The sequence below is a fragment of the Pseudorasbora parva genome, chromosome 2 (assembly GCF_024679245.1).
Source record: "Pseudorasbora parva isolate DD20220531a chromosome 2, ASM2467924v1, whole genome shotgun sequence".
Classification (NCBI taxonomy): Eukaryota; Metazoa; Chordata; class Actinopteri; order Cypriniformes; family Gobionidae; genus Pseudorasbora; species Pseudorasbora parva.
The window spans coordinates 41605042-41677130 of NC_090173.1; the positions used below are offsets into that span (position 1 = coordinate 41605042).

The window sequence follows — 72089 nt, forward strand, 5'->3', positions numbered from 1 at the left end:
TGTAATGCTTAATTGAAGTACTGTACCCAACAGATACAATAAAACATTTTTTTTTTAAATCCTATTTTCAACCCACTTTGTTGTTTCAAACCTGTTTAAGTTACTTTGAACTCTGTTTCTGTTGAACACAAAAGAAGATAATAAAGATTGTAATCAAACAATTCATGGTATTTGACTTCAGTGAATACTATGGAGGACAATGGGGTCCGAATATGAACAATTCAGAGGTTCCACCTCTAGAGTTACCAACATTCTTTTAAAATCTTTTATTTTCTTATCTTCTTTTCTAAAATCTTCTCTATCTGATTTTGTGTTCAACAGAAGATAGAAGCTCGTACAAATTTGGAACAACAGAGTAAATGATGACAAAATTTTCAATTTTGGTAGAACTATCCCATTAAGATAATATTTTTGTTATACGATTTTTCTTTTTTATATAAGAATTTAAAAACAAATCCTCATCTGTGGAATTTTTTTTAAATTGTTTTTTTACACATACTCATTAGATCACATGGCGAGAAACTGTATTTACATGTTTAAAGCTAAGCAAAAAAAAATCTTGAAAAACAAACAAAATAGGTTACCTCATATTCCTATACTGCTGAATGTGTTGACTATAAAAATCCATCAGAATAATTCACTTAAAGTTGGCATGAAACAATAGTTGCAATAGTTCTTTCTTCCATATTTTGATATCTATACATTTATAAAACAGCTTCTCAAACAAGAAAAAATGTGAGGCTGGACTTTTTTTTCCTCCATGGGGAATTGATTGGATGTTTGTGTTTTTTTTTGTGATTCCATGTGTGACAGGCTGTCCCGCCCTGGCGCCAGTAGTAAACATCTTCAAAGAAAACGACCCTGCCCCAAATGGAACCCTAAGCCCTAGCTATCATCCTCCGAAGTCCACACTTTCACCCATTGCTCTGACTGCTGCGGAGCTCACTTCAGTGCATAGAGGGCAAATATTGGCTGCAAAAAGGGCATTGGCAAGCACCCTTTTGAAACCTAAAATGACAACTGGGATGGGATGGATGCACACAAGAGGGCCATTGAAAGTCCACAAGATATTCCACCACTTCTTATGACTCTAATGAAGTCTTCTTAAAATTGTTCGCTTATGCTGCTGTTGTAATCATTTGTAAATCACATTGAATAATGAGTCTGCTAAGCAAATAAATATTTTCAAAATAGTGCATAACCACAACATTTATATGCAGTCAAAAAAATCTGCCACCATTGAATTATAAAGTTTTATCTGCATTGTGCGCAGTTTTAAGATGTATTGCGCTTCAAAGTTTTTTTTAATTCCATTCAAATTTGTAGAGAACCTTTTTGTTTTCCACATAAAAAGTCACAGTCAACTTACAGTAAATAAGTTGTCACAGAATACGAATGTGTGAATAAGTCAATTTTTGGGCAAAAATGTCAGATAGTATTTTATAATTCCAAGGTGACAACTCATCAGTAGTGTTGGGGAAAGTTACTTTTGAAAGTGATGCTTTAATTTAAAGTATTGCGTTACTAGCTAAAAAAAAGAAAGAAAAGTGACTAATTGTGTCCGTTACTTTTTGTGGAAAATAATGAATTACTTTATACGGGCTGTCTTTTTTAATAACAAAAAAGTTCAATTTTTTTCCAATGTAAAGGCACTTTCACACGCAAAGTATAATGCAAATTTTGCTTGTACAGTAGAGGGCGCTGGTCAAACCTTTCAGTTGTGCTGCTTTTCGTATCGCAAAAGAATATAACAAGAAAAAAAGTTAAACAGTCTTCAGCAATAAAGACAAAAAATAAAACACAAATATGATGTTTGTAGTCATTTTTGCTTACTAGTACTAGTTTGCTTACTAGTACGGTTGAATTGGATTATCAAAGGTCAGCAGCAAATACATTGTTTAATAAAATGAGATTAAAAGCATGTAGTATTTTACATTCAATTATTGAAGGTTTGAGAAACATTGAGTTTGCATTTCAGTGCTATTTATTCAGAGAAATACGGTTTTATCCGAGTAAGATGAGTAAATACACGTTTAGTCTAGAACCACAATAAGCATCATGTTCAAACACTTACAATTTCTCTCATCGTGGGGAGGAGAGCGGTCAGTCAATAAATGGGGAAACAAAGTAACTTGCGTTACTTGAAGAAGTAACTTAGATATTGTTGGAAATTTAAAAGTAGCACGGCATTTTACTCATTACTTGAAAAAAGGTCTTAGCTTAATAGATAAGGTAAAAAGAGTAATAATTCAGTTGTGTAATACCACAAGCACATTTTAGGTTGTTTCTTTTTCTTCTTAACCTAAGATCTACACCTGTGATGCATGACGACAGCAGATTTTTAAAAAGCAATAGACTTCTAAAACCAAGTAGCAAAATGCATATTCAATTTATTTTATAGTAATTGAAATAATACATCTGAGATATGTTTAATTAAGCCCTTTTGATAAAATGAGAGCTTTAATATTTAAGGCAAAACAAAAATTGCCACAACAAAATGAGCTGTGAAGGAAAATAACATATTTCAGTAAAACTAATATTCCTAATTAAATTTCTAGCTGTCTGTTATCAACTGTCTCGTCTATAATATGGGGCCATAGAAACATAACTTGAAAAAAAGATATGACATTTTTGCATGTCAAATAAATGAGATAAGTAGAATCCCATTCCAAAGTTGTCTTTTGCTGCATATAATTAATCAGCAGTGTAATGGTTTAATCTTCCAAACATTTTTAATAATAATAATTCAGTGAAACTACTTTTCACAATTTGTAAAAGTAGTCATAATCCCATTCATTAATAGTTAAGACTGTCACACTCAGTAAACAATTCACATACCAAAACTCTACTGTAAAAACTGTAATCTTTATAAGTATGAAAAATAATTGGTTACTTTAAATTATGTAGCATACTAGCTTGAACTAAATGGGTATATGCTAAAATGTGTGATTTAGGAGGAATATTAATTGTAAGTTGATGCATTGAGTTTAGATTTGTTTAAATGACCGTATATAAGCAAATTTATTACAGAAAGGTCACTGAAATTCTTCCTTCCTTTGGGCTTTATTGAAATAAAAATGTTTGTATTTGGTTAGCACCGTTTGAAAAAACAACAACATGCATGATCAAAATAGTCACTCATCAGCAACTTAGTTATACGATTGTGTAATAAGGGCACATCAACACTGTTCTCCTTTGAGAGGAACTTGGGCTTAGGACATTGGTGCATTTAACAATAAAATATTAAAAAGATATTGCCTTCTTCAAAGGATCACTGTGCCCAAAGCACGAGGCAGAGCAAAAGTACTCTTGGCTTTAGGGTTGTAATTCTACAACAAGACTCCTGCTTTCAATATAAAATGAGATGAGCCTTCCATGTGCAATTACAAGTCTTAAAGACAATTCATTTTTTTAACCACATGAAATGCAACAATGTTTTTTAACCTGGATGAATTCCATATTTGAGCGTTACACCATTGCTGTTTTACATGTAAACTATAATCTGTGCAATGATAAAAGCTGATTGTAAAATCAACAACTGTGTGAACTGTCGACTTTGGCAAGTTTGCTCGAGTTGTACGGTAAACTGAGAAACACTAGATAAAATCTTTCTACTGCATCGATCATTTTCCTTAAATAATTTTTATTTCTTTCAGAATAACTACGAGAAATGTATATGCAAGTTCTGTACAATTTTCTATTTATGCTTGGGATTGCTTAAAAAAAAACGAGTGGTGAAACAGTTTGAAAAACGGGATGCTGACACTTAGTGCACTTAAAACCCCCAAAATATTTTGTCCAATAGCCATCCTTCGGTTTGCTCTGGATATACTTCAGAAAAATCAGTTCTTCAGATTATTGTGTTGGCTCCAGTTAATCTTGTTTTCAATCTTTTGCTCCAAATCCCAATTCTTCAGTGTCTATAGAGGCACATTAAAAATACTGCCATTTTCCAAGAACTGTGTCTTTGATTGCATCAACAAACTGTGCAGGCACCCAGTAGACCCAATATTGTGAGGCTTCTGTCGGACCCAGCTGAAATGCCTATGGCAAAAAACAAACAAAAAAAAGGTTTACACACACACCTACAAAAGTATTCATGCTCCATTTTTCATATTTTGTTTACATATTGCTGCCTTCGAAATTAGTATTGTGACGTGCCATTGTGCACAAAACGCTGCCTTACAAGCCATTGTCTGATAAGACAGCAAGGGAACAAATCAATACTGAGTTTATGATTTGTGCGATGTGCACGTTGTTTTTGTTACTTGAATGAAAAGAGAAATAAACAGAGTTCCCGAGAGCCGATTCCTTGTCTTTTTCCTGCCCATATCTACGAACTTTGATACATTGGTGCTGAAAACCCCGGGAGGATGAAAACCGATCTGCTGCTATGCAAACACTGCCAGCGACGCCATTTGCGGACGTCATCCAGGCACTCACGGGCCTGCATTGGGAACGACATCAGTCGATGCTGGAGATCAGTGATGAGCAGGAGTGGCGTTTCCAGGCACTCTTCCTGGCCCAGCAGCAGGACCGCGAGCTGTTCTGGAGCTGCATCGACCAGGAGGTTCCAGACGGGGAAACAGCATCTACCCTGGCCAAATCCACCCACATGCAGCTCACAGAGATAGGCCTGCAGGACGACCCAGAAGCATTCCTGGACCCGTTTGAGTGTCCTGCGGAGGCATGCGGGTGGCAGCGACTGGCCAGTGCGCCTCATCCCGCTGCTGAGCGGGGAGGCACAGATAACGGCTCAGCAACTGCCAGTCCCAAACCTCCTGATCTATGACGACCTGCGACGGGCCATCCTTCAAGGGTCACTCTGCCCTGAACAACATCATAAGCAGTTCTGATACAGTAGGGGAGAACATCGAGGCCTTCATGATGGCCCAGCAGCTCTGGACACCTGCCGCAGATGGCTGACACAGCAACAGTCTACCAGATTGTCAATAGATTGGCAAATGGAGGAGTTCATTGTGCGGTTGTCCAAAAACACCCCGCAATGGGTCCAGTGCCATAGGCTGGCGTCGCTGGTCAAAGCCATCGAGCAGGCGGACGACCAAATGGTAGCGGGGTTGGCGAAAAGCTGTCAGTGGCTACTCTCTCTCCCCCCTCTCCCTCTTATGCTTACCGGTCTCCCTAAAGGCTGATTCCAGCTGCCTCCCTGGACGAGGGGAGGGTTCTAGTCCCGAGGTCTGCCCAGAGGACGGTTCAAGGAAATACAGGGCGGAGCCTCTGGATCATGGGCACCCTCTAGGAGCAGGGAGCCATTTACCCTTTCTTTCCACGCCAATCCCTTTATCCACTTTTTGCCACTGGGGTGGCGGGGAAGTCTGGGCCAGCCTGTTGGTGGTATGGGGACCCAGATCACTTTATAGATTGTTGTCCCGTGATGGAGGTGGGAACACTGATCCAGATCCCCAACGCGCCCCAGGCTGCCCCCGATCAAGCCAGGCTGTACCAAATACCAGTGAGTAGACAGGGGGTACCTATCCGGCTCTGGTGGATTCAAGGTGTAACCAGACCTCTATCTCCATGGGGAGATTATCACTTGCCGTTGCAGCTCAATTACATATACATTTTTTTTCCTGCAACTGGGCTGTGTTCTCGCCCGTACCCAGTTGAAAAGACCTCATTCAGCACCATATCGAGACTGAGGGTAGTGGTTCGCAGTCGGCAGTTACCAGAAAAAAAGAAAACAAAAGTGGTTCAGGGAAAATTAGAAGTGATGCTAGACATGGGAGTAATGGAAGAATCCTACAGTGATTGGGGCAGCTCGATAGTTTTAGTTCCTAAAACAGACGATCAGTGCGGTTCTGTGTGGATTATCGCATGGTGAACACCGTGCCGAAATTCGATGCATATCCAATGCCCAGTTAGATGGGCTGGAGACATAAGCACACACACACAACGGGACTCGAGGTGAGAACAGAAGCAGAGAAGAACTGCCATAAAGTTAAACCGAAGAAAGTTATTGTGGAATAAAATGGTTTATGATTTGTGCACATTGTGTTTGTTGAAAGATAAAGTGAAAAAAGAAATAAACCAGTTTGAGTTCCCTAGAGCTGATGCATTGTCGTCTTCCTGCCTATATCTACAAACTTTGTTACAGACCAATATAAAGATAAAATGCATAGTTTGATGAAAATGTAGTGATAAAACACATACCATCATGTGATAGTCCTCGTGACCCTCTATTGGCTCAGTCACAACATTTTTGATGGAACCCATCGGGATTTTCTCTGTTCTTTCTGCAGGCCAGAAAAAAAAAATCAAGATCAGCATAAAGCAAGCATCACAAATACATTTTTAATCGAAAGGTGACATCACCTTTTGTTCCAATCCACAACTGATCCTGTTCCAGCTTGAAAGTGAGTCGTACTTTTCCACCAGATTTGTTGTACATTCCCGATAAAGGCACTGTTGGCAAACGTTCCTGTTTGACAAATAAGCGATCACTCAGATGTCATGAGCACGCACAAGTAAATTACACTGTGTCCTTAAAAAGAGCTTTACAGCTGCGTATGTGATATGACTAAACTGACATACTTTACATTACAACACATACAGGGGTTGGGCAATGAAACTGAAACACTGGCCAATATAGCAGAGGTTTCAAGCCTATGTGTGGTGGCCAAACTTGACTGATTCTATATTCCTTCAATATGAGCACTATGTGAAGGCTAAACTAGCAGAGCAACACCACAGCTGTATATAAAATATTGCAATCTACACAACATAATGGGAGACATATTAGATCACCACGTAGGATGAACCATCCAACGGGAGTAACTGTCTAAATGTGATTTCCCGGTCTAACCCGGATTGTATCCACAAAAAAAAAAAAATATATATATATATATATATATATATATATATAAAAGCACAATGCATTGCAGAATTAAATATGCAACTCGACTCTCCTGTTTCCACCAACTGTTTGTCAGGAGCTCCACAGAGTCAATATTAACGGTCGGCTGCTATAGCCAAACCTTTGGTCTTTCATGCCAATGTCAAATGTCAGTTTTATTTGTGCCGACAGTGCAAATCTTGGGCTGTGAAAAAAGTGAAACATGTATTGTTCTCTGATCACCTTAAAGGTTTAGTTCACCCAAAAATTTGAATTCTGTCATTAATTACTCAAGTCATTCGTAAGTCTGTGCCAGGACTTACAGTGTAAACAGTGCCACACTTCTGTGTTCTACAGCTCACCATTGGCAAGCTCCTGTCAGCATCTGGACCATTGTGGTGCTCACGTGAACAGCGTTGGCTAATGGCAAGCTGGTGTTCTGCCATAGCACTTCGAAAGTGCTGCACTGTTTTTACTACGTCAACAGCGTCAGAGACTGGCACGGATCAAAGGAGGTTGTTGAACAAAGTAATTTTTTTTTTTTTTTTGCATGCACAAAAAGTTCTCATCACTTCATAAAATTAAAGCTACACTGTGTGATATTTTCCCACATCTAGCAGTGAAAAGGTTTATGACCATCAAGCGAATAATAGTCTCTGTTCCTCTCAATTCTGGCCACTGTGAATGACTTGATATGTCATTCCCAAAAGGAATTGGTGAAATCAGGCCCTACACCATACAAATAAATTATTGTTGTCTAAAACCAGATGTTTCATTTTTGTTGTCCAACCCGTTATATAGATTTGTCCAAAAGTCTGAGACAACAAGTGAAAATTCTGCTTGTGAGAACATATGGCAGTTTAAAATGTATTGTATAAAGTTCTGGAGGTTTAGACATAATTCATTTTGTATGGCATGTGTGCAGTAATCTGGTATATCATATCTTATGCTTCACTGGTTCTGCTTACCTTAGTTCCTTTTATTGATGGCATGACATCGTCTGGTTTTCCTTTGTCCAAAACTTTTCTATGTTGCTGAGAAAAAAAGTATCCACAACTGAATTTATAAACTATAAGTAGATCAGTATAATCAAAATCATTCTAAGTATAAACTATCCTAATTGCTAAAGTTCACATTGTGCAAATAAGTTTCCCACCTTTTGCCTGCACAATGGCTCCTTTTTGTTCTCCTCAGCTTTAACCTCTTGCTGAATAACTTCTTTTGGTGTATTTACAGCTAGTACATCATTTATTGTAGAGCCAACCACCATAATCTTTGCACCATTTGTAACTTTGATTTCTCTAAGCGTCTTGTCCTCTGGAAGCAATCCTTTGTACATGACTTTCTGCATAGCAGGTGGAAGACCTATTGATGATACAAAAAATAAAAATTGTATTAGGTATTTAATTTCAAAATCTGATCCTGATATGGTCAGGTTCCAAATTATATAACATTATAAAGTCAGTTCCTTTTCATGAAGCATCATATTGACTTTTTATATTTTCCACAGATAAACTCAGACATTACATTATGACCACGACAGGTGAAGTGAATATCACTGGTCATTTCCCCATCAAGGCTCCTGTTAGTGGGTGGGATATATTAGGCAGAAAGTGAACATTTTGTCAAAGTCGATGTGTTAGAAGCAGGAGAAATGGGCAAGCGTAAGAATTTGAGTGAGTTTGATAAGGGCCAAAATTGTGATGGCTAGACGACTGGGTCAGAGCATCTCCAATACAGCAGCTCTTGTGGGGTGTTCCAGGTCTGCATGGGTCAGTATCTATCAAAAGTGGTCCAAGGAAAGAACAGTGTTGAACCAGCGACGAGGTCATAGGTGGCCAAGGCTCATTGATGCACATGGCTGGCCTGTGTGGTCTGATCAAACAGACAAGCTACTGTAGCTCAAATTGCACAAGAAGTTAATTCTGGTTCTGATAGAAAGGTGTCAGAATACACAGTGCATTGCAGTTTGTTACGTATGGGGCTGCACAGCCGCAGACCAGTCAGGATGCCCATGCTGACTCCAGAACTGAACATCAGAACTAGGTCACAGAGCAATGGGAGAAGGTGGCCTGGTCTGATGAATCACATTTTCTTTATATCACGTGCTTGTGTGTCGCTTACCTTGGGAACACATGGCACCAGAATGCACTATGGGAAAAAGGCAAGCCGGCGGAGGCAGTTTGATGATTTGGGCAATATTCTGCTGGGAAACCTTGGGTCCTGCCATTCATGTGGATGTTACATTGACACGTACCACCTACCTAAGCATTGGTGCAGACCATGTACACCCTTTCATGGAAAAGGTATTCCCTGATGCCTGTGTCCTCTTTTTAGCATAATAATGTGCCTTGCCACAAAGTAAAAATGGTTCAGGAATGGTTTGAGGAGCACAATGAGTTTGAGGTGTTGACTTTGCCTCCAAATTCTCTAGATCTCAATCCAATCAAGCATCTGTGGGATGTCCTGAACAAACAAGCCTGATCCATGGAGGCCCCACCTCACAACTTATACCCCTTTTCCACCAGAATGAACCGAGTGCTAGTTCAGAGCCCGTGCTAATGTGAGTTCTAAGTTGGTTCGACTTGAGAGCCTTTATGAACCAGTTTGGCTTTCCACATGTAAGAGAGCCACCGCAGAGCTAGGTCTTACGTCACTGTATACGTCTCATCTTTCTCGCTAGCGTTTTAGCAATGCTAGCGAGGCAGCGGGAAATACAAACACACCAGGCTTGTTCGAGATGCATTGGCGCTGCACAGACCGATCCGTGTATGATATCAAAATACCGCGCGAGCGATTCAAAAGCATAAGGAGTCGTTGGCGCTCGCTCTACTTTGATGTCATACGCAATCAGTCTGCACAGCGCGCACCGATGCATCTCGAACAAGCCTTCCCTCAGTGGCTCATGGCTTAATGATCCTACATCAGCATTAAAACGCTGCAAATCCAACGCATTTGTGCAGCTCTCCATGATTTGTATAGACGGAGATTACAATCCAGCAGCTGTTAGCTTGATTAGCTGCTATTGAAAAAATGGTCACAGGTTTGTGTTCATCTTGTTGATCACGGTAACGCCGCCCCCAGCCGGTGACGCAAGCGGTTCTTACTTCTAGCCCAGCAATGTTTTGGTGTTACTTAAGAACCACTTTTCCTGGCTCGGAGCTGGTGCTTTGGCTGTGGAAACACAAAGAACCGATTTGAAACTAGGCTCTGGCTCCGATTTAGCACCAGCACTGCCTTGGTGGAAAAGGGGTATTATAGGACTTAAAGGTTCTGCAGCTAACACCTTGGTCCAAGACACCACAGCACACCTTCAAGGGTCTAGTGGAGTCTCTGCCTCGATGGGCCAGGGCTGTTTTGGCAGCCAATAGGGGACCAACAAAATATTAGATCATAATGTTATGCCTGATCGGTGTACATAACATATACATTTCATGCCGACTTTAAAGTACATAAGCTGTTAAACCCACAACATTCATGATGAGCGTTACATTACCAGTGAGAGTGTGAATCCTCTCTTTCAGCTTAGCACCGGTGCCGTCTAAAGGAATTTTAAGATCATATTTGTTTTTGTTCCAAATGATTTTCACTTCCACCATCTCTTTCCCCTCATCACTTTCCTCCCCATTGCTGACAGCAGCGGTCTGAGTCGATGTGCTTTCGCCATCGGTAAGAGATGCTTGTTCAGTCCCTGCTACATCTCCTTGTCCGGCAGCTTCACACAACACTTCTGGTACCTTCTGCGTGACCTCAGCCTCCATTCCTACTACCTCACTTCCTGTGGGAACAATTACAGATGAGAGGATATAAATCAAAAGTAGTTTTTTTATTAATACTGATAAGGAAATGGTATGTTTCCAGAATGAGTACTTATATAACATGACAAATCTAATCTAATGACAATTCAAAAAGTATAAATAAAACAAACAAATCCTCCTGGATATACATAAAACGGCTAATATGTATAATGCCCATGAGACAACTAGGTAACTATACAAATCTTACAACAGCTGGATAGATTTAAGCTAGATTCCAAATACCACAAATGGTAGTTTAGATGTATTATTTATTAAATATCCCATCTCTAGTATAGATAGTTTTAAAGCTAGCTGACTTTATCATGTCTCAAGGCGCAAAAACATTTATTATTTGAACTTAACTGAACTAAGAACAACGGTTCCCATGACGGACCCAATTTAAGCGGTGTGTGCTGTAATCGTACACAACTGACTCATCAGTAACTTAGCCAGCCCGCTGTGCTAATATTCGCATGCTCACATCAAGATTGTGTCTCAAAAGTCAGTGAGCTGCCTACATAGACATCATCTTTGGGCACTACGGGCTCGATTGAAACCTTTGTTTAAACGTTGAAAACGCTCCCGTGATCGAATGTTCTAGAAACGTGTGAATGTTTCATGCGCGCTCACGATTCTTCCCTAGGATGCCATCTAGGTAGATCATTCACTAGATTTTGTGACACAGCCGAAGTTTTCGAGATGGCTGTTTGGGCTAATCACAGAATATCTTGCTATTATTTAACCCTGACAAGTAAAAGCAACGTCCATTCAGTGTGATACAAGTTACAAATAACTGCAACTGATGTTATACGCGTATAAATAACATCGCAAAGACAGTGGAAATGGCATTTAAGTACATTTTCATGCTACCTACCATCCTGCGCCGCCATGATGATTGTGTACAATATGAGGAAAGGCTTCTGGGAAAGAGCGTGCTGTCAGTGAATGAGCTCTGCAGCTTCCCGTAGTGACTTTGCGATTTTAAAATCTGTGGCCGGTTGCACAAACTCAAACTGTGTTAGTCGATTTCAGTCTTAACATACTGGCCAAGTTTATGACACTAGTCTAGTGTATGCAACTTATTTTGTAATCATATATTTAGTGACGTAGAGTTCTGGCATCTTCGACAAAAAAGTTTCTTCTACACTTTGAAGAAACAATTACACAATTATTTTCTTGTAATCTCTTTCTAGTAATATCTATCTAGTGTAGGTCGCGTGTGTTTGTGTGTGTGTATGTATGTATGTATATATATATATATATATATATATATATATATATATATATATATATATATATATATATATATATATATATATATATATATATATATATATATATATATATATATATATATATATAATTTTTTCCAAGAAATATTTTGGTTTATTATATTTCAATTATTTAAAGAACTCTAAACTAAAATTTAGTTGCGTGTAAGACTCAAGAGATGAGTCATATGGTGTAATAAGTTTAGAACTGCATGTATGTTTATATATTTTGTTTTAATATTATGTATTGGTTTATTGTCAGTAAATGTTGTAGGCTATTCTTTATTGCAATAAAAAAGAAAGAAAGAAAATGGGTAGGTATAACGACTACTCCAGATGTGACGTAGCCTGTTAACGTTTGATAATTTCCAAATAATAGTGATTGACCTGCACTCTGCTGATAGTACTTATAGATCTACCGATGATCTACGCGTAAACTTAACCGGCCTTGAGGGCTTGGTGATCTTTCAGCGCTTACACAATCTTCCTTTGAAAGAAATATGTAAACAAGTCAACGGAACTAATAATTTCGTGTAAGTTAATATATAATTACCTTATATTAAAAAGACATTGCCTACAATCGCTGTTGGTTTTAAAGATCGCGCGTGACCTAACTTAAATGCAGCAGTAACAGCGACTAACGTTACGTGTTAAAGTGTACCGTCTTTTTGAATCGGGTAAGTTATTGCAATGATATAACTTAGTGTTACTGACAAACTGTGTGACTAGCATAATGCTGTAGCTAACCTGGAATTGAGTTAATGGTGCATTAAACTGAAAATATATCAAGTTAGCTCAACGATGCAAAGAAAATGTATCAGGTCATGTTTGAATATTTATTTACATAGGTAGGCTATACCGAGATAATATATAAAAGCAAATCATTGTGAAGTAGTTGCCACGGAAACCATCACATGGATTTTGCATTCCCATTTCCCGCAACTTTCGTCTCATTCTTGAGGGTCACGAGGCGCGTGCATTTTTGTGACCACGAACTTGTATTCGTAACAGTTTAACTGCTGTTATAGATATAATGCAATTATACTGTATCGTGCAGTAGATTACTAATTACTCAACTTCTGGCTTTGTTTTCTAACAGTTTATTTTCCTGGATGTTGTTTTTATTGACGTGGACCGAGGCGTACTGACATCTTACTCCAGGATTTAAATGAGCCGAGGATGGCGGACATTAGGACATATAATGTTGTTGTTTTGGGAATAGGATTTTTGTTCATTTTTACAGCCTTCACCACTTGTGGTAATATTGAAGTAAGTTATCTTGCATTTATACTGCATGACGTATATTATAGTCTATAGTCATTGTATGATACAATGATGACATGCTGTGTTAACTTTTGTTGTACAACAATTTAGCAGTAAGATGTAGTTCTTAGCTATAGTTTCTACCAAAATACAGCAAATACTAAAGTTATTTTGTCTCTATAATATGTCCTTCAGACATAATATTTCTATCATTTTATTCACAGTACAGTAGCTTAACAATTTTTATAAGGTAATCTTTAGCTTTATTTCAGTATTTAACTTATATTGTGAAAAACGGCATTCACTGAGAACTGTATCAGTATTTTTGAGGTAAATCTGGGTCATGCGCATCTCGTGTTTTTGAATTTGTCCCATCAGTCAATGAATTATCCTGCATGACTAATGGGAGGAACAAATTCAGATGTCAAGGTGGACTCATGTTAACCTCACAGCCACTCCATACAGAAAAAAACCCACACACCCAATTTAACCATGAAAAGATGCCTTACAGAAGATTCAACAAATATTCCATATAATTAACCATCTTTAAATATTCAAAATGATGCTTTTTTTGTAGCCTTAATGCATTTCGTTTTCTTTATATTCTTCAAGACTTCATATTTATTGACAGACTATCATTTTAGAACTTTTGAAAATTAATTTGTTTGCTATACAGGGCTATTTAGGTGAACTGCAAAAAAATGTGGTAACACTTTGGAATAATGGTCATTAGTTAATGTATTAACTAACATGAACTAACCATAAAAAGTACATTTATTACTGTATCAGTTCATATTTGTTAACGTTAGTTCATAAAACTCCAGTTGTTCATGGTTTGTTAGTTCACAGTGCACTAACTAATGTTAACAAGATTTTAATAATGTATTAGTAAATGTTGAAATTAACATTAACAAAGATAAATAAATGCTTTATAAGTGCAGTTTATTATTACTTCATATTAATTAATGTAGTCAACTAATGTTAACTAATGACCATTATTCTTAAGTGTTACCAAAAATGTATTTGTTTATGTATTTATTTCCTTTTAGCAAACAGTGGTGAAAAGCTTAAATAGCACTAACTTCACAGGAAGTGGGTATCACAGGTAAGAATGATTCCCCCAGTCCTTCACTTTTTTACTACATTTATGCTAAAACATTTTGAGACTATAAAGCATGTTTGTTTCAGTCTAATTTAATAGTTGTAACTTTTCAATTACTTAAAAAAAGTTTCCCTTTTTTTCTTGTCCGTTGGTTATCACTGTCAATCATGCACTGTCCAATTCAATCATGCATTTAAATAGGGCTGTCAATCCAGGAATAATTAAGTTTTCAGTGTACTTATGAGCATGAAAAATTAAAATTGTATTCAGATTATGAATGGGTAATAAACAGAAAGCAGGAGAAAGACTCTTCCAAAGGCTGTCAATATCTGAAGCTCAAGCTCAGTGAATTCTGCACTCTCGCAAAAACTCTCGTTATGATAAAAAAAGTTGTCTTGTATCACAAATCTCTTATTAGGGGTTCAGGTGCATACTTTTGAAACCCTATTGTGTTTCCAAGGATCAGCATTCTCCCCTAAAAGTGACTTGGTAGACCAAGACTTGAAACTTTGAGGGATAGTCATACCCACCTCCTCTACAATGTCACCCAGGCCCAAATGTCAACCAAATGGGCAGATGGTGATGCTACACGATTAGAATAATGGCTCATAACTCCTAAACTGTTCGTCACAGATTTTTTGAAAATCCTACTTTTGCAAACTAGTCCTTGTTTTTTTGCCTAATCAAAACCAAACGAGTGCAGAAAGATTCTCTGGAATCTGATTGTTAAGAATTGTTAAAAACCTCGAAATTTCAAATTCACACACGTGACGGAACGCCAAAACGCTCAAAGTGGGTGTGGCCACTTTTACTAAAACGCTATCCCTCTCGACAAAATTAGAACATTTCACCAAACTCTGTACATATGTTTATGGCCTCGGGCTGTGGTGTGACGACTGGCCACTTGTTGGTGCTATAAAATGAAAAAACACAAATTGGTTATAGCTGCAGTAGCCAGTCAGATTGACTTGAAAACGGGCATGATTGTGATTGGCTACAATGCTCAAAGCTTGTAAAACACATGCTGCGTCCCAATTCGCCTACTTATACTACGTCCTAAAAGTATGTACTCTTATTGTGAAGAAACAGTACATACTTTTGAGTGTGTAGCTGAAAAGTATCAAGCTTGCTTTGGGACGAAACACTTTGTCATATTTAATGGACTCTGTCGCTTAGTTACATCTCATCACTGCCTTGTCAATCATCATCAGATTCGTCACAGTTAAAATCCTCCACATTTAGTTTAATTTTTCTTCCATATCAGAGAGAAATGTACTCGCACATTGATTTGCCATGTGTGGGTCTTTAAAGGGTTAGTTCACCCAAAAATGAAAATTCTGTCTTTACCTACTTACCCTAATATCGTTCGACACCCGTAAGACCTGCGTTCATCTTCGGAACACAAATTAAGATATTTTTGTTGAAATCCGATGGCTCAGAAAGGCCTTCATTGACACCAATGTCCTTTCCTCTCTCAAGACCCATAAATGGCTCTAAAGACGTCTTTACAAAGTCCATCTCACTACAGTGGCTCTACAATAATTTGATGAAGCAACGAGAATAGTTTTTGTGCGCACTTCGAATTCGGACCGGAAATGGTAGACCATCCGTAGACCATTTGGAATACTCTTTTCAACATACTAATTTTGGTCATACTAATTCTATTTTCGAATACTATTTAGTATGGATAATATGTGAATTGGGACGCAGGGACAGAAAATAGAAAACCGTTGACACGTCACTCAGAAAGCGCTCAAACAAACACAAATGAGAGTGTTTGATACCGAATACACCCGATACTCAGCACCACTACTGCAGAAATGCTGCTATTGTCAACGTGTTACTTTGTAGTACTGACTGGTTTTGGTAGTATGGCAGCCTAATCAGTCATTGTAGATTGGCACCAGTTTGACTTAACATTTTAAGATAACAATTAAGCTTACATTTTCAATTTTCAACACGGTTGGAGTTTGTAATTGTCACAAACAAATGCATGAGAGATCATATGCACTTTGTATTTAGTTATGATTTATTATAAGAGTTATTATAAGAGTTTAATGTCAGAAACAGAAACATTAAGAGATTAATTTAAGAAAAGAAACTTTCGATGTTGATGATGAGAATTTAATTTCCCTTTTTTCTTTTCACAGCCTTGGAATAATATATGGAGTTTTTTCATTCTGTAATGTGTTAGCTCCCACTATCGTTGCAATAATTGGACCGCAGTTTACAATGTTCTTGAGTGGAATTCTTTATAGGCAAGTATCACAGATCTTTTTGTGACTGTTCATTATGTAGCCATTGTGCAACAGTTGTCTGTATTGTTTACTTCGGTGTGTTTTTCAGTGGTTATATAGCTGTATTCATCAATCCATCCACATGGTCCTTTTATTTTACATCAGTGGTAATTGGCATTGGAGCAGCCAGTAAGTAGATGTTTAAAACATACAATTACATTCATTGTGTATTTTCATTTGATCAAATACTTCATAGCTATTCATCATCCACCACCTGCTTCTACATTGCTGAATATAAATATATACTGTATATATAAAGCAGATAATTGACCTAGCATTATAAAGTAATTCTTTTTATGAACTTTATCAGCCTGTCTGGTTAGTTTTTAATGTACAGTACATATGTCTACAACAGTAGAAATTCTACATTTTTACATTCCTCCACTCCACCCACTCAAGCAAAATGGTAGAGGCCATTTCTGTCACTCAAAAAGAAAGTATAGTTGCATTTTTATAACACTGGTGAATACATTATGCTCAGTCAAAATAAATTATAGGTGATGGTTCAAATGACAGTTAAAGGTTTGAATTATTCATTTGTTAAGAGCTATTCATAATTAAGTAGTACAACATGGCTCATATTAATATAATTCTTATTGTATTTTTCTATCCACAGTGCTTTGGACGGCCCAAGGGCACTTTCTAGTTGAGAACTCCGATGCTTCCACCATCAACAGGAACACAGGATTGTTTTGGGCTTTACTGCAGTGCAGGTACCAGAAGAGAAAGCAGCAAATGTCTTAAGAGAGCCCAGTCTGATTCATAGTTTTCCAGAAATTATAATCTTCACACTAACATGATATACTTAATATCAGCTGTGATTATTAATAGTAAACTAATATGGAATATAAAGAATCAGATTCACTAAACAGGGACAATTGAAACCGCAATTACATAAAAGTGCTGTTCTGCGGGGTAGACTTCTACAAATGAAAGAACACACACGCAGCTCACTTCCATTATGACCAATGCAATCTACCTGGGATGTGTTCCACTCTAAATTTGAATGCTCTTCACTCGATTATTTCCCTCGGGGCTCGTGGACCATTCATCAAACTGCTTACTGTACGCGTCACTACAGGACTATGGTCAATCTTCTGACACTGTCAGAAGTAAAATTTTATCGTAATTGTCTTTAATTGGACATGTCAAACTAGCGATCAAGATTTTGGCTATAGGATCAGAGGAATCTTTTAGGATTCACAAAATTTTGTTTCAAGCAGGCCACCAAATTGTGTGCAAAATCGTAGCATGAACCTTGCTATACTAATCTGTCAGCATGTTTTACTAATTAGTTCCTTTGTTTTAAGATACACATGCACACATTATAAAATGATTAATTCCCTCAATTTAATAAATCATGGCCACATTGTACTTATTGGTTCATTTGTTTTCATTAAATCAAAAATGGGAATTAATTACTAAAATGAGGGAACAAATATTGTAGGAACTAATTCTTAATTCAGCATATCAAGTGCAAAAATTGGTTAAGACATGCTGTTTTTTGGGGAGTAGTAAATAATGCACAAATTATCACTTGCAGGATTTATTTAAATACTCTCCTATTTTTCTTCTTCTGTGAAATAACACAAAAATTAGATGTTAGGCAGAACTTCTATTCTTGTCTTGTCCATGATTAAAATGAAAAAGGTAAACTGCTAAGCTCTTAAATGATAGACGAGCACCATAAATGCAGTCCACTTCATATTTATATGATTTATAATACTTCATTGTATGGAAAATGGCAGCATGGACATTTTGTGAAAGATCTCCTTTTGTGTTTAACTGAAGAAAGTCATCAAGAGTTATGCAAACTTGCTAACCAAATCAGCAATACCAAGTGTGCTACAAAATATTTTAACCAGTTTTTTTAAACGCTGTCAATGATTCCTATATGAAAAGCTCTATTTGTGTTTTCTTTCCAGTATGTTGTTTGGCAATCTATACGTTTATTTTGATTGGAAGGGAAAAACTGAAATTTCAGGTAACATAATGGTTTGAAAATCATATTTGATTGTGTTTGTTCTTTTATTTATTTTAACTAGCGACTTATTTAATCACTACTAAACACAAAATGTCCTGTCTATTTACTTACTCTCAAATGACATTTATTTTTGTAAATGTTTTGTTTTGTTTGTTTTTATTACTCTAACCCTAACCCTGTCTTTTAGATAAAGACAGAAAGATCATGTTTACGGCTCTGCTGGTTATCTCAGCACTCGGGACTCTAAGTTTCCTTGCATTGAGGAAGGTCCGTCAGCTGGAAGATGCTCTTTCTGAAGAGGAAGGCCAGTCTCTGTTATCGGCAAGAATAATGTAAGTTCACTCTTTCATTAAGTGAACTGTAAATAAGAAAGATGTTTCTTTCACAGATCCAACAATAAAGATTCAACAAGTCTCTTTCACAGATCCAACAATAAAGATTCAACAAGTCTCTTTCATAGATCCAACAATAAGGATTCATTTTATAATGTGTTTAAACAAAGATATCTGTCCAGAGTGTATGTTAACAACCACTCTAAGCTTATAATGGTAGAAGTCCACCCACTCTTTTTTTCATAATCCCAATAAATCATCTCCAAATCAGTGGTTATAGATTTTGTAAGGGTATAGGAGGCCCACCCATGACTGATGACAATCTGCTCTATTAGCATAGAGGTCGCTCTGAGTGAGCTTCAACCGTCCTCCATCTCTGTTTCTTCACTAAAGCAGATGGAGATATACAATGTCTGCGACAAAACACTACAAATGCTCTGTTATTGGATGAACTAGTGCACATAAGAGGCTCCACCCTCTTCTGGAAAGGGAGCTGAGAGCAGCAACTCATTTGTGTTTAAATGGATACACACAAACACAGCATGTTTTTGCTCAACATCCAAATAGGGGCAAATTTGATGAGCTCAGACACATTCAGTGGACACCAGAGACATAAGCAGCGTTTCCACCGCAGAAACTTTCCCCAGGAACAAGGGACTTTGGGGTGGTTCTTGGGTACACGCGTTTTGACCACAGGAACTGGGGTACAAATTAAGTTCTGGGTAAATATTTCCCCCTCAAAACTACACTGCTTGCAAGGTAGTACTTTTTCACAGTTCAGGTACTTTCTGGTTGAGCATTTCTCATGCAGCATTTTATTTGAACCTGAAAGTCTGTTGCGGTGCATGCAGTTAGAGGCATTTGCTATTCAAATCAACAGTGGAGTTTAAAAAATACGACCAATGAACCGACAAAGAGGTTCAGGCTTTATTAAAGGATTTTTTGGGACTTTAGCTTATTCACCATATCCGCTGGAGTTAGATAAGTCCATACATACCATTTTCATCTCGGTGTGTGCCATAACTCTAGCCTGACTTGGTCATACTCAGTTCTAGTCAGAATATGAGTCTGATACTGCTCCATTGGGCTGTAATTATGTGGCGTTTTTCAACTGAACCTGGAAAGACCTCAATTGGATAGACCTACAACCAATCAGAGCAACGGAGCGACGCAAAACGTTAGTTGTCAAATGTCAACAGAACTCAACTACACTGTGTTGCCAAGTCCACGGGTTTCCCACTGGTTGTTCTCCATGTCTGCAGGTTGAAGCGACCTCAATTATGTGATATATAGACCCAGGCAGTATTGGGTGTAAGTAGTTTCCAGGGACGGATTGTCAATTTGTGCGTTCTGGAAAAGTCCAGAACGGCCGTCCAACCAAAGGCCGTTGCCCGGCCGTCAGTGAAAAATAAATAAATCTAATGACTCGGGCTGTCAAAATTAACTCGTTACGGAAATTCATTTTAACTGCATTTTATGAATAAGAGCGCTTCCAACACAATCACACACACACAAAATACAGGCAGGAACCCGCATCTGTTAAAGGTGCCGCACTATATTCCAGCTCTTAAAGGGGCCGCGCTATATTCCTACTTGTGGAATATGGACCTCCTCCTCCAGGTATGGTGTGGTCCTGGTGCGCTCATGTCTGCATGACACACATTACCCATTTTTTCATACGAACTGTGCCCTGTTCTGAATTAAACTGCCAGTGTAAAAACTCCTTTTATTTATATTCTTAAAATGAGAGAAATCATTTTAAGAACTGCTTATTCTGAATTTTTAAGCTTATAGGCTGACTTTTTGCTACATTTCTTTAAATACCCAGAACCAGATGCATACCCAGTACCATTTGAAACTCTTTCAAATGTTAACACGAGTTCACAATAGGAATTGGCATTAATCAAGTCCTATAGACTTGAGAGGCCAAATGGCTGAAAGCCACACCCACCATACACCAAGGAAAGATATCTTTAAACTCTTAAAACATTTATGAGACATTTCAAATGATATCAAACACATATAATACTGTATTCTGAGGATTGACATTCTAGCAAAGAGATTTCTGGTGCATTTCAGGTGATCTCAATATGAGGGGGAGCAGGAGTTTTGGGGAAGTTTCATGTGAAAGGAAAGGCATGTAAATTAGAGTCATTCGTAGATGGTTCACTCAGTGTGATGTCGTCTCGGACAGAGACTCTAACTGTATGAATGAGTTCAGGTGCTAATTTACTTTTTTTTTTCAGAGCAATTAGACATTTCGGCATCTATTAGGTTTTTCCAGCCTTACAGAGACGTGAGCAAGTTATTTGAAAAACATCTATGACCTTTGCAACATGTCTTGTCTTCATGCTCTGAGTATGGTTTCACTAATAATAAACGTACATTTGCATAAAGCACGCATATTTGTCCATACCCATGTTGATTAGAGTATTAAAAACTTGAAACATATTAATTTAAGGTAGGCCTACATTTAGAACTGATAAAAATGTGTGATTAAATAAATTAAAATATTTGAATCGATTGACAGCCCTACTAATAACACAATATGAACAGCCATCAGCAGGGGCACTAATACGAGCACTTGTATACTTATATACGTGCAAAAAACAAACAAACAAACAAAAAAATACCCGAGGAAGACGAATCAGCCTTCTAACCAGTTTTTGATTGGTCCTCGGATTTCCAGAATCAAATCGCGGCAGAATTGCAAGCAGAAAACATAAGGAGAAAGGTGGATGGGAAAAAGAAAAGAGGGCCAAGTAGGCTACAGTGTAGTTAGTACATAGTACACCATAGTGCAGTGTCTGTTACGCACGGCTAGGGGCTAATGGCCGGTTGGTGGGCCTATTTGGGAGAAAGTCCAGAGCAGTTTTTTAACCCCTGTTAGTTACTGTAATTTAATTAATTTTCCCTTGAAAAAGTAAAGTAAGGGTTTACTCTTATTTATTCTGTATTTTAATTACAGTTACTTCTGATGTAATTGAACTAAATACTAAATATAATTATACATAATTCAATAGTGGACTTAACATCAACATTTAAAGTCTTAACTTTAAAATGCATGTTTTTTTGTAGCCTTCTTACATTTGTAATACTTTGGTCAGTTAATATGAGTAATTTATATAGTTTTATATTATTTATTTGAATGAATTAAAAGAGTCTTTTCATGTCTAACCTTGAATTGCTTAACTCGAGGTTGATATGGGATTTAGAAAGTAATTAAAAAGTAATAAGTAATTAAATACTTTTTAAAGAGAGTAATTTGGACAGTAATCTAATTACACTACTGAAGATATAATTAGTAACTAGTGACTAATTACTTTTTTAGTGTAACTTACCCAACACTGGACTCAGGAATGTGAATTTTAGCAGGCAACCTTGCCAAAATAAAACACATTTTACCCCCCAAACAACATTTTTTTCCCAGAGAACCCCTACTGCTCAATAAGTGACAAAATAACACCAACATTTTCCTATTCTCCTCAACCACCACCAGCGTGCAGCATCCATATTTCTCCAGTATGCCCACCACACGCAAGCTTACATGTTGATATGTATAGTTACATTGTGTGCTAAGGAAAATTAAATTTGATTACGGAAAATGAAAAGTGATTCCAGGGTAATAATCCCGGAACTTTGCTGCCGTACCATGGTTGTAGCGGCAATGATATTACGCAGTGCCTGAAAATAGGCTAACTTCCGTCAACATAACCAACGTGACAACCTGCTTGCACAGAGAGTGTACTGGGGACTATTTTCAGGTGCTGCGTAATATTATTGAGCCGCAGCACCCATGGTACGGCAGCACAATTCCTTGATTATTACGCAAGAAAGAGAGTATAGTCCCTAGCCATATCGGTCTAGAAAATGTAACATTTTCATTTTCCGTCAGTTTTTATACACAATATGACTATACACATCACAACAGGTAAATAGGAAAATGTTGGTGTTATTTTGTCACTTATTAATCAGTAGGCTACATGGAGGCGTTTACCTCCAGCCTTTGTGTTGAGCTAGGCTAGTGGTGGGTGCGTCAGACAGAGTTATGGGATGCACGGAGATGAGAATGGTATGTATGGACTTATTTAAGTTTATTTGTGGAGGTTGAAATCCATTCGGCTCTGGAAAGTCGTGTGCAGACCTATGTCACCCGGCTAATCTTTACAGTACTTTAGACAGTGATGGAAAAGCAGACAGCAGCAGGTCTGGGGGAAAAAGAGTTGCTGGGACAATTTTTTTATGGTTAATGTTGGTGGAAACGAGGCTTTATATTACATATTGTGAAAAGGGGCATACTAGGTCACCTTTGATGGACCCATCACATACAATATGGTACATTTTATGATATTCCTAATTTTAACAAAAACAAACTACCATTTTTTTTTTCAATTTGCAGTAATAACTGGAAATTACATATCTCTATGATAACCCCAGCTATATATTCATAAACACAAAAAAACGACTCATTGCTTCTTAATGTTTTGAGCTTTCATTGGCAGCTTATATAATTTGTTGTGTAATGTTATTTTAGATATACACAAAGAGCAACATCTGCTGTGACGGAAGCTAAAACAGAGTTTAGTAAGTTCATACGGCTTAACTTCCTTTTTTTTGTTACATGATCTGCTGTTTTTACAAAATTATTTCTTTAATTATTTTGTCAGATCAGGCTACTCTTGTAGTGGTATATATATATATCTTTGCTTTTATCTGTTTACTTTCAGAGACGATTGTGGAAATCTTCAAAACAAAAACCATACTGTTATTAAGTTTCTGCATGGCATACAGTGGTAAGGATATCACTGAAGGAAACATCCAATAAATTCCATGAGCCTTTGAGCATGATGAATATGCTTTGATTCCTGTTGTTTCGTTGAAGGTTTGGAGTTGTCATTTTACAGTGGTGTGTATGGAACCTGCATTGGAACTACAACACACTTTGGCCATGCAGCAAAAGGCTTAATTGGCATTTCAGGCATTGTGGTGGGAATTGGAGAAATAATTGGTAAGCGTGAACACCTGCTTTGATTACCTTTTTATGGTCATCCAATGACAAGCTAGGCAGATTTTTTCTAAGATTGAAGCTTGATTAGATGTTGTATTTTGTCTACAGGGGGCGGATTGTTTGGCCTTGTATTGAAAAATAACCGTTTCAGGCGCACTTCAGTTGTCTTCTTAGGGATGGTTGTGCACTTTGTGGCCTTCTACCTGATATTCCTCAACATACCAGATGATGCACCTGTGGTTCTTCAAACAAGCTCACAGCATAAGCCATATCTGGCACCAAGGTATTACAGCATGTAATATAAGTGGCGTGATCCACTTGGTATTGAAGGGGTGGAGCATGTCAAACTTGCAGGAAAAAACACTATATAGCTTTCGCAATAGCTTTTGAATGTGTGAATGGCCGTTGACTCTCTGCCTTTTATAGCGGCACAGAATGCCAATTCCTCTAGAACTTCCTTCTCCAGACCGTTGACTTCAAAACAAGGCTAAACAGGCTAAACAAGCCTGACACAGAAGAATCGTGCCGTAGAAAATGCACCTCATCAGTGGACAAGCTGCTATAGTGAACACGCCGCTCACTTCCAAGAGCAGCACAAACACAGTGTCCACATTGAATGCTACAGTTGTCATGTACTGAATCACTGTAACAGCTAAAGCTCTATATACTGGACTTAACAAAGCAAGCGTTGCAAATCCATTTGTCAAATGTGTTAAAGTAGTGTGATCACTTGGAATATGACGCAAATAGAAGAGGGCATCAGTTTGCTAGCAAGGTAAAATTGGGAGGGGTTAAAGGAAAGTGAAAGCATTAAAAAAAATTAAAAAAACTACATATACTATACTGTAAGGTTAAAGGTGCCCTAGAATGATTTGAAACAATATGTTAAATTGTTCTCTGATGTCTACATAGAGGGTTTGTGGCTTATTTAAGGGTTAAAACTTATACAGTTTTACAGGTCCATTTACAACCCTATAAATTGTCCCTAGGACGTAATGCTCTGTTTTGCCTTATTTGGAAGGGTCATGAGTATTAATGTTGAGCTCTGCTCTGATTGGCTTATTTCAGCAGCTCACAGCAGTTCAGCGAAGTGGCTCGTGAGTCCTGACCGTCCTGACAGAACACAGACCGACTAAATGACAGTTTAAGCATAACATCTCAAATGGAGATTGATAAAATGCAGCTTACTTGTTTATTGGTGTTTTCAGATCATCTGTGCGCGAGAGAGCATATGGTTGCCAGGTTGGACATGTTTAGGTAAAACACCGGATAGCATACGTTCTTTTCACAGAAAAGCTCTGTTTGGGGGATTTAAATTGCAAAAAATTTGGCAACCCCACGAACAATCTTCTTTCCTAAACCAAAACCAGTGATAACTCGTCTTTTTTCGTCAACGATATTGCATGTTTATATAACGTTAGTCACAATGTAGGATACACAGTGACAGTGATGAACTCTTAATACAAGCATGCAAAAACATCATACTTAAGTTCTCAAAAATATAAATATATATTTTTACAAAAAAAATAGCCTTGTCAATGTTTGCTAGAAGGATCGAGTGAACGATCTGTAAGCAACGTATATACGGTTGTATTTTGTAATACAAAATAATATTAACCTTTGTTATTAGACACACTAACTTATTTAGCTTTGCATGGTACTTGGTGTTTCCTATTGTTACTGTACTAGCATCTTGCGTTTTCTAGACAATGCTGTCTCTCTAAGAAACTTTCAATTTAATCAGAAATTGTTTAAACAGTCAATAAATGGATAAAATCGCTACTTCCTGCTTGCAGGAATATAGTTGACACTTTTCTTCAAAGACGCTGAGCGAAGGTTGCTTGAAATGGGCCGAACAAACGAACAATCTTGAATTAAACTGTTGTGGTATCCGATTATGAACATCAACCATGACTGTTGACATTTTTTATCTGTGGGAAGGGTCGACAAGTCTCCTGAACAGCCTGGAACATGAAGTGTGTCCATGCAAGCAGCTTGTTTTGATGATTCGGCTCCGTCAGTTCCGCCTGACAATGCACATGTTTGGACAGATGCAAATGTTGGGGGCGTGCATATAAATGATCCCCAACGGTTGCGTCACAGTTGGGTTTATGTTGAGAAGCACTTTTTTTCCGTGGTGTTTTTGATTTACGAGATTTACATATGAAGGAGGAGGCAATGGTGTTTGAGACTCAAAGTAGGGATCGGCGATATCTCGATATTTAAAATATATCGAGATATTTTTTTCAACTCGATATGGATTTGGATTTAATCACTTTGCTTGTTTGCCTTCCCTGTGCTGTGCTCGCCCCCGCTCGCGCGCCTCCCGCCTCTTGCTTTTGTTCCCCCTCCCCTCGCGTGTTGTCTCATTGAACACGGCTGCTTCCACAACCAGGTGAGGATTAGTTATCATGTTGACAAGTGCGCGCGTTGTTCAGGACTCAGTTTAGAGACCATGTTTTCCTTCTAACACAACTGCTTGCTTAAATTCGTAAATAAATATTAATGTTCATCATAGTTCAATCGCAAGTTTCACCCACAGTCAGGTGATTGACATTATTGGTGCGAGACGCACTCTGTCGCAATCATGTCAGTTTATGATTTGTGTCTAACTGATCGCATGGTTTTCGGTTAAAATGTCAAAATGATCGCATATCATTTGAAAACATTTCAAAAGTATTGCAATATCATTACTATTATTATTTTGTCAGCTTTATCACGGGATTATGATGAATAGGTCTATTCATGTTTTAACCAAGAGGGAAAAACGCGACATCCCGGGTGTCCTGAGACACGCGGTGCTCTTCTGTAAGTTGTACTGTATCATATTATCATATAGCCTACCTTCTGACATTCATATTTCGTTCTGTAACTGGAAAAGAAGTGAAATTCAGCTCATGTGTATCCTACATGATCCGCATGATGAGTTAGAATTTGGTCAAACTCATGACAAACATCACTGTTTGAATTTTGATAAAAATTCAACAGGAAATTGTGTTATGACAAAATCAGTTTATTTCTATCTCAGTCATGCCCCATCTTTCTGCAAAATGCTTACTGTTGACTTTAAGTGTAAAAAAGGGAGTCTTTGATTCATCTTTTGAAAGCATGAAATAAATAAAAAGAAGGCAATCTTATTTATTTTCTTTTACAGTTAAATTAATATTATTTATGTAATCGGGGAGTTTTTTTTTTTTAAATGTCGCAAAAGCACTTTGTTCCTACATGAACTGACTACCTCTTTGCACTTCAATAAATAAAAAAAGAAAAGAATTTGTGGTATTTGGCTCTATAGAGAAAAGAACTCAATACCACATGAGTTCTATGAGTTTAAATTCTAACTCATAGAACTCATATTTGTTTTTGCTGTAGTGTTTAGGGGGTTATTTTTCCTGTAAAGATATCGAGATATATATATCGTATATCGAGATATATTTTTTGCTCCATATCGCCCAGCCCTAACTCACAGTATGTGATGTCCATGTCCTGAACTCTTATTATTTCACTATGGCAAGGTTCATTCAATTTTTCATTCTAGGGCACCCTTTAAGTGCTCACGGCAGAGATGGGTTTTCAGCTGTCTTTTGAATATTATCAGGGAATCTGCATTCCAGATGAAGCTAGGGAGATCATTCCACCAGCAAGCAAAAATGACAAGTGTGACTATTTTTTCAGGACCATTTAAACTTTTAATTTTTTTTTAAAAAATCATTTAACATCGTCAAATGATGTCCATATGTTTAATATAGCAAGTTTGAAAACCTTTACTAAGTTTCATAGCATTCCGATGAAGTAAAAAAAAAAAAGAAAATTAGCTGAGTTTGCGTTGAACTGATTTTTTGGGGGGGGGGGGGGGGGAGCAATGCCAAGGTCATGAGTTTGATTCTCACAGAATAAATTCACTTATAAAAACAGATTCCTTGAATGCTACTTTGGATTGTCTACTGAGATAAATTTCGTTTCTTAAATGGTGCAGTGCTGAAAGTTGCATTGTTGAGGGCTGTGTGCGAACTCTAAATAGAACAGGGCATCAGTTTACTATTGGGGAATTTGTCCCGTCACATCGCACCACATCCTGTGTAAACAAAATCACTGATTATAATGGGTCTTATAGTCTTTAGTTGTGCCGCTTGTGTGTGGCGTTGACACTGTGGAAGCGAAGGGTGTTTCATTGCAGGTGTTTCAATTTAATCCTCTAGTGCTGCACGTTTGGCAGTCAAAAAATTATGTGACATTAATGTACTGTTTTTAGTACAATAATGTTTTAATTTTGTATTTTTAGTGGATTTTATGAAACTAAATTATATTTATGGAATAGTTCCATATTTCCATATCCATGTATTACCTGTTAATCACTTTTAGAGCATAGACATGAAAATTAAATGTCCGTCATAAACTGCTGTAAACCTTGAATGGTTTGGAGCAGACTTAAGTTTGTTCTCTTTTGAAAGAGTTAAAAAAAAAGTGAAAGTTATAAAAGTTTAAATTTATTATTATAAAAAATGCAAAGAGCAAGCTAGAATTGGGAAGGGTTAAAGTAAAGTGAAAGCATATATTAAAAAAAACCCAAACATTTATGATAAGATGGGTTTTTTAGCCGTCTTTTGAATATTTTCAGGGAATCTGCATTCCGGATGAAGCTAAGGATATCATGAAGCTAGCTTCCGGATGAAGCTTTTTTTTTTCAGGACCATTTAAACTTTTCAAATCATGTCCATGTTTTTTTCAAATCATGTACATATTTTGTGTATGTGTGTGTTTTATATAGCAAGTGTGAAACCTTTACTAAGTTTCTTACCATTCCGATGAAGACAAAAAAAAATGTATTGGTCAAAGATAACTGAACAGCACCACAGGGTTTAAAAAATGTGAGGTGGTGCAAGACCTTTTAAAAAGTTTAAAGGGGGACGTGACCAAAAAAGTTTGAGAACTACTGGGTTAGGAGTTGTTAGGGGGTATTGTAGCATTGTGTAGGCAGTCAGCACTGTGATTGACATGAGCAATTAAATATTTAGAATATACTGACTTGCGCATGTAAGTGAGAATAAAAATTAAATTTGATTCCTTGAATGCAAATTAAACTGCTTTTGAATCATCTACTTAGGTAAATTTTGTTTATTTTATAGTGCAGTGCTCCATTGTTGATGGCTGTGTGTATATTCCCTCTTGTAGCGTGTCCATAGCCTTGCTGTGCAGCTTCTTGCTGGGTCTTGGGGACAGCTGTTTCAACACTCAACTCTACAGCATTCTGGGACGGACATATGCTGAGCAGAGTGCACCAGCCTTTGCTATATTTAAATTCATACAGGTAAAGCCATTTTGTATTTATTCAAGATGTATTCTGCTAAGGCCCTGTTTACACTTGGCATTAAGATGTGTTTTGGTCAGTCAGATCACAAGTGGACACTGTTAAATACAGGGGTAAATGTTTTGAGCTTGTCCACTTTCGACCACTTCCAGAGGTAGATTTGTAGTTTAAATGCTCATGTGATCAAATGTGTTCGAACAGGCCAGCCACAGCCTGCTCTCCGCCAACTTTTCCAAACTTTAAAATAATACAGTGATAAGACAGCTTTATCTGATGCTGTTTTATACACTTGAAACCTGCATTTCATTCCTCTGAACAAATAACACGCATACTCAGCTCATCGGTTCTTAGTATCGAACGTGTTAGAAAGAAACTTTTTTTCGATTCTGTACTGGTGATCCGAGAACCACTGTACGTTCGGCTCATGAGTTCATCTAGCCTAGAAATCTAGACGCACCCTAGCAACAGTAAATTTAATCTGCCCGCGAGTGTCGTCTAGCAACTCTCAATACCCTTCTGAGCTGTAATCGCCTAACTCTTGCCGGGCCAATCACATCGTGTATAGAGTCGGTGGACGGGGCCATAATGACAACTGCCGAGTTGCGTTTGCGTGCTTTTAGTAAACACAGAAACTGGCGGACAGCAGTATTTCGAATCATCTTTGACCGCGACTCTGGAAGACTTGGAGTTAAGCTTTTCTCTGAGAAAAGAACAAAGAACGACACTAAAGTCATTCTTAAAAAGGGAAGATGTGTTCAGAGTTTTCCTGACCGGATACGGCAAATGTTTAATCTATCAACAAGCTCTGTTTCACCTTCGTTGCTCTGGTTGTCTATCCTATCGCATGCAGAGGGAGTTTGAAAGACAACCATTTATCCCGCCCCTCGGATTGAGCCCTGTCAATGGTGAGTTTCCAGACCAAACATCTTGATGTGGGTCTGGCTTGTCAGGCTAGAGTTCATCAGTTCTCACAGCAAAACATGTCTCAGTTCAGTGATCTGTTGGGAGTTACAACATATACTTCAAGATATTAGTTTATTTCTAGACGGAGGGACTGTCACTCATGTCAGAAAGTTAGTAACTATAGAAACTTGTGGGATTAGGGCTGATGCGGACCGTTTAGAACGATTCAGTCCGATTTGGTGAACTGGTTCAACCGGTTCACTAAAAAGATCGGGTTAAAAAGAATGATTCGTTCGCGAACCGGACATCACTATAATGCAGCCCTTACAAATGCTATTGCGGAAGAAGAAGACCTGCATTATGTGAGGCACAGACAAGAACGGTTTGACCTAAAATGATCAAAATTGAAACTACTGGGGAAACAAATACTCCTACATCTCGAATGCCCATGAGGTAAGCTAAAACATATCAAAATTTAATTTCAAAGTGAACTATCCCTTTAAAGTTGAAACATCCCAGAACAAGAGGAGCTGCTGAGAGGAGAGTTCTCCAGCTGAAGCTCACTAATTAGTGGAAAATCTCTTAATTGGAGAAGGCAATACTACTAATAATAGTAATAATATTAATAATAATTATTAAAGTATAAATAATAATTACAGTAATGTGATTTATTTTTAATAGAATAAAGCTTAATCGAGTTTAGGATTCCTTATTGAAACACTATTAGATATTATAGTCTTATCACTTGCCCGTATTTTGTTCCATATGCATGAAGACTTACAAAAGGAGATCATTCGTGTCAGTTACTGTTTCATACTGTTAATTAAAAGGTGAATACGAATCTGTCAGCTCAATTGTCATGTAAAAAAGATTGTAATTTGTATACTTGAAATAATTGTTTGCAGATTAATATTTTACCATTCTTTGTTACCTGAATTAAATGTCCCGTTTAAGCAGCACCTATTATTGATAACTTTTTTTCATCAAAGGAATTGCAGCTGATTTTTATTTTATTTTTTATTTGTCAACTGGAAGAGAACAGAATATTTAAACAATGTGTAGAAAGCATTTGTGTGTGATTTGAGTTGGACAGAAATCTGAGAACTTAAAGAGAATAACCTGTTTACTTGGTTCAGAGTTCATTAAAACAACCAGTTCAAAAAGCTAAAGTGATTTTCTTTTTTTATATTCTAGTTAGAATGTGTATACCTCAATGTTTTAACTAATTGAATAATCGTTCAAAGCTTACTGATTAGTCGTCAGCGGCAATGGCAAAAATCGATTAGTCAATTAATCATTCCAATAATCGGTAGATTAGTCGATTATCAAAATAATAGTTTGTTGCAGCCCTAATTAATTGGACTATTATTTTTGTATTACATAGCCTGCACGATAGTTTGATATAAGCACGCACATACACGTGCGCGATCGCGGGATGTTTTCAGCTATACAAATTTACAGGAGAATCTTATATTACCATGACCTTTTTATATATCAACTCAAAGGAAAGTTGATTTATTAATTCATCACCCCTTTAATTGCTTCAGGCTATGCATGCAGTCAGTTAGTTCACCTCACCTCCCGAATCAAGTCATTCTTTCTTTAGTCACTTCATATTTAATCACATCCATTCCCTAGAAAGATTAGTACACTTGGGACTTCTGGTTCGAGCCGTTAGTTCCGTCATAATTTCTGATCTGGCCATGACAGCCTCATATGTAATACATGCGTCCGGAAACAGAAAAAAATTGTTCATCTCTCGAGTCTTCTCGTTCGAGTCGTTCGTTCAAGTCCCCATAGGCTGAATGCAGAAACCGAAAGGATTAGTTAATCTCTTGAGTCTTCGGTTCTGACTCTGAGTCTTGCTGAGTGTCTCGCAACATATAGAACATTACAATCGTATTATTGACTGGATGTTGCATATATGATTCGTTCAAAATGAACGAACCGTTCATGAACGACACATAACTATTAAAGGGATACTTTACCACTTTTTGATATTAAACTATGTTATTCCCTTAACTAAAACGAATTCATACATACCTCTCTCGTCTGAGTGCGTGCACTTAATCTCTCTGACGCGCGGTGACGATCTGAGAGCATTTAGCTTAGCCCACTAAGTCCAGTTGAAACGAAGGAACAAATGTGGAATGTTTTAACCTTGTGAGCTAGATCTTCATTAAAGGGTTAGTTCACCTAAAAATGAAAATGGGATGTTTATCTGTTTACCCCCAGTGCATCCAACATGTAGGTGTCTTTGTTTCTTCAGTAGAACACAAATGAAGATGTTTAACAACCGTTGCTGTGTGCTAGTCATATAATGGTATGAAAACGTAACAATTCTATGAGAGCAAAACAAACAAACAAAAAAACATGCTTCGAGAATGTGCACAAAAACCCTGCTGCTTGTGACGACACCTTGATGTCTTAAGACACGAACCGAAACAGTATTAGTTATTTTTTTTTACTTCACATCCCGATGAGTCTCATCAAGGTTTCCCATCCGCCATTACTTCCGTCTGGTAAGGTTCAAGCTGGCGCGATTATTTATATATATATATATATATTAGGAGTGACCTCGAATAGTCGAAGATTCGATGCATCGATATGCAGAGCCTGATTCGACCACCGATCTCACGGTCGAATCTTCGCGGATGTTATGAAACGAGGATCAAACCATTTTGGCAATATGGGGGTGCTCAATATTTTAAAGACGTGTCGTGGCCAAGCCTGCAGTCTCCCTCTCATTTAAGGATGCTTTCATGCCTCGATCGCCCCCCGGTGACCGGTCCCAGTATAGCCGCCCCTCTGTGTTTTCTAATAGACGCGAGGCAAACTAAATAATAAAATTACACTTCAAATATTTTTTTCCCCAAAGTTAGTTTATGTCACTGAAGGCAGTTGTAATCACGATGATTTCATTTCATTTCGTTTTTAAAATAAGTTTAGTTTGAGTTAGTTATTTAATGCTATAAAAACGGGGGGTGTGACGTCATGATTGACAGCTGAGACTGATGGCTTCTCTGAGTGAAGTTGTCACTGAGGCACTAACTGACTTTTTTCGAAATTTTTAGAGTGTGGGCGGGCTTTTGATATCGCAGCTGTACTTCCTGCTCTACTTCCAGCGCTCTACTGCGCAACTCCGGTCCCGAAATCACTACTGCGCAGACTCTGTCCCAAGATGTCCTCGCCGTGCAGGCCGCCTAAAAGCTTCAAATCTGCCAAGCGGAAACGGATGATGTCGAGTCGTCCATATTTTTTTACGGTCTATGGTCGCGGCGCTGAGCTGAGCATCGGTGTGCGACCCCTTTAAGGGCGCTGAGCTTAGCACCACGCCTTTAAAATTAGAACACGTTCAATGAGTGAGCACACACCGGCGGCAGCATTCAGTGCCTGTCCGCGGCCACTCGGGAAGTTGTTTAAAATCCTGCCGCACCACAGAGCTCTTTCGTGCAGCTCATCTGTCAGTCAATTCAAAATTGAGCTTGCGTGTATATAATGTGCGCGTCAGGTGGCGGTGTGAGTGCAGATCCTGAGGCGCGCAGGGCTGAGCTTCGCGTCCTTCACGATCGGCTTCAGAACGTGCATGTAAACGCACTCAAAGTGTTCTTTTCCTCTCTAGGCAGGTATTTTTTTAGCTTTATTTATCAAAATGTTCTTTTATATATTTGTGTGATGTTCTGTATTTCGATCGCGGTTATGTTATGAGAAAACGGTTTATGAATGTTTATCCACCACATTACCTTTTAGGCTATTTAAACCTAAATAAGAAAGCCATTGTCAGTTCGTTCCAGTTGGCAGGCCGTTTTGGTCGCTTTATTAAAAGTTGTTGCTGTGTGCAGTGTGTAAAGATAATAAAAATAGTTTTACCCTTCTGCTGATAGTGTCGTGCCCCTCCCATTCACACAGATTCGACTATCAGTCGACCATAGAGAGATTCGACAATACTGATTCGATTGTCTAAATCCTTAGTCGAGGACTCTCCCAAAGGTGAATTTGATGTGAATTTAAGTCAATAATACACCCCCTCTCTCAGTCTATTTTTGCAGCTGTGGCGTTCTTCTACAGTGGTTATATACTGCTGACCTGGCAGCTCCTCGTTATGGTCATCATGGGATTCATAGGAACACTGTGTTTTTTTGTGGTGGAGAGGATGCAGAATATGTCAGCTGATACACAGGAGTATTAGACTGAAGCCTCGACCAGGACAGCTTTAAGTAAGCATTTGTACCACTTGCACTATTTGTTTGTTGTAATTAAGATTGAATTGTTTGTACAAAGCACTACTCTGGATTTATGAGAAGGTGCCTTTTGTGTTTTTGTTGTTTTGTTTTTTAGGAGGTCCTTAAAATACATATGGAATTAATATTATTATTTTAAATTTCTCTGTTTACATGCTTTGGCAGAATATTGTTAGTTTGAATTGCATTACAATATCCCAAATCTGTAATGGAATTTTATTATGGTAAAATTATACTTCAAATGTTATTACATTAAAGGTGCACTCTAAGGTTTTGTTTCTGTTGTGTTGAATGACATGGCAGTCGTCTCTGAATTATACTGACACGTAGTAGCATAGTTGCAGCATCATGCAAAGGCAATGATTTTGCTGTGGAAATGTATTCCATATTTATTCCATGAGAAAAAGTGTCACTTAACAAGATAAAACTACATTTAAAAAATGTTTAAAAAAAAATTAAAAACATAACAAGGAAAAAATTCTGAGTGCACCTTTAAGATTCCTGTAGAATGTTGGTGACAATCAGGTGTTATCTCGACTGAACTAGTTCTCCCACTTAAAAATCATGGAGGGGTCTGAAATTGTCATCGTAGGCGCATGTCCACTGTGAGAGACATAATCTATAAAAAAAATCCAGAAATCACAATGTATGCTTTTTAAAAACTATTTATGTGTATAATACAGCTGCAAATAAGTATTTGAACACCTGAGAAAATCAATGTCCTTTTCTCATCAAACATTTCCTGTAGTTTTTCACCAGGTTTGCACACACTGCAGGAGGGATTTTGGCCCACTTCTCCACACAGATCTTCTCTAGATTATATATATATATATATATATATATATATATATATACAGTCTTGTTCAAAATAATAGCAGTACAATGTGACTAACCAGAATAATCAAGGTTTTTCATATATTTTTTTATTGCTACGTGGCAAACAAGTTACCAGTAGGTTCAGTAGATTCTCAGAAAACAAATGAGACCCAGCATTCATGATATGCACGCTCTTAAGGCTGTGCAATTGGGCAATTAGTTGAAAGGGGTGTGTTCAAAAAAATAGCAGTGTGGCATTCAATCACTGAGGTCATCAATTTTGTGAAGAAACAGGTGTGAATCAGGTGGCCCCTATTTAAGGACGAAGCCAACACTTGTTGAACATGCATTTGAAAGCTGAGGAAAATGGGTCGTTCAAGACATTGTTCAGAAGAACAGCGTACTTTGATTAAAAAGTTGATTAGAGAGGGGAAAACCTATAAAGAGGTGCAAAAAATGATAGGCTGTTCAGCTAAAATGATCTCCAATGCCTTAAAATGGAGAGCAAAACCAGAGAGACGTGGAAGAAAACGGAAGACAACCTTCAAAATGGATAGAAGAATAACCAGAATGGCAAAGGCTCAGCCAATGATCACCTCCAGGATGATCAAAGGCAGTCTGGAGTTACCTGTAAATACTGTGACAGTTAGAAGACATCTGTGTGAAGCTAATCTATTTTCAAGAATCCCCCGCAAAGTCCCTCTGTTAAAAAAAAGGCATGTGCAGAAGAGGTTACAATTTGCCAAAGAACACATCAACTGGCCTAAAGAGAAATGGAGGAACATTTTGTGGACTGATGAGAGTAAAATTGTTCTTTTTGGGTCCAAGGGCCACAGGCAGTTTGGGAGACGACCCCCAAACTCTGAATTCAAGCCACAGTACACAGTGAAGACAGTGAAGCATGGAGGTGCAAGCATCATGATATGGGCATGTTTCTCCTACTATGGTGTTGGGCCTATTTATCGCATACCAGGGATCATGGATCAGTTTGCATATGTTAAAATACTTGAAGAGGTCATGTTGCCCTATGCTGAAGAGGATATGCCCTTGAAACGGTTGTTTCAACAAGACAATGACCAAAACACACTAGTAAACGGGCAAAGTCTTGGTTCCAAACCAACAAAATTAATGTTATGGAGTGGCCAGCCCAATCTCCAGACCTTAATCCAATTGAGAACTTGTGGGGTGATATCAAAAATGCTGTTTCTGAAGCAAAACCAAGAAATGTGAATGAATTGTGGAATGTTGTTAAAGAATCATGGAGTGGAATAACAGCTGAGAGGTGCCACAAGTTGGTTGACTCCATGCCACACAGATGTCAAGCAGTTTTAAAAAACTGTGGTCATACAACTAAATATTAGTTTAGTGATTCACAGGATTGCTAAATCCCAGAAAAAAAAAATGTTTGTACAAAATAGTTTTGAGTTTGTACAGTCAAAGGTAGACACTGCTATTTTTTTGAACACACCCCTTTCAACTAATTGCCCAATTGCACAGCCTTAAGAGCGTGCATATCATGAATGCTGGGTCTCATTTGTTTTCTGACAATCTACTGAACCTCCTGGTAACTTGTTTGCCACGTAGCAATAAAAAATATACTAAAAACCTTGATTATTCTGGTTAGTCACATTGTACTGCTATTATTTTGAACAAGACTACAAGACTGTATATATATATATATATATATATATATATATATATATATATATATATATATATATATATATATATATATATATATATATATATAGGAATTGAAATGCCACAAAGAGGAGTTGTGTCAACAGTGTAAATAACGCATTTCTCTCAGGGGTGTGAACTTTTTTTGTATAGCTTTGAATACTCTAATTACATGTCAATCTGCTTTCAGATTTCTTCTCTAAAATGATTTTAAACTGTATATACATTCAATGTTTTTTATTGTGAAACTTTTTAACTTGAACTGTGCAGTCGTTAAACCATACCAGGCAAGTGGGTTCAGATAATGAAAGTATTACCCATAGTTATGTGATCTAACCTGATAAAACTTTCACAAGACAGACAGAACCGGTTTAAACAAGACACTACACAAAGGTCATGAACACAAAAGTCTTCTTGATTATATGTCTTCATACAACCAAAGGTGCTGTTTGTTGTAAACTAATATTGTGCTTATGAAGTAATGACTGACTAGGTATACATTTATATGAGACCTGGTTTTGGAACCAGTCCAGTAAATCTGACTCCTTTATGATTTAATTGCCTATAATAATAATAATGATGAGTAAAGCAAGTTTAACATTACATTTTACAGTGAATAAAATGCTGAAGATCACACAAGCACACACCTTGTTATGCGTGCTTTAGAAGGCTGTTAAGATTGCTGTCAAGTAACATCACACTGTGTTTCCCATAATGTGTTTGTCAGTATTAGCTGTATGTTGTCTTTACAGGTGTAATGCAGTTCAGGCTGCATTTGAAGTTTTTAATGTGTCAAAAAGCTTTCACAAAATGGTCATAGGCATCTTTGGATGTATCATGTCTTTTTACATTTGTACTATACACTACTAGCCAATCACAAACCTACATTTCATTAGACTGCAGATATACAGTCATTGAAAGTGTCTCTGTGTCAAAGTCAAGTGTAAAAACAAGTGTAAAGTTGTTAATTGACACTCAACAAAAACATTCTAACATTTTTGACCTATTTTATGTTTTTAACACATTTCAATAAAGTAAATATGTTCATGTTTGTTTGTTTATTTACTTATGTTTACTTTGGCATATTCACTGACCATTGTTGTATGTTATATTATGTATAAATATTTTTATTATTTACTTATTTAGTGTAAATGCTCATAATTTAGTAAATATTGCTACATCTTCATAACATGAAGACTTATGCACACTCTTTATTAAATCTCTGCCTAAAAAATAGAATTGTGAAGATGAACCCCCCCACATAATAAATGTAGGTACAATTATTTATTTTGGTATGTCCAATACTTTTTTTCCCTTACATTAACTGAAGTTTTGATGCACCTGATATCCCAGAGTTTATTAATGCTAATAAAAAATATGTTAAGTGGGGCTGGGGGCGTTTATAACAAATGAGTCATCCACATCTAAATCTAAATGTATTTTTGTTTTTGTAGAAAAAAAAAAAATTATAGACAAAAATATAACAATACATGTAAAATGTACATTATCAAATGGTACTAAATGACTAAGAAAATTAAATATAGAATCATGTCAAAATGTTAATACATGACCTCTTCAAGCATTTATCAATCTATGCAACCTCTTATTGTTGAATGTCTAATTGAATAAACAAATAATTGGAAATGAAAGATAGCTATTACTGGTCATAGATTCATGTGGAGCAAATAAAAAATTACATAATATTTCAGTTATGTAGAGCGCAGCTACACTGACTGATAAGACATGTCTATTTGAATAAAAGGCGAGAAATGCAAAGAAGTGGTCCTCAAACTTGGCTGCTCTGATGGTGTTGGATCTTGGCCGGTGCTGTGGGGGAATTTCAGCGCTCCACATTCATTAAGTGCTTGTTCGGTTTTGATGCTCGTGCTCCACTGTCCTTCTGTGCTCTTTGTTAAGCCTTCAAAAGCCTGATATCCATCATCACTTGGTGCGATGCTGCCATCATGAACCAACAGACCAGGATTAAGTGGATTTTTCAAGATTAACTTTCCATCATCATCAACATCATTTCCTTGGTTCACAACACTGTTGGAGCACTCCAAATACAAAGCCAATGAGCCAGAGTAGTTTCCCGAATCTCGGTTTGCACGGTTGCGTTCTCTTGAGGAACTGATATCAACACTCTTGACTACCATCGTAGTGCCCTTATTGCTGGCTGTGTTGTTGGCAAAAAAGGATTTGAAATCCTCATCAAGGGCATGTTTGATACGTGATGAGACGTTGATCTCACTGCGATTCTCTTTGTCGCTACCAGAATCAAAGCCAGCCTGGCCATAATCGCCTGCCGCTGACTCAACACTGTGAGAACTTTTCTCATTGTTTGTATCTATAGATGACACCAAATTCCTGTAGAGACAAACATTAAGGCATTATTAATCAGAATTAGAACAATGCTAGTCTGTAATTCGTTTCTAAAGTTTTTGGAAAAACGTACAACTTCTTTTCCTTCTCAAAGTCCAGTTTTGTTATCTCTACATGGGTTGGGGAGAAGTTCATCATGGAAGGAGGCAAAATATGACCCTATTAAACAAAAATAAATAAGTAAGGGGTTGAGCTTATAGATAAATATTTCAATATAAATATATATATTTAACTTAACAAACTGCATGTCTTTCTCCCACCTTCTCTTTTCCAAGATTGACAACTATTTTGGGCTTGGAGATTTTGTCCCACCAATTCATCTTCATCCTGCAATGAGGAAGTAAAGTGCACAAATTCATTTAAAAAATGTGAAGTGTAGAAAGATGGCGAGACACAAAACAGTGAACTCACCTCAAAACGAAGAAGAAGATAGTACAAATGATGATGATTAAACCAACACACAGAGCTGGAACCACCGTTTTGACTAATTCATGTAGAGATGAGGCTGTGGAGCAAATACAGATGATCAGGATTATTAAAGAGCATTAAAACACACGCACAGTGAGAACAAAACATAGACTTACAGGTGGTGAACTCAACTGGTGCGCTCTCATCACTCAGTATCTTGTGGTTGTTATAGCTCGTGCTCATTGTTGCTGTCAGAATGTAGTTGGTGTTTGGCTGGAGATGTGTGCCCACAATATCATAAAATCCCTGGGAGTTTGGTACCTTTTTGGAAATCTGTATGGACAATGTTTTTCTTTAATTTATTTATGATACATAAGGATGTGTGAATATGCATGCACTATAAATCATATATCATCGTCCTTACATTTTTATGTCCTCCTTCAATCCTATAGGTCAGATTTATTTCCAAACTTTCGGCAAAATATCTTCCTCTATAATTTCCTTTCTCATACTTGTTATCCCATGTTACATTAACATTTCCATTTTTAGTCTTCTGCACTGATAAGACTGGAGTTTTTGGTTTGACTACAGAAAATGAAAATCACAGTTGTAAGCACCTTATATGGTCAGATAAAACTTACCGTTTTAATTCAGAACTGAAAAAGCTTAACATGAAAATAAAGACAACAACTATACTCACTGAAGTCCATTGTCATGAAAGTTTTGCTAAATAAAACATGTGTTCCTTTCAGAAGTGTAGTAGAGAATATCTCTGTTGCAACAAACCCTTGAACTTTAAATTTGCATTCACAATTGGCACTGTGATGACTTCCCTCAAAGAAGCAAGTATATGTATAAAACCTGGAATACAAGAGTTAATTGAGTCATTGATTACTAAATGAACAGTAAATACATTTAGTTATAGAGAAAGTGAATAATAATAATAATAATAATAATAATAATAATAATAATAATAATAGCCTACTTACGTATCTAATACAGGATGTGTGATGTTGAGTTTGTATCCAGAGCAATTCATGAGGCTGTCAGACATGAAGCTGCACTTCATTTCTGTCTCATAGTCATTGAAACACTCAAAGTCCTCCTTTGTAGATTCTAGAGTGTTTTAAGTGATGGAGAATAGAAGAAGTGAAATCACTATCCCAAATTACCAAAGTAGAAGTTGTTTTCAGAGTGCTAGTGACAAAACACGAGTTTGTATATGGCTATCTTTGTGAGGCTAGGTTTATCCAATCCAACCACTTTTACCCTTTAAAGAGACGGTCAGAAAGTGAGGACACGACTCACTGTCACCCGCATATGGTCTAAAACTCAAACTGGTTCTTACAAAGATTACTGGACAAGTACACGCGTTTTAGAATTAGACTAAGGTTTATACAAGTTTTACACAAAACATAGCTTACCATAACAAAGTGTCTGGCAAAGCAGTGTGAGGAGGAGAAGAACTGTGGAAAACATTGTGTCCGTCCTGTACAAAACACTGTCTTCTCTTACATGTTCAGTCTTGCAAGAGAAAATGTTTAAATCGCAAAAAACATATTATCTTTCGAAAAACAGCCTGTGTACAGTGTTACGCTTCATACCTAGCCTGCCTGTCTCTTTGAACAGTAGGCTGTTGCCCCGTAGCCTACGTTGCAAAGTAAACTAAGGTAGACTAAGAAAGTTGACTAACACGCGGTTTCACTCACGAACATAAAATCGCCAGAAACCTTACGCATTATAGTTTCAATATACTTTCCTAATCGCAACTGCATCATGGATTTTGACTACATGGCGGACTGAGCTTTACTGAACAAAAACACTCAGTAGCCTACTAGTTTCACTCTTCACTCTTCCTTTTTTTTTTTTTTTTTTTTTTTGGGTGCTCCGCCCGTGTTTAGTGTATTATATTTCGTTCCTGTTATTCATTAATGCAGTTAGTTAATTAGTAAGCAGTGCTGGGTGGGTTGCTGTCAGATTATTTGGCAGATTATACGTTTTCCAAATTACATTCCATTGTAATGAAATTACCGGTAAGTTTTCCCATCCGATTACGACGGGGGTTTCCTGATGGCACTGCGGGGGTTTGTGAGTTTAATGAAAAGCTATTAAGTATTTAAGTCACAAAACAATTATTAAAATAAATATTAAAACATTTACTAAAAAATAGATTTTTGTTTACCTGCATGTCATGTGACCAACTGACATCAGAGAACAGTGAACAATTGTATTATTTATTATTATTGATAATTTATATTGACCTAACTTGTTAATTTAAAGGTGTCATTAACTGTTTTTTTATTTATTTTTATATAGGCTATTCTATTCTATTCTATTCTATTCTATTCTATTCTATTCTATTCTATTCTATTCTATTCTATTCTATTCTATTAAGAATTCCATTGAGAAACCATTAGAAAAAGGTCAATGTTCAAAAATTATAAATGTTTTACTATGTGATATCAGGTAAATTGGAACTTTTTGGTAAATCGCATAGGACAATAATACAATACCATATATGCCTTTTCCATGTGTTTTTATGATTAATAATGACTGTTTCTAATACTTTTGTGTTGAAATTATGTACTAAAATATAATCATTAAGGCCCAACAGTTATTGAAACATCAGCTGTGCCAACTTTTTTTGCATGAACAGTTTCAGGTAAAATGGGCCAGTCAAACTGCAAAGGGAAATATTAATTTATCGTCCATTTTAATTTTAAAACACAATTGCTTAAACAGCCACATGACATTTCAACTGCATTAAAAAAAAAAACATATTCATGTGTGCCATTAAAAAAACACATTTTGGGTGCAAACCCACTTATTCAATTGTGCAATTAAAAAAAGTCAATTCTGGAACAGCATAGATCAATGAACTAAGGTTAGTGTGTGTGTGAGAGTCCTGTGCATGTGCGTAGTGGTCAGTGTGCGAGTGTGTGTGTGCGTGTGTATGTACGGACATACACACACATTGTGTTTCCAAGTTTTATGGGGACTTTCCATAGGCATAATGGTTGTTATGATGTATAATGATGTATAATCTGTATAATATGTATAATAATGTATAATAAAAGCCTCTATCCCTAAACCTACCCATCTCTCTCTCTCTCACACACACACACACACACACACACACACACACACACACACACACACACACACACACACACACACACACACACACACACACACACACACACACACACACACACACACACAGCCCCTACCCCTAAACCTACCCATCATAGGAAATATTCTGCATTTTTACATTTTCAAAAAACACTACTTAGTGTGATTTATAAGATGTTTTCCTCATGGGGACCAAAATATGTCCCCACAAGGACAAGGATTTCGGATATTGCCATCTTTGTGGGGACATTTTGTCCCCATATCGTAGGGTTTACCAGGCCACATACACAGATATCTTTTTGGGGACTCACCATAGACGTAATGGTTTTTATACTGTTCAAACAATATTATATCCCCCTACACTGACCCTACCCCTAAACCTACCCATCACACAAAACTTTCTGCATTTTTACATTTCCAAAAGAACTCATTCTGTATGATTTATAAGCTTTATAAGCTCAATGTACTCAATTTAGGTCCCAACAGTGACAGGAGTCCCCATGAGTCTGTGTTCATTCAGGTTGAAGTCCCCACCAGGCTAGAAAAAAAAAAAATATATATATACACACACACACACACACACACACACACACACACACACACACACACACACACACACACACACACACACACACACTTTCTGGTGCAGTCTTGATTTGAATCATTGCCCCGCCGAACATAGCAACCATAAACCAATTAAATCACCTGTTACTTGTCAAGTACAGTTATGACAACAGTTTGAAATCCTTTGCAGTCATTGGCTTCAAATTCCAGAAGGGGTAGGACCCCCAAACCATAAAGTGCCCATTTTACCTGATATCACCCTATATACTGTTGTCTGAGGTCAACTAATGATGATCGTGTGGTTTTTACATTCAAAAACATCATAACTAATAAGTAATAGGCTATTTTCTACACTTGTTTTGAGGCTCTCTCCAAAACGCTGGGTTTGATCAAGGGGGTAATCTAGCACTCGGAAAGCGTTCCACCCATAGGAGGACAGTCAGGGGGACGTGGAGACATAAAGTCTGATAAAGTCAAGGGAGAAGAATGGGGAGAAGCCCATAGTGAGCCAAAAGCAACGGGACAAAACATTTAAACAACGTGATTCAGATTTCACGTTCCACAACTACTAGAAGACCTACAACTGTGAGACAGGAGGCTCACGTCACATCTACGTCGTCAAGCTCAGTCTGAGCCTGCTCAGTTCGCTCAGCCATCAGGAAGTGAGTGCCTCTAATTGACCTCTCTTTTTGCTGTTGAAGTCTATGGGAACGCTCTGTCCATTTCTTTTACTGTCTATGGGTTTGATGGGCATGAAGCAATGTAGACTTGGAAGTAAACACTGCATATTTAATGAGCTTCAGCTCCTGTCATATCTATGGCCCTGTCAGTTCAGTTCACATGAGGGAGGGGTTGTTTTGAAAGCAGCAACCAGAATTATTCAAGTACATCTTTATCAAACAAACACAATGATTTATTTCTCATCCACCCGCGATTGATTATTATATCCGATCGCGATTGGACTATTATTTTTGTATTAATCAAAGCACGATCCTTCAATATCAAACCACCGGCGCTGCACCAATATACCTAAACTCACTTGTTCAGACTTACACACCCTCCAGAAGCTTGCGTTCTGCGAGTGAGCGGCGCCTCGTGGTTCCATCCCAAAGAGGCATGAAATCGCTCTCAAGGACATTTTCCTGGACCGTTCCCATCTGGTGGAATGACCTGCCGATTTCAATTCGTGCTGCCGAGTCTGTAGCCATTTTTAAAAAACATCTTAAGACACATCTTTTCCAATTGCACTTGACCAATACAGAATAGCACTTACTGATCACCACAGTAATGACCAAAAAAAGCGCACACTCCTGGATCATATCTACGTCTCTCATCCGGATTTGTGCCTTCAGGCGGGTATGTTACATAGTTATCATAACTATCAAAATCCAGTGAAAATACAATTTTTTGCGTACGTGAGTTTTTGTTGTAGATGGCTATTGCTGCGCGTTTAGCTAGAATGCCATACAAAACCAACCCATTGGGCCACTGAATCTGCATTAACGACAACAGCTGGGGCAACAGCCTTAGTCCTAATGGGTTGTTATCATAGCTATAATATCCAGTGTTCTGTATTTTGCATACGTGAGTTTTTGTTGTAGATGTCTATTAAAAAACAAAAACAAAATGTGTACTGTGCTAATTAACTGAGATTTCTTACAGCTCTTACAGGTTGTTGGCATTGTCTGTTTCGTTGCTTCTATTACTCTCCCCTTTTTTGTAAGTCGCTTTGGATAAAAGCGTCTGCTAAATGATTAAATGTAAATGTAAATGTAAATATAAGCGCAAACCGCGCACACACACACATGTGCGAGCGTGTCCTTCAAATGTCAAGTCAAGAGAGAAAGGAACATTACGAGATTCATAGGCCTGCCGACGGGCTTCTGTTTTGGTAGCCCGTCTGGAAAACACAGCCCAGGGACGTTGGGTTTGTGAGGCCTTGCCCATACATGTCTAAGTCCAGCATGCAAAAGGTATGCTTTTTTAGACACATACACATAAGCAAAACAATCTATAACAATGCAATAATATTACATATAAAAAAACATGTTTTACTCGCATAAGTGTGTTGCACTAGCCTGGATGCCAGCCGAACTCATCCCCACCCACAACATTTGAGCTCGAGCAGTTCGGTCAGGACTTGATCAATAGAGGAGTAATTATGCCTGAACAGACACTGGTCGGACCAATGAAATTGTATGTAATCATACACGTCATCAAAGGCACTTGCCTTGGATTGAATTTGTTCAAAATACCTTAACGGAGAGCTTGTTTGTATATGCATTCACCTTCACTATTTCTCTCTGAAATGATGAGTGTTGGTAAGTAACTGTGTATCCTTAAATTCTTCTTTTTTTTTTTTTTTTACAACACCGCGGCAAAGATCGTTTATTCCAGCGCATGTTACAACAAAACCCGCCAACTATTAGTCCAAACCAGGGTGATTAGATTGGTAACCGGAATCAGTAAAGGAAACATTAACAAATCCAAAGGAGAAATCCAAGTCCAGAAACCAGTGGGCAGGTATGGGTCTGAAACCAGGCAAGTTAGACAATAAAAAAAATGTGTAGTTTACCTGACAAGATGTTGAACACTTTCTTAATGGTAAGGATCTGAGTAAATCTGGTTATGTTAAAAGAAATAGCGTTACTATTATAGTACTGTAATACACATGATCGCAATTCCGTGAATAATAAGATGATTTGTCCGTTTATTTTTTTGTAGTTTGTAGAAAGAACAAATGAATGCCACATAGACACGGAAATTGTAGCTTGTTTGAATATTTACGTATCAGGTGGGGTCAATTAAAAGCAATACTCATGTATCCGCGTATCAAGTAATTAATGTTAGCCTACTCGTTGAAGAATGAGACGCCGGTTCAACGGTCAGTTGAAATTTAAAAGGCTGATATTCGCACTTCAGGGCAGTGACGAGTCGTCCAGTGGAGGTCCAGATACCTTGGCACAATGTTAAGCAATGGCCCTGGACGGTCGTTCAATGTCAACGTTGTGACATCGCCGTAACAACCTTTACCACACAACGTAGTTATAGAAACCTTTTGGCCATGTTGTGTCAACGTTGTTAGAATGTTGTGTACGCTATGTCAACGTTGTGTGTTTGCTGGAATCAGATTCGTATTCGGACTAGAATTGAGTATGACCATGTCAGGCTAGTGTTGCACCATTCCTCCTGTCAGATGCAATATAGATGAAACAGTGTTGTGTTTTAATCTCAAATGTCTACATATACAGTGCCACCTGAGATTTGTTTACACACGATTCTGCAGTGAAATGAAGTGAACACCAATGTCTTCCCCATATCAGCTGGAACCACACATTCCTAATATTATGATCCGAAGGAAGCTCATGCAGTGATTGTGTTCTTCCACAACCAGGAATAGCGTAATATTTTGCTATCTTCTTCGGCATGTTTACTGCTGGCTAGATAGGAACAGCTCCATGAGTCGGTGGGCGGGGCTACTGAACTACACTTGCTTATTTTTCTGGAGAGGCGGTCAGTCAATGACGTCAAGATGCAAACGCGATCGTTTTCTAGGCCTGTTGTTTATAAAAGCTTTTCTTTGACTAACAAGGACATTTTTAGCTCTGAAACTTACAGGATATTCTTATATTACCATGACCTTTTAATATCAAAAGCTCAAGGGAAAGTTGATTTCTCAATTCATCACCCCTTTAAAATCAAAGGGGGCACTCATTTAAAAATTATATATAAGATCAAAGAGGTTCAGCTGACAAAAAAAGTTTGTATTCCAGCATTGCGTTTTTTACATTTGAATGTGTCTGAAAGACAAACGCCTTCCAATGACAGTAATGATAAAGTGAATCACAGAGTGATAATTCAAAAAAATAATTAATGTTTTCATCAGGCGCTGGTTAGATATACAGTGTTGCAATTTTGAGAAAAATCTTAAAAATTAAATTATTTCTGTATATCCACTGATCAAATGCTGCGTGATGTTTTCAGTGATCGGCACATGACGGCTGGTCTGTGTGTGTAATCCCACAAACCAGGAAGACCTTCTGAATGTAAGCAGTAAGCTTTATAGATATTATGGCAGTAAACTATGAATACTTTACTGCCATTGTGAGAACATTTAGTCTGATTACGAGTATTTTAAAATTGAATTGAATGTAATTATATGCAGGCCTGCTTAATTTTTGGAATCTGATTGCTTAACCCACATTAGCCATACATGCAATAAATTACTGCACAGCACTGTTAATAAGTAGGTGAATAAATAAAAGTGTACTAAATACGAATGTGTAGTAAGCATGCTTTATTGGCAGATAGATTACATAAGTTTACAGTGGTTAAACTATGGTTAGTGAAGCAAACCCACGTTTAATTTGTGATTACGATAGTTTAACTACAATGATATACATTTGTTTGTATTATTAGTAGAAAAAACTTAGTAGAAAAGTTTTCGTAAGGCATATTAAAGGGTTACTTCAGCAATTAGCATATGGCTTGGTATCAAAACCCTGGATTATATTCGAATGATTGTGCTTCCCCTCCTCATATCCCCCTGAGACAAGATATTTATGCATTTTATTTCTGGAAAAATTCCTCCCATGATGCAAATATCGTCAATTTGCACCATCGGAGGAATTGTTGGCCAAAGGCTAAAGACTACAGCCAGCAGAGGGAGCCATTTCCACATGTTTTCAACTCGCACGTGAGGGATGGAGATCACACACAGCACTCAGCTCGCAGCTGCAGCCTCAGGCATTCATGGAAATGGTTTGACCAGCAAAGAAAAGGAAAGTAAGTCTTTCAACTTCTCAAACTAATTCCTATAAAAGTTAAGCTTTCAAAGGCATGAACTGAAAACGCGCCAGACTGAACACGCACTGTGAATCTATGCAGCGAACGCGTTTACCTCAGCTATCATCACAAGCTCCTCCATGACTGTCAATGTAATCTGACTCCTGCAGCGTTTTGGGCTGTGAGACTCCTTCAGCGGCTAAATCACATATTAAACAGACACGTTCAGTTTTTAATTGTAGTGTCTGTTTTCTAACTGCACTGATTTTATGAAAATGAATGCAATCGCAGTGCAGTGATCAGTGATTCAGTTATCTAGTAGTGGTGGCTTTGGGAGTGGCCTCGTAGGGCAGCGAAGCATTCTGGGAATTGTTGTCTTTCGTACCCATGAGACAAAAATATGTTTTCTGTATTTTCTCAGTCTAGAAAGCACTAAATTAAAAAATAATTTCACATTTCTACTACATCAATGACCCAGTTTAAATACAGATTTATCTTCCCAGTCCTGAAGTACTCCTTTAATTTGTATAGTCTTATTTGTAAGAAAATTCATATGTGTCTATATTTTTTCTCTGGGTTGCAGTTTGAACACTTAACATTAATAATAGTAACAGTTAATAATAACAGGTAATAATAATGACCTGTCATGGGAAATAACCGGATCCAAGCTAATCAAATAGAGATTTTGACAACATAAACACACTCAGAGCGATAACTTGGAAAGTGGACATTGAAAAGTGAAAGTGAAGTGGTGGCCAAGTATGGTTACCCATACTTAGAATTTCTCTTCTGCATTTAACCCTTCCAAGTTAGTGCACACACATTAGGAGCAGTGAGTAGTAAACACACACACACACACACACACACACACACACACACACACACACACACACACACACACACACACACACCTAACTCAAGGCAACTTCAATCATTTCCTGGCATTATTTAGAAACAAATCTGCAACCTTCGGGTTATCAGTTTGACTCTCTAATCACATAAGGCCACAACTAATGATTAAAGATTATTTAGAAGACTACTGGTGTAACCATTAGGCCATAACTGGCATTGTGGATCTGACTGCAATGGACAAGTTGAATCAGAGAGAAATCCAGGAACAGAGATTACATCAAGTAATCCAAACATGAACGAGTGGCAAACACAGGAACAGAAATGTACTCGGTTACTTTCGTAACCTCGGTTCCCTGAGAGAGAGGGAACGAGTATTGCGTATGGGAAAAACTCCTTTTATCGAGAATGTAAAGCAAAACTTTATTAATAAAGGTATCTATGTAAAGCGCAGTGCAGCTGCACGGCCATAGCCCGCAGGAACTGCAGGAACCTATGGTGAGGCGGCTGAGAGGAGTGAACCAATGGGGGCGCTCCAGAGAGACCGCCGAAAAAGGGGGCTTAAATTTGCATACAGGAGGCTATATAAGACCCTGATTCACCATAGGTGTCAGGTTTTAAAATCGACTGAAGCAACACCTGAGAAGCACGAACACGGCACGGAACGCAATACTCGTTCCCTCTCTCTTAGGGAACCGAGGTTACGAAAGTAACCGAGTACGTTCCCTTTCGAAAGAGGTTCCTCGTATTGCGTATGGGAACACAATGTAAAACCCGTGTGTGCTGACTGACCCAAAATCCCCAACTGAATGAGGGAAAGTCAAAAAACCTTAAGAGAGACCGACACAGGCGGGCTTCAAAGGAGAATAAAAGAACCGGAAGAGTCGGTTCGTTTGAAAACCTGACCGGACATAGTCGGATCTAAGGCGGAGTGTAATGGTGCTATGAACGATTGTGTATAAGCGGAACGCAATAAGCAATCGTGTTGCCAGGGCTGCAGATAGAGCCCTAAACGGAGAAAAGCACTGCTTGTAAAGCTGGGACCTCCAAATGGTAGAATCTGATAAAAGTGGGCGGAGAGGCCTAGCCTGTCACCGCACAAATATCTTCCATGGAAGTGCCACATGACCGAGCCCAAGACAAAGCCATGCCTCTAGTGGAGTGGGCTTTAATGCCTGTAGGACAGGTTAGGTTCTAGACCTATATGCTAGTGGAATTGCATCCACTATCCAGTGTGAGTTTCATGACAGCACAAACTCTAGTGCGGCCACCGAAGCAATGAATAGCTGATCCGACTGCCTGAAGGGGGCGGAGCGCTCTAGATACAATCTCAATGCTCTGACTGGGCAGAATAGGTTCGCGTCTTATTCTCTCTGAGACGCGGGTAAAGGAAGCAGTGTAAAGACCTGCATACTGAAGGGGTTGATAGCACTTTGAGCATAAACCATGCCTCGGTTTGAGCACAACCTTGAAGTTGCTGGACCCAAACTCAAGACAGGAAGGGCTCACGGAGAGTGCAGGTAAGCCACCCACTCGCTTAACCGAGGCCACAGCCAGCAGAAAAGCAGTTTTGAGTGATACGTGCTTCAAGCTCGTGGTCTGAAGTGGTTAGGAGGGGGAACCTTTCACAGCTTTTAAAACCACAACGAGCTCCCAAATAGGGACTGAGGAAGGGGCAAGGCGGGTTGAATCTCCTGGCCCCTTTAAGAAAACATACAATAAGATCACTTTTCCCTAGTGAATGTGCCGCGATCGGAGCGTGGCTAGCTGCTATGGCGGAGACATATACTTTGAGCATGGAGGGGGAACGACCCGCGTCCATTAGCTTTTGGAGAAAGCAAGCAGTTTCGCCAGTTCGCATGAGTGTGCGTCGATGTTTCACGTAGCACACTAGTTAGAAAACCACTGACCACTTCAAAGCAGAGCTGCCAGATAGCGGGGGCTCTAGCTTCCGAAATAGTGTTCATAACTTGTCAGAGAGGTTCCCGGATACTGTTGATGGGCCATACATGGAGGGCCCACAGCTCGGGACTGGGATGCCAGATCTTCCCTTTCGCTGGCGTAAGGAGGTATTTCCTCAGCAGAATGGGCCATGGGGCTGTGTCTGACAGCTGAATGTGTTCGGAGAACCATGTGCGGTTCTTCCAAAATGGGGCTATTAAAAAGCACAGGCTTGCAGCTGCATCGCGATCGGAGGGAGCATATAGAGGGAGTCTGGGCCAACATGGGCCAGGGCGTCCCTGCGTTGGCAGAAAAATATTGGGCAGCGTGTGCTGTGCGAGCTGACTCGTTTGCGGGTCAAGGGACCATCCCCCTGGGGGCATGGGTCCTCTGGATAACATGTCCGGACCCTGGTTCAGAATACCTGGCACGTGAGTCGCCCTTAGGGAGCTCAGATTGTGCTCTGCCCATAAAAGAAGATGCTTAGCCATGCAGTGAAGAGAGTCTGATCTCGGCTGCCCTAGCGATTTTAATGTACGTTATCAAGACGTGGTGGTTCTTATGCCGTAAGACACTCGTTGAGTCTACTTTATATTCTTTATATTCTTCTTATTTGTTTGTTTTTTGTTTTCCTTGCACGATATGACTTAAATTATAATTTGTCTACCTTGTACTTTTTGTGCCATTGCCTGGAATAAATGAAATGAAAATGAGTCTATGACAGTGACTGTACTGATAGGCCTGCCCCTCGAAGGCGAATCTCAAGAATGGCCTGTAGTGGGGGGGCTATCGTAACGTTAAAGTATTTTTTTTTATATATATTCTGAAAACCCAATCCCCGGGGCGAATGTGCACGAGGATTTGTTTCACCGTCAGCATCTTGAAATGAGCGTGTCATAAGTGCTTTGTTCAGATGTCTGGAAAATGGGCCTGAGACCGCCATCCATTTTCGGGATGAGGAATTAGCGACAGTAAAAACCTGACTCGCTAGCATCGGGTGCACCGTTTCCACCGCTCTCTCCTTTAACAGTTTTAACGCCTCAGCGAGAAGCACGTGACTGACACTGCTTCTTACTGAGGGCTCGACCACGGCTTGAATCGCGGGGGTCTGCGAGCAAAACTGTAGAGAGAACCTCGTTTTATATGTTCAACACCCAATATTATATACCAGGAATGGCCTGCCAGGCCTGGGCTCGTGAAGCTAGGGGTTGAATTAGATTCGGGGGCTGGCCGCTTAGTAATAGGGGCCTGTTAACCCGGTTGTGCTGTAACACTGCTTGTAACACTGTGGGGATAGTGTTAGGTTTTGGCGGGGCAGGCTTTGCAGTGGGCACACGCCTCACATTTATATTGTGTGTGCGAGAGTGGGCTTTGTGAAAAGTGCTTGGGTGCAGGAGTGCAGACTGTAAAGTGGGCACATTTTCTACATAGAAAAGCTCTTCTGTGTTTATTTGTAAACAATGTGCAGTAGCACATTGTTGACTGCAATATTTAATCTCCAGTCAGTTAACTTAAGGGAACTGGGAGAATGTAAGGAAGTGCGGGTGGTATGTGAGCCATTCCACAATGCCGTTATGCTCTAGTCTAGACTGAAAGCGCGCGTGCAGACAAGCGTGTTTGACCACAGGCTAGTTGACTGCAATAAGGCTAGTTGACTTTATATGGTGTAATCCGGCTGAGGCGGGATTTATTTGTGATTTTGTGGGGCTGAATTAACAGCGCTTATGTAGGGATGCATACTGTGTAGTGGACACTTTGTCTACAGTGTAAAAACCTTTCCAGCTGCCTGAATAAAGGGGACTGGAAGTGATAGAGTGAAAAAAGGCTTAGCTTGGCAGCCATTTTCCGATGCCCTTATGCTCTGACAGTGAGAGTGTGCTATGACGTAAGTCGCGCTCTAGTCAGAAAACTCGCGCTGCCGAAGGGGCGCTGCAGCTAAAATGTTCTTGACGTACCCAGCAGCCCGAGCTCGCTCGTCTAACTTACTTTAGTATTCTCTGTCCACGGCGGTTCTTAGCGCGATGGAACGAGAGAAGAGGAAGCGTGAGGACTGCGTCTGCCCATTGTTTCACTCCTCTCAGCCGCCTCACCATAGGTTCCAGCAGTTACCGCGGCCTGGCATATCAGAGCGCTCCTCGCGCCGGGCTATGGCAGTGCAGCTGCACTGCGCTTTACATAGATACCTTTATTAATAAAGTTTTGCTTCACATTCTCGAGAAAATTAGTTTTTCCCATACGCAATACGAGGAACCTCTCTCGAAAGGGAACTAGAACACTGGACAGAAAAACATGATGTGAGCCACAACAATCTGACAAAGAACGACTGCAAATATGGAGAGCTAAATAAATGAGTACCAAACGAAATTAGATCACTGATCTATGATGACTGGATAGCTCACTGGATGTGTTCGAGCCATTTTATGATTTCAAACCTACAGAGGACAACACTGACTTGCAAATTATGTAGACAATACATTTAAGTGTGGATGAGACTTTTAGTTCTATGAACGTTTTGAAACAAAAAAAAAAAAAACTAATAAAAAAAAAAACTAAGACAAAACAAAACAAAGGCTGTCTAAATAAAACCTTTCAGGAAAATGTATAATTAACAATGTAGAAAAGCATTTTTGTGCTTACGTTGTGAGAACATTATTAATGACCTGATAACACGCTGAACGTTCTTAGAACCTTTGTTCATAATTTTGAGAGAACCTTAACGTTAGCCAAAGTTTTGAGAATGCTAATGGCTAAGTGGCAGCAACCAATATTTTAAATAAATGGAAAAGTGTAAAGGCAATTATGAGTAATATGAATATTAATCAGAAAATGACACGACAGAAAATAGGCAATACATTTCTTTAAAATGTTTGAATGTTCTAGCTTTATCTTTAGGATTTTGAATTATTGTACAGAAATGTTACCGTGACACTGATGCATTCCTGTGCAAAAAGGACTTATTTATTTGCTCTAGTTAAAGCACACGATTCTCTCTAGGGCGCTTTTTGAGAATGTACTGTATATCCTTCTAACACCTAAGCTTATCATATATTATTGTTTTCTGTAAGATGTGAGGGGGAAAACGCGTTATGTCTCCACTATCCCATATGCTTACTATAAAACCAAGGCTAATTTGTACCATGAAGCGATTTTAATATCAGTTGATCGTGTGGAAGATGAGCGAGTTTTTAAACTTCACGTAAACGCACAGTAAACTAATATGACTACTTATATTAGTTTGTTATTGATGACTTCGAAGCCTATACACCTTCTGTTATATGGCATTTCACGTGTCATAAAATATGCATAATTACCAGCAGATGGCGCTGCAATTGTCCAAATGACTAGCCTAATATACAGTTTTAGCTTGAAAAGAACTATTTAATAATTAAACGTGCAAAATGTGTACAGCATTTCCTATAAAGACAACTTTCAATAGTTACATACCTCTGGAACTTTAGCTTTCATTCTTTTAATACTGCGTTTTATTAGATTACGCCTACAGCCTTAAGGAAACAATGCTGGCTTTGGTTTAGACATACTTCAATGAAACAGACATTAGAATGTGTGAATGTCTCGACATGCACTTAGGTGTATGACGTGCTTTCTATGGAAAAAACGAAAGTAAGCTAACTTCCTGGTTCACACATGGGTAGGATAAAACAAAGGCCTTGTCAAATCCAGTTCAAATTCCTCACTGAAAGACTGCAATACTCAGACTGTTTTACAATTCTGTGGTTTTATTTAGAGCAGTATAAACAATAAGTCTATGATCAAGTAGAAGTATGTATCAACATTGCTCTTATTGAGAAAGTTAAGAATACTTTAGTTTGTGAAAACCATGGTGTAGGCAGAATAGACTTATAGACTTAATAGAAAAATAATGAAACGTTTTAGGCATGTTTCTATATTTAGTTTGACAGCATAGGTAGCCTACTGTCCTAACTCTTTTCCTGTTGAAAATGAAGAAACAAAAACATAACAGTGTCATCTACATCTAAATGTATCATATATACAGAATGTATTGTTTTGTAGAAGAGAAAAAAACAATGCACACAAGAAAAATACAAGTTCTTTCACAGACATAAAATATGTTTAGAAATGTCTGAAAATTAAAATGAGCAAATGTCAAATAACAGAATACAAAAATGGCCAGAAAAGTAATATGTGACATCGTAGAGTATTTAAGGCACAGTGCCTTATTGTTGAAATTATGAAACCCAAAATGTTACGCAAACATTTAGTTATTAGACCTAGCTTCCTAATATGGTGATACTTTCAAAGAAATGATTCGTTACAACTGTAAAGATGAATAAGCAAATACATCTCGTTTGTTTCAACAACACAGAATGATAAGTGCAATCTTGGCCTTGTTATTATGCCTTTACAATTTGCATTTGCAAATGTGTGTCACATTTGACATTGTTTGTGTAATTGTGTACAATAAGAAAGAATAAGAAAATAAGAAAAAATAAATGTAAAAAAAATAAGAAAGCATGACCTCTTTGAGCATTTAAGGCACTGTTCAAAATCTACACTTAGAAACACTCAAACCTAAATTCAACGTCTTGGGTCACAAACACTGAACATTTGCATAGATCTTATTGGTCATATTTTTTTATAACTGTAGAGGTTACATACAAAAATAATTCAATGTTTCAGTTGTGAAGAGCAAGCTACACTGACTGATAAGACATGTCTATTTGAATAAAAGGCGAGAAATGCAAAGAAGTGGTCCTCAAACTTGGCTGCTCTGATGGTGTGGGATCTTGGCCGGTGCTGTGGGGGAATTTCAGCGCTCCACATTCATTAAGTGCTTGTTCGGTTTTGATGCTCGTGCTCCACTGTCCTTCTGTGCTCTTTGTTAAGCCTTCAAAAGCCTGATATCCATCATCACTTGGTGTGATGCTGCCATCGTGAACCGACAAAGAAGGATAAAGTGGATTTCTACTAGCGATGAGATTTTTCACAATGAATTTTTCATCAGCATCAACATCATTTAAAAGGTTTAAGCAAGCATCTGCATCTGGATCATTTCCCTGGTTCACAACACTGTTGAAGCACCGATAACCGTCTTCCATAGCATCACTAGTGGGAAAGTTAAACTGGTTTTTGCTGATATCAGCGCTCATAGAAAAGTCTTCAAAGCTAAAAACATCCTTCTTGTTGGATTGACAAGAATGATCACAGCTCAGCTGCTCCAGGAATGAAGAATCATCAGTGGCCGATTCCATATACGACATGTTGCTGAAAACCGATGAGCCAGAGCAGTTTCCCGAATCTCGGTTTGCACGGTTGCGTTCTCTTGAGGAACTGATATCAACACTCTTGACTACCATCGTAGTGCCCTTATTGCTGGCTGTGTTGTTGGCAAAAAAGGATTTGAAATCCTCATCAAGGGCATGATTGACACGTGATGAGACGTTGATCTCACTGCGATTCTCTTTGTCGCTACCAGAATCAAAGCCAGCCTGGCCATAATCGCCTGCCGCTGACTCAACACTGTGAGAACTTTTCTCATTGTTTGTATCTATAGATGACACCGAATTCCTGTAGAGACAAACATGTTTAAGGCATTATTAATCAGAATTACAACAATGCTCTGTAATTCGTTTCTGAAGTTTTTGGAAAACGTACAACTTCTTTTCCTCCTCAAAGTCCAGTTTTGTTATCTCTACATGGATTGGTGAGAAGTTCAAAATGGAAGGAGGCAAAATATGACCCTATTAAACAAAAATAAATAAGGGGTTGAGCTTATAGATAACTATTTCAAGAAAAAAAATATATATATTTAACTAAACAAATTGCGTATCTTTCTCCCACCTTCTCTTCTCCAAGATTAGACTGATCTATTTTGGGCTTGGAGATTTTGTCCCACCAATTCATCTTCATCCTGCAATGAGGAAGTAAAGTGCACAAATTCATTTAAAAAATGTGAAGTGTAGAAAGATGGCAAGACACAAAACAGTGAACTCACCTCAAAACGAAGAAGAAGATAGTACAAATGATGATGATTAAACCAACACACAGAGCTGGAACCACCGTTTTGACTAATTCATGTAGAGATGAGGCTGTGGAGCAAATACAGATGATCAGGATTATTAAAGAGCATTAAAACACACGCACAGTGAGAACAAAACATAGACTTACAGGTGGTGAACTCAACTGGTGCGCTCTCATCACTCAGTATCTTGTGGTTGTTATAGCTCGTGCTCATTGTTGCTGTCAGAATGTAGTTGGTGTTTGGCTGGAGATGTGTGCCCAAAATATCATAAAATCCCTGGGAGTTTGGTACCTTTTTGGAAATCTGTATGGACAATGTTTTTCTTTAATTTATTTATGATACATAAGGATGTGTGAATATGCATGCACTATAAATCATATATCACCGTCCTTACATTTTTATGTCCTCCTTCAATCCTATAGGTCAGATTTATTTCCAAACTTTTTGCAAAAATGTTTCCTATTGTCTCATACTTGTTATCCCAAGTTACATAAAAATTTCCATTTTCAGTCTTCTTCACTGATAGGACTGGAGTTTTTGGTTTTACTGCAGAAAATACAGTTGTAAGTGTGTCAGATAAGGCCGTATAACAAACACATTTTTTTTTTTTAATTATAGAAATTGTACAAGTAATAGAAAAGTTTAACATAAACATAAAGACAACAATTATACTCACTGAAATGTCTTGTCTCAAATGTTTTGTTAAATAAAACACGTGTTCCTTTCAGAAGTGTAGTAGAAAATATCTCTGTTGCAACAAACCCTTGGACTTTACATTTGCATTCACAATTGGCACTGTGATGACTTCCCTCAAAGAAGCAAGTATATTTTTTAAACCTGCATTGTAAGAGTTAATTGTGTCATTGATAGTTAAATGAACAGTAAATACTTTTAGTTATAGAGAAACTGAATAATAACAATAATAATAATAATAATAATAATACTTACGTATCTAATTCAGGATGTGTGATGTTGAGTTTGTATTCTGTGCAATTCATGAGGCTGTCAGACATGAAACTGCACTTCATTTCTGTCTCATAGTCATTGAAACACTTAAAGTCCTCATTTGTTGGTTCTAAAGAGATTTTACAGATGAAAGGAAAGAGAGGAAATTAAGAGAACAGAAATCACAAAGGACCAAAGTAGAACTTTGGCATGATGACAAAAATAATTGATAAAAATAATTAAAAAAACAAGCATTAACGTAAAATGTAGTAGAACTTATGTTATCTGAATTAGCATGTTCGTTTACTTTTTTATAAAACATCCACATCAGTTTGGCATCAATGTGTTTTAAATAATGACTCAATGAATAAATTCTAGAAATATAATGTAGGGCCTATGAGCTGAAGAGGAAGGCACTGACATTAAAAAAGTGTATAGAGCAAAACAATTGACACAACTGTGACTGACACACACACACACATACACGTAGGCTACGTTGTGTTTTTAGCGCTCATGACACATACGCAGGTTTACATTTACATTTTCAAAAAAAAAATATCATGATTTTTCCTCATGGGAGCAAAAAATGCTAACAAGGATTTCAGATATTGCCATCTTGTGGAATATTTTGTCCATATAATGTAGGGTTTATCCGGTCACCCAACACAGCAGATATACATGGGGATATTATACTGAACTAGAGCAAAAGCACATTCTTAGCGAAAGAAACATTTACCGTAACAAAGTGTTTGGCAGATGAGTGCGAGGATGATCTGACAAAGAAAAAATGTGGAAAACATCCTGTACGTCCTATAAAAAGCACACATATGATATCATACATCTTCAAACAATAATAATATATAGAGTAGCCTATGTAACAAGATAAATGGTAAAAAAAAGGATTCCTCACAAAATATAGTCGAAGTTTTAAGTTTTTCATACCTTTTGACGGTGAATGACAGGTCGTTGCCTCGTCCGCAAAGTAAAAATAACAGAAACCCAATCTAGGTTGTTACCACTCAAGTCACAAAAGCATATAATGCCCACACGAGGAGTTTAAAAGGTGCAAATAATCGTGTACCACCATAAACTTCCCCATTCGCCAAAGCAATAACAGGGCGTATCGAACTTTCCAGGAACCTTACAGTATGCCTGGAACACACGCAACAGTTCTGCTGTTCCACTGACTCCCGCCCGCCCCCACTGCTCCCCTCGCGAACGTGCTTCTCTGCTGTTCCTAACAAACGTGCGCTCACGGCGCACCAGAATTCCACGGAAAACAAACTGATCGCCCGTGAGATAAACAAGACGAGTCTTCGTTAGAACCTGTTATTTATGAGGTAGCCAATTACAAAGGAAATCATTCTGCAAAGCTCACAAAAAGGAAGCGCAAAATGAGACTACATTAAGAGAAACATGCTTTTTTTCATTTCCTGTAGCTACTGTCTTATTTCAGTTTCAAAATGTCAAAATGATCTGGTAATACCTCAATCTGAAACTAAAAAATATTAAAATGTACGCTATATATATGGGTGGTTGATATGACATGGCCTTTTTTGTTTTGTTTTTTGGTTCAATGTGTCAAAGTTAAGTAAACGTTTTTTATATTGTTCAGAAAGTGCTGTATATGAACATACAGATCATTCATGGGATTAATCTTTTTTTAATTTTTTTTTTTTTTTTTACTTGGGGGTTGGGGGTTGGGAGTCCTGGAGTTAATTACAGAGGACATATCATAACATGAAAAAAAAAATTCAAAATTCAAAAAAATAATTGCCCTCCTTTCATTATGGGTGGAGATACACACACGCTTTGTGTAATGTGCCTGTGCCTGTAGCATGCCCAAGCGGCTCTCGAGGCGGCTGCCTGTGTGCATTGTGAGAGGCTGGCAATGAGAACTCTCCCGTCCCGCCAAGCACTCTTTGAGGAGGGTGCTTATGCTCGTGTTCCCCAGGGGGCGGGTCCCGCTGCTGCTGAGGCACAGCGAAGGCTTTTTTCCTGGGGTTCGCAGATGGATCTGGCGGCGGGGCTAGAGACGGGTGATCCCCTATCTCTGTAGCCTAGAAATCTAGACGCACCCTACCGGCAGCAAATTTAATCTGCCCGCAAGTGTCGTCTAGGAACTCTCAATACCCTTCTGAGCTGTATTCCTCACAATCTGGACGGGCCAATCACGTCATGTATAGAGTCGGTGGGCGGGGCCATAATGACGACGGCCGAGTTGCGTTTGCGCTTCTAGTAAACACAGAAACTGGCGAACGGCGGTCTTTCGAATCAGCTTTGACCGCGACTCTGGAAGACTTGGAGTTAAGCTTTTCTCTGAGAAAAGAACAAAGAACGGCACTGAAGTCATTCTTAAAAAGGGAAGATGTGTTCGGAGTTTAGCCGACCGGATACGGTGAATGTTTAATCTATCAACAAGCTCTGTTTCACCTTCGTTGCTCTGGTTGGTGTAGCGCTATCCTATCGCGTGCAGAGGGAGTTTGAAAGACAACCGTTTATCCCACCCCTCGGATTGAGCCCTGTCTATGGTGAGTTTCCAGACCAAACATCTTGATGTGGGTCTGGCTTGTCAGGCTACTATCTCTGCCTTTACCCGCTAGATCTCACCCTTCAGTTCGCGAACCAGAAGCACGCACTGCGGTTTCTTCTGCTCGCGCTGAAGCACAGGTGCAGCGACACTCTTGTTCTGAGGAGCTGGATGTCGTGAGCCTGGGAGAAGAAAATGAGGATTTTTCGCCACCTCAGTTCTCCCACACACACACACACACACACACACACACACACACACACACACACACACACACACACACACACACACACACACACACAGGAGGAGCTTATTGAGGTTATTACTCGCGCTGTTGCCAGGTTAAATCTAGATTGGCCAGCCGATGAGCAGGAAGCCCGTCAGTCAAAGAGTAAATTAGATGAGCGCTTTCTGCCATCGAGAGTACAACCTCAAAAGCAGGGCTTACCGTTTTTTCCCGACCTCCACACAGAGGTGTCGAGGTCGTGGAATAAACCGGCATCATTTAGAGTATACAACCCACTATCATCTGAATATTCAGATATTGTGGGTTTAAAGGAAAGTGGTTATGCGGCGATGCCTAGGGGTGAAAGAGACGCTCGTGAGCTATCTCTCCACCGAGTCTGCATCGTCGCTTAAAGCCCCGCAGCTGCCAAGTAAAAACAACGTCTGTCTTAGTGGGTAGGGCGTACTCGGCAGCAGGTCAGGCGGCCACCAGTTTACACACTATGACGGTCCTTCAGGCATATCTGGACGCGATAGGATAGTGCTACAACCAACCAGAGCAATGAAGTTGAAACGGAGCTCGTTGATAGCGTCGACGGTTGATAGATTAAACATTCGCCGTATCCGGTCGGCAAAACTCGAACACATCTTCCCTTTTTAAGAAGCTTCTTTTCTCAGAGAAAAGCTTACCTCCAAGTCTTCCAGAGTCGTGGCCAAAGCTGATTCGAAAGATCGCCGTTCGCCAGTTTATATGTTTACTAGAAGCATGAGCGCAACTCGGCCCTCGTCATTATGGCCCCGCCCACCGATTCTATACATGATGTGATTGGCCCGACCAGAGTTTGGCGTTTACAGCTCAAAACTGTATTGAGAGTTGCTAGACGACACTCGCGGGCAGATTAGATTTGCTGCCACTAGGGTGCGCCTAGATTTCTAGGCTAATAGATGATGAATGTGAGGAAGTAAACGGTTTTATTCAACGTGCTCTTAAATTGTTTCACAAATACTCTTTAGGTGTTTGATTGTATGAAATCCAGTTCTGCTTTTGTGTGTGTGTGTGTGTGTGTGTATTTGTGCTGTACTTGTATTTGTGTGTATTTGCGCTTGAAGTTAATGATAATATTATGTCAGAATTGTGTGATTTTTGGATTTTTAGCTGTTTTTAAACTAGGTATATAATGGTTGTTTCTGAGTATAGAGCTCCAGAGGTCACGTGACCCATTCTGTTTACGACGCCATTTTGGCAGGCAAGAACAGCTGGCGCCAGCATGAGTTTCAAGGCAAAGGAGTTCACTTCACACTTAAATTCAAAAGACATAACTTTTACATCGAAAAACTTAATAGATCATACAGAACATATCTAGGGCTGTGACGGTGGCATATGCCAGTGTCCGGTGAACATGACAACCGCACCACCATGGTGGTAGAGCGCCACCGCGGTGGCTTAGTAGCACCTGCAGGGGTTGGCCAAACCACAGTTTGTTTTGTATGTAAATATTGTTTTACGTGAATATTATGACACAAGTGAAGCACAATGCTTTATTTACAAAATAAATAGTTAGTCCGCAATTGTTACCTCGCAGCCATAAACAACATTCATGCCGAACGAGATACTTCATTTACGTCTCTCAAGATTTGGGGAAATAAATAAGAGATTCCATGTCCAGTAGAATAAAATGGAGTAAGCATATTGTTAAATTCGTAGAGAATTGGGTGACCAGATCGATTTATTCTGTAAGTAAAGCATTGTACTTCACATGTCATAATATCCACGTAAAGCATTAACATAAAAAAAAAAAAAATTGGCCGACCACCGCTGGTGCGTTCACCGGCACAGCCCTAATACCACCGCAGTGGTGGTAAACTGCCCCGTGGTGCTTTTCACGTCTCAATAAAGGACTGGAGAGCTTCCCCTCAGGACCTGTTGCACCAGCTGTGCACAAGTTACAACTAGCCTAGTTTTGCCGTAAACGAGCACTTACAACGTTGATATTTTTGCGTTGCACTTAAACTTAGTTGAAGCTTAAATCTATGTTTAAACTAAATATTCACAGAAGTATGCGATCAGGAGTAACATTAACAGATAGAATAGCAGGCAGACTGAACTGCATCACGCTCTTGTTTCACATGATATAGAAATGTGAATAGATTAACGTTATGTTAGGTTAACACGAACCAAAACAGCGCAACTCTGCATCCATAGGTCCGTTGGTTCCTGTCCCAAGGTCCGGTTTTGGGGGCTTCTTGTCATCGCGTAACGCTAACGACGGATGCTTCCCTCACCGGTTGGGGGGTGACCATGAGTGGTCGCTCGGTCCAGAGTCTGTGGAGTGGTCATCAGCTCTCCTGGCATATAAACCAGTTGGAGCTGATGGCTGTGTTCCTGGCACTCAGGAGCTTTCTTCCAGACCTCAGGAACCGTCATGTGTTGGTCCGTATGGACAACATGACGGTGGTATCCTATATAAATCGCCAGGGGGGTTTGCGCTCATACTAGTTATGGAAATTGGTACACCGGGTCCTGATATGGGCCCAGGGGAAGTTGGCCATTGGACTGATTTCACGAGTGATTCATGACGCAATCATGCAGGGGCGTTCCAGAAGCGTTCCGATGCAGTGTCTTGTTCCCTCTCAGGGAACCATGGTTACATACGTAACCTGAGAGGTTTGAGCATAAACCACATCTGCAAAGTTACAACGCCCAAAAGAAATCCATTTCTAAGGACTAAAGCAAATGGCCGGTAGGGAACTACAGCCTTTTCCTCCAGGGTTGCTGACATCAGCAGCTACAATATTTACATAAACCCCTCCTCCGAGAATATTAAATAAGAGGGACGAGGCCATTTTTTATTGCTGTGGAATAGTAGGCTGGAGTGCTGTCGGCCTTGCAATGCTGACGAAATGATGTTATTTTCATTCGGATTGCAGGTTCACTTTGTTAAGCCTTCCTAGGGACGGGGGAGTTAGGGATCAATGTTAAAACAAAAGCGTCTCATAATTATTACCCAAATCTCAGTGCTGCACATTTTTACAGAGGAAAGCTCACAATTGGCGTTAATTCAATGCAGGATTCACACAATGGCTTGTCCTGAAAGATGGAGCTGTTCCAACTTTAAAAACACAAGCTGTTTACGGGCCACAACCTGTAAGTATGATTTATCTGTAATAGTTCGTAAAATGCCATGATCTGCAGATGAAGTGTACCTAAAAAAAACATTAAATGATACTGAGCTCTGTCAGTCACTCAGTGTCTCTTAATGTTTTTTTAGGTACACTTCAAATTACATTACACAATCACAAAAATGTCACATATATAAGAAGAAGTGGATGATCTTAGGTTGTAAATCCAGCATGCGCCATCTCCGTCAATGTTTAAACATATAATGGCTGTGCCCTGCCCACAGCACTTACCGATCAAACAAACAAACATGTGCACTAGGTGATTAGCGAATCAGAACACAGCTGGGCCAGCTAACCTGAGCCCATTGCATATTTTTTAGGGACCGGCATCATAGAACGCAGAAACCATCAGATTGAGGCTGCGTCTGAAACCTGGAAAATGCTGCCTTTGGAGGACACATTTGAAGGCAGGAAGGCATCGAGCCACGTCCGAATCTAATGTTAGCTTCACTTCCTATCTCCTGAGAGACCTTCATCTGATCGATTTTTGAAGGCAGCGTACATGTATCCTTCGCTGCCTTTGGTATCCCACAATCCTGTGCTTTCCATTCAGTGACAGTTGAGCTGGGGAAAAAAGATGCCGTCCAGAAGTTGCGTTTGCGGGTCAGTTTGTGTGTAAATGTACCAACATATTACACTTCTGATGTCATTTCTAGAGAGAAATCCCTTCTGTAGTAATTAAATATGTGTTTAGTTCTCACCAAAGCTCTCTCTATTTTGCTGTAGATCATTAAAGTGTTACACTGCCTAAGAATTATCTCCGAAATTAGTTTAATGAGATGCCTTCATGCTCAAAACGCTGCCTTACAAGTCATTGTCTAAAGAGGCAGCGAGTCAGCAGCCTAGGTTTTCGGACGCAGACTGTTTTTTTTACAAGGAGGGACAGAGTAGTGTAGAATAAAGATAAAATATATGAAAAAATGATGCAATTTTTTTAAAACAAAGCATGAACACCTTACAGTGCACCTCACAAACACAATCAAGCCTTCGAAAGAATGTGTTTTACCACCCCTTTAAATACATAAATATGCTCTTAGATGGATATTTTATAGCTAATAGTTAAGTTCACTGAATATTTCATCCTTTAAACATATTTTGATACTATATTTGTAATGAAGGGTCAACAGGGAGTGGATCCATTTGCAGCTTTATTTGAGACAGCATAATAACAGACAGAAATAAAGCAATACCTTAAACAGGGACAGACAATGGTCAAGGCTGGCAGCAAGGATCAGAGGTTGTGATGATGAATTGATCAATTAGATATCAGAACATGAGGACCATCAAAGGTCTCTACAACCGGCGAAGTAGCCTACAACTCTGTAGAAACCCAACTCAGACCATATAGAAAACACACACGCTCCCTCCAATCTATGTTCATTTACCATTATAATTGTGATTATATTGTAGATAATTTCTATGACTGAAATCTACAGAGATTTATTGATGTTTTCAGACTGTGGAAAAAAACTGATTCAGTTTTAACTGAAATTATTGTTTCAACATTGTTGAAAATATAAACAATGTTATAAAACGGATTACAAGTATAGCATGCAGAATGTAATCAGATTATGTTTTGATGTATTGAGTAACGTAATGTTATCAGTAATATGCATTACATAATAAGATTACTTTTTGATGTAACGCAATGCATTAAAAGCAATTACATTCTAATAACACAAAAGAGTTACTGCAGATTAAGTATTTCCAAGAACAACAGTTCACTTAAAAATGAAAATCACCCCAATGATTTAACCATCCTCAAGCCATGTATGATTTGTTCTTTCTGATAAACACAATCTGGGTTATATTAATAAATATCCTGTCGCTGTCAGGTTTTAATGGCAGTAATGGGGCTCACGAGTTTGAAGCTTACAATTGTGTGTGTGTCCTTGTTTATATTACATTAGTAATTATAAACGATAGTAAAACCCGAAATCACCTTGTGGGGACCAGAATTGTGTGTAGTGTTTTGAAAAAGTGTGTAATTGAAATTGCAGTCAAATTGGGGTTTCAAAAATAGTGTTGATTTTGTGTGTAAGCAGTTGGAAAAAAACTGTAATATAACTCAGATTGTGTTCATCAGAAAGAAGAATATCATATACACAGCTTGAGGACTAATTTTCATTTTAAAGTGAACTACTCCTTTAATTATAGCTGAAACATCTAGTGATGCATGATGTCCAATTTAGTGGGGAGATGTTTAATCTGAATGTTCTACCAATTTAAAATCAAGGCTTGGAAAATGTAACAATTTAATACACCATGCAAGCAAATCTATTAACACCATGTAGCCTAATCAGAAGCTGTGATTGCTGTGATCAAAAATTGTGTTTGCTGGGATATGACTCTATTCACAGTATGGCCTTTGTATGTTTGCAAAATAATCCCACATCGTTTCCAACCACAAGGTGTCCCTTATGGAATTTCCCTTTTGCCAGTAAGCGTGAGGATGGCGAGGATATATTGGGTGGGCAGAATTGGAAGTTACCTTTTTTCCCTGTAATGGCTAAATCACTTACACACACAGTTTTAACCATACACTTAATAAAAGACCAATTTCTGTTTTTAAACATTTAAAAATAAACCCATGTCTGCCCTCCTGAAACTAAGTGTGTTGCAAATATGTGAAGGAGTAGGCTCTATGTGTAGTTGACATATTTGGCTGAAAAAAGTTGAAAACAAATCTCAAATGTAATTCAAAGAACTTATTGGGTTATATTCTACCAACTTTTATATTTCCGTGTGTGTGTGTGTGTGTGTGTGAGAGAGAGAGAGAGAGAGAGAGAGAGAGAGAGAGAGAGAGAGAGAGAGAGAGAGAGAGAGTGTATGTTTATCTGTAGAGCTTTCTTTGAGTCGAGTTTTTCAAGTAGGCTATGTGCTTTTCAACTTTGTCTCAATATAACTGCACAACGGTGCTGAATCACTATCAATACGTTATGTTATGATTTACTTTGCCTGTTGTTTTTGTTGTCAGGACCTCTTCTCTCCTTGCACAATCTGCATTTAATCTCTCCCTGTATTTTCTCGTTCTTTCTGTACTCACCATCTACTGAAATCTACCTCAAACTGAAAAATAAAGTTATTATTTTTTTGATATTTGGACTTGAAACAACACAAAAATACTATAAGAAGAGCATTTCATCGTGCAACATCGCATGTGCCGCAATTAGCATACGGTGCGTCTCCCCGCTGACCACCTCGACCATTTCTCTATATTTTACGCTGGCCAGTTTTCAGAGCACTGGTAGTGTGGGCCCCAGATGGGAGAAATCTGGGTTGCCCATGTGGGTTTTAGCTAGGGCCCATGTGAAGCCCACCTTCAGCCCATCTGGGCTTGCCCACATGGGGCCACCATGGAACCTCCGGACAAAACTAACTGGGCCCTATCTGGGCAGCCCAGTTGGGGCCCACTCACCAGCCCATATCCAACCCTTATGGGCCCCACATGGGTGTGTTGACAGGGAAGGTTTAGGAAAATTTAAGTTAACTTTAACAGTCATGTAAGGAAATGTGGTGAAATTTTTAAAAAAATACATTAGAAAAAAGAACATTCGCCGATATCTTCGGTCTGGAGATTCGTACGTACTTACGATGTTTCACGATTGAAGAGGAATACCAAACCATGCATGTGCGAAGCAAATTTGCAGAATTGTTGCGCACGCGGCAGGTCATTTGAGGCGTCTCAAATGTAGCCAACTGTACTCGGTCTACCGAGAATGGTTTGGTCTTAACCAGGCTATGGATGTAGGTAATCTGGAAATGATTGAGGCATTTACATTTTCTAAATAAAAAACAAGAGCTGTTCGTTTTTAGTGCTGTATCTAAGGTAGAGAAAGTCATTTAGAGTTTTGCTAGTTTTATAGCAAACTCAGTAAGCAAGTAATGTGCGGTCGGCTTTATTGAGTGGGTCACTTTTAGTCACAACAACAATAATAATTAAAGCTGCGAGCAGCGATGACGGGCCCAAGCTGGTGGCACTGCCACCCCGGTGGCATCAGCTTAACTGTGCACAGCAGGCAATAGGCATTTAATATGGGAAAAAATAATTAAAGGGACTATGTCAAAGTCATTTGAATTCACCTCATTAACTGCAGCAACTGGTGCTGCTACGCCCAGGAACCACAACACTCACATCTATGAGATCAATTACATTTTATTCATTAATTTTATGTCAGATGATGTCAAATGTCAATTCCAAAATGAGTGCAGAATACCGTCCAAATGCTGAAGTTGTATTATCCTTACACTTCTCTTAAAAATAAATTAAGCCAAATCACAGAGACCGCAACAATGATTTTAATATCAGTGTCAGGGAAGAGTAATATGCGTGCATATAATTTATGGAAGTTTATTATAAACAGACACTTTTATAAAATCATGTGAAATAAATTTTTTTATCCATTTGAATTTTATCAATAAATAATTAGTTTAAAGAGGTGTCATACGTGATCTTTGCAAACACAGCACATGACCTTCTTTAAAACCCATGTTATAGAAAACAACTAAAAGTATTAGGATATAACTTTAAATTATGTGCAAATGTATTTTTTGCAGCTCAAAATTGTGTAAGTTCAGAAGACCAGTGTTTAATTAAACATATATATATATATATGGCACACACACACACACACACACACACACACACACACACACACACACACACACACACACACACACACACACACACACACACACACACACACACACACACACACACACACACACACAGTAGTAATGCTGGAGTATGCTGCAGGCAACTCTTATTAGCTCAGCTCAGCCCATCCACACCCACACACACACACACACACACACACACACACACACACACACACACACACACACACACACACACACACACACACACACACACAAAACTTTCTGCATTTTCACATTTTCAAAAGAACTCATTCTGTATGATTTATAAGCTTTTGTACCCATTGGATCAATTTAGGTCCTTTCAATGACACGAGTCCCCATGAGTCTGTGTGCATTCAGGTTGAAGTCCCCACCAGGCTAGAAAACCATTCTCTCTCTCTCACACACACACACACACACACACACACACACACACACACACACACACACACACACACACACACACACACACACACACACACACACACACACACACACACACACACACACACACACACGCAATGTTTTTTGCTTGAAAACGTATACAATATTGCCCTCTACTGGTCATTTAAGTGAGAGCATAAGTGTTGAAAAAAAAAAAAAAAGTGATATATAGAATAACCAGCAGGTGGGAGTATAGCCTTATTTATGAACCAGGCACTTGTGTGCTTTTTTTTGTCTTTTTTAGGCTTTTCCTAAGGGAACACCGTTTGAGATATCCAATAACCGTTCGCATTTTAGCATCTTCTGTATATTTACTTCATGTTGTCTGAGTTGTCCGATGATTATTAAGATTGAAACCAAATTATCTGACTTCCTGTTGGTCAGAGCTGTAAATTGGAAAGTTGTCCAGCTCGAAATGTACAATATGTATACCGAGTTTGGTGATTGCAGATAAAACTACCCCCCCCCCCCCCCCCACTTTGGACAAAAGATGGCGCTAGTGAGCCCCTCTACCACGCCCGTTTCTGAATCTTTGCTTTCATCTTCTGGACAGCATATCTGATGTGTGTGTTGAGTTTGATGCAATTTCAAGCATGCTAAGAGTCTAAAAAAAATCAGGAATCCATTCATATGTCTATATCTGCCATGTTTTGACATTATACTGATGAAGTTTGAAGTAAATCGGGTGAAAATAAGATGGGGATTTAAAGCATTTTTGAAAGTGACACACTTCCTGCTGCCAGTTGGTGGCGCTATATCTTTGACTCACAAAATTCATATCCATGTGATCGGCCTCTTACAACGAATACACAGCTGAAGTTTCATCAAAATGAATTAAGGTATGCAGAAGTTATAACACACTTCCTGTTTCCCTTTTCTCGCCATAATTTTGTCTCCTCGCCACGGCCTAACCGTTTGAGATATCAAAAAGTTGCTCGCGATTTAGCATCCTCAGTGTCTTGACTTCATGCTGACTGAGTTTGGTGCTGATCGGGTCAATCGTCTAGGAGGAGTATGTTAAATTCCAGAGCATGCGTTTAAACCTTAGCTCACTTCCTGTTAGGCTGACACATAACTTAGAGCACTTCTTCTTCTTCTTCTTGTTATATGGCCGTTCACTCCGTTGGAGTATTACCGACACCTACTGTATAACTTATTTACTTGCATGGGTGATGTATCTGTATAATTATTGTTTAATTGCCCCACCCACCCCCAAAGGATCAGATCCCATGCTTTAACTGATGCTGCGTGTTCAGCTCCTCCAGTTTCCACAATGGGCTCCTCACTCTCTGAGATGGATGAAAGCATTCGGCTACTACATCTATATCCTATGCTCTAATCCTGTACACTTCAAGAAGGTTAAAACCACCGTATATACCTGATTATCTCTCAAATCCTTTCCCAATAGATCCACTACACTTACTGGTCTAGTCTTTATATTGCTGAATAGACTATTACGATCATCATGATATTTAGTACACTTAAAAAACACATGTTCTACCGTTTCTAATACATTACATTCATCACACATACCATTTTCATGCTTCCCCCTTATTGCAAGTGTTGAGTTTAACCCTGTATGCCCAAACCTTAATCTAGATATAATAACTTCTTCCTTTCTTCCAATGTCTTCCACAAAACTTTTCCTTTTTCCTTACTGATTTTTCAATATTATAAAACCATCTGCCTGTACTACTATTTTCCCATCTTTGTTGCCACAGTTTAATTATTTCCTTATTAATCATTGATTTTACCTCACTTCTTCCCAGGGGTACCTTAATATCCACCAAATTTTTCTTTAATGCTTCTTTTGCTAATTGATCTTTCCTACTATCCCTATATGTGCTGGTACCCAACAGAAATAAATTACTACCCTCTGCTTTCATTCTGTACAATAATGTATACATTTCCACCATAAGGTCTTCTCTACCAGTTCTTGTTGACTTTATACTTTTAAGAGCTGATGAAGAGTCTGAGCAGATTACAACCCTATTTGGTTTAACCTGTTCAACCCACTGCAATCCTACTATTATAGCACTTAATTCTGTGGAATACAAAGATAGTTTATCACTTAATCTTAAACTTATTTGGGATTTAAATCTGGGAATATACACTCCTATTCCCACTTTCTGACTCATCGGTTCTTTAGATCCATCTGTATAAATCTGTACAAAGGAATGAAATGTTTCTCTCATAAAACCACTGATTTCAAAACTATTACCCTTCTTCTTTTTCCCGGGCATCTAATAATCTCATTTCGACAACAGGTTCTGTAATATTCCATACTGATACACCATGTAGTGGTGTATTAGGACAGATAACTTCATCCTTCAGATTACACTCCTTGACCCATTGCTCATATTTCCATCCAAAACTATTCCCTCCATTCTTTTTATATTCCCAGCAATCTTTTAAAACTGTTCGTGTATGATGATTTCTTTCAGTTCCCTGCAGATTAACCCAGTACATCAAAGACATTTTCTCTCTTTTCAAATCTAATGGCATCTCCCCCATTTCAACCCTGATGGCATCTAAAGGGGTTGATCTTATTGCTCCACAACAGATTCGAAGTGCTTTAGATTGAATATTTTCCAGTTTCTTAATCTCTAATTTCACTGCACATCCATAATCTATACTAGAGCGAATTAATGCTTGATATACATGCAATAATGAGCTCTTGCTTGCTCCCCATTCATACTTGGATATTGCTACCATACAATTTATTATACCTTTACATTTGTTTTCAATTTTCTTAATATGTCTTTTCCATGTTAATTTTTCATCAAAGATTAGTCCAAGATATTTGAATTCTGACACTCTTTCTAATGGCTGGTCATATAATCTCAGTGTAATTTGTTCCATCTTCTTCTTCTTTGTAAAAATCATATATTGAGTCTTTGATACTGAAAATTTTAATCCCCAGTCTACTGACCATCTTTCAACTTCATATATTGCTTCCTGTATTCCTTTCACTATACTCCTAAGATTTCTACCTAGCTCTTTTCCAAACTGCTTCATCATCTGCATACAATGCCTTTCCAGTGTTAGGATTAAGTTTTTTAAATATATCATTTATCATTAAAAAAATTGGACTGTGGGGTCCCATTCAGAATATCATAAGATGTTGACATTTCTTCCCCTATTCTTACTTGGAAAGTGCGTTCAAACAGGAAATCTGATATCCAATTATACATTCTCCCCCCATTCCAA

At 38.5% G+C, this 72089-nt stretch overlaps 3 protein-coding genes across 8 annotated transcripts; 1 reads left to right on the forward strand and 2 right to left on the reverse strand.

Moving 5' to 3' along the window:
- Positions 1–3044: 3044 nt before the first annotated feature.
- ubfd1 (ubiquitin family domain containing 1) lies at positions 3045–11676 on the reverse strand. Its single transcript, XM_067420526.1, has 7 exons — positions 11525–11676; positions 10350–10631; positions 8010–8218; positions 7822–7887; positions 6334–6439; positions 6172–6254; positions 3045–4044 (listed from the first exon to the last, which is right to left on the reverse strand). Exons 1-7 carry the CDS (start codon positions 11538–11540, stop codon positions 3934–3936), a joined length of 873 nt encoding a protein of 290 aa, XP_067276627.1. The 5' UTR covers positions 11541–11676; the 3' UTR covers positions 3045–3933.
- A 664-nt stretch (positions 11677–12340) lies between these two features.
- On the forward strand, positions 12341–35188 carry LOC137043963 (UNC93-like protein MFSD11). 4 transcript variants are annotated; one of them, XM_067420564.1, is made up of 15 exons: positions 12341–12454; positions 13021–13190; positions 14234–14289; positions 16437–16544; positions 16633–16712; positions 17200–17296; positions 18509–18567; positions 18755–18899; positions 23434–23483; positions 23627–23692; positions 23782–23907; positions 24016–24190; positions 29080–29215; positions 34155–34335; positions 35108–35188. In XM_067420564.1, the coding sequence occupies exons 2-14, from the start codon at positions 13101–13103 to the stop codon at positions 34305–34307; spliced, it is 1341 nt and encodes a 446-aa protein (XP_067276665.1). In that variant the 5' UTR covers positions 12341–12454; positions 13021–13100; the 3' UTR covers positions 34308–34335; positions 35108–35188. The 4 variants fall into 4 exon arrangements, with proteins under 4 accessions (XP_067276665.1, XP_067276639.1, XP_067276647.1 ...); XM_067420538.1 differs by lacking the exon at positions 35108–35188 and having other exon boundaries at positions 34155–35096; XM_067420546.1 differs by lacking the exons at positions 12341–12454; positions 35108–35188 and adding an exon at positions 12461–12598 and having other exon boundaries at positions 34155–35096.
- A 1889-nt stretch (positions 35189–37077) lies between these two features.
- Positions 37078–59074, reverse strand: LOC137043987 (uncharacterized). Of its 3 annotated transcripts, none has more exons than XM_067420571.1 (10): positions 58805–59074; positions 58599–58672; positions 57866–57992; positions 57594–57754; positions 57312–57463; positions 57064–57220; positions 56891–56984; positions 56737–56806; positions 56551–56636; positions 37078–39222 (listed from the first exon to the last, which is right to left on the reverse strand). In XM_067420571.1, the coding sequence occupies exons 2-10, from the start codon at positions 58660–58662 to the stop codon at positions 38580–38582; spliced, it is 1554 nt and encodes a 517-aa protein (XP_067276672.1). In that variant the 5' UTR covers positions 58663–58672; positions 58805–59074; the 3' UTR covers positions 37078–38579. The 3 variants fall into 3 exon arrangements, with proteins under 3 accessions (XP_067276672.1, XP_067276673.1, XP_067276671.1); XM_067420570.1 differs by lacking the exon at positions 37078–39222 and adding an exon at positions 55551–56463 and having other exon boundaries at positions 58805–59073; XM_067420572.1 differs by lacking the exons at positions 56551–56636; positions 56737–56806; positions 56891–56984; ... (4 more) ...; positions 58599–58672; positions 58805–59074 and adding exons at positions 39311–39396; positions 39498–39564; positions 39649–39742; ... (3 more) ...; positions 40635–40761; positions 41070–41498.
- Positions 59075–72089: the final 13015 nt, after the last annotated feature.

Bases quoted from the DNA above. Each gene is read 5' to 3' on its own strand.
- ubfd1 (XM_067420526.1), bottom strand. The intron at 7,888-8,009 runs GTGGGAAACTTA...TTTTTTTCTCAG, and splicing joins AGCCATTGTGCAGGCAAAAG to CAACATAGAAAAGTTTTGGA. The intron at 6,255-6,333 runs GTGATGTCACCT...TCTGGCCTGCAG, and splicing joins GTTGTGGATTGGAACAAAAG to AAAGAACAGAGAAAATCCCG.
- LOC137043963 (XM_067420564.1), top strand. From the start codon at position 13,101: ATGGCGGACATTAGGACATATAATGTTGTTGTTTTGGGAATAGGATTT. The intron at 13,191-14,233 runs GTAAGTTATCTT...ATTTCCTTTTAG, and splicing joins CCACTTGTGGTAATATTGAA to CAAACAGTGGTGAAAAGCTT. The intron at 17,297-18,508 runs GTACCAGAAGAG...TTTTCTTTCCAG, and splicing joins TGGGCTTTACTGCAGTGCAG to TATGTTGTTTGGCAATCTAT.
- LOC137043987 (XM_067420570.1), bottom strand. From the start codon at position 58,662: ATGTTTTCCACATTTTTTCTTTGTCAGATCATCCTCGCACTCATCTGC. The intron at 56,637-56,736 runs GTGGGAGAAAGA...TTTGTTTAATAG, and splicing joins CTAATCTTGGAGAAGAGAAG to GGTCATATTTTGCCTCCTTC. The intron at 56,464-56,550 runs GTACGTTTTCCA...TTGTCTCTACAG, and splicing joins TTTGAGGAGGAAAAGAAGTT to GAATTCGGTGTCATCTATAG.